Here is a 72089-nt window from a genome sequence, read left to right on the forward strand (position 1 = left end):
ACGAGCCTCGGCCTCGTGGGGCGGAGGCGCTCCCTCCCCAGTCTGTGTCGGGGTCGCCTCGGCAACCCCTTCTTAGGCGACCGGCTCCTTTGAGTCGGCCCTCGCCGATGCCGCACCACGTTGTATGGCGGCTTGTGCCTCCACCACCCAGTGGGTGGTGGAGCTGGGGCTCACCTTGAGCACCTTAAGTGGTGCCAAGGTGGGCACCTCCGTAGGACGCTTTCGGCTAAAGAAGAGATACTTATGGGGTCAGCATGAGACCAAAGAACAAACGGAAAATGCTGCAACTCTGCTGAAAATATGCTTACCTCGAGCGGGGCTACAACCGCTTTGGCACGGCGACCCTCCTCTGCGAAGGCGGTGGCGGCGGCAGAGGCACGGCCTCTGTATCCGCCGACGCCGGTTGATCCTCGACGGACCCTGGCGCCCCCTCGGTCCTCTGTGGGGGCAGTTGTGTCACCCCCGCCGCCACCTGCTCCACCACTGTCGTCGAGCCCATTGGGCTGATGGCACGCTTTCCTAACCCCCACGCCTCGGGCATGTCAGCCTCGGCCCCGGGGCGGGCGATCATCGGCCCCGAGGTATCTTCTCCTCCTCCTCCTAGGAGTGCCGGGCTGCTTGTCGACGCCCCGGGCACCGTCTCCCCGACGTCAGGGAGATGGTCCAGGGGACCCCACCCCACCTTGCCTTCATCATCTCCTTCTAAAGCTTCCATCGACAGTTACGGTGATGGGGACGCCTCCAACGGGAGACCGTCCTACCTTTGCTACCGGCGGTGCTTCTCCAGTCCCTCACGCGTGAGGATTTTCCTTGTACGCTTAGCCTCCTTGGCGTCCTTCCACCTCTTCTAAGCCTCAGTGTGCACCCGGTTCACCGCCCGCCATGCTACGTCCTCATGAACAGGCGGTGGGGAGGCTCGCACGTCCCTCATGCCCTATAGGAACGGCGAACGCAAATAAAGGACCGGAAAACGGTAAGGAACGAGGAGGCCTCGGGGGCCACAGTAGCATGTGACTTACCAAAGAAAAGTACCCCCGCAATAGGCGCATTGCGATAGGGGCTAGACCACCGCCCCTCAGCTTCCCATCCACCGTCTCCCTCACCCGACGAAGGATCTCCTCGTCGGAGAGGGTGAAGGCAGACATCTAGATGCCCTTGATCGGCTCATCCGGCCTCATCTCGAATAGGCACCACCACCGAGCCATTAGTGGAAGCACCCTCCAGCGATGGAAGGCCACCATGACCACAGCCGCTGTGAGGCCACGGCCGCACAGCCTCTCTAGTCCCTCTAGGAGCGGCTGCAGCTTGGGCTAATCCTCCTTCGGGACGCCATACCTCCACTTCTCCGGATAGCTCTCTACGATCCGCCCGGTGTAGGGGGGAAGCCCGTCGTTGTCGTTGCAGAGGTAGAACCAGCTGGTGTACCAGCGGCGATTGGTCGAGGCGAGCAGGGCCGGGATGTAAAGGTGCTACCAATCCTGGCGCAATTGGAGAGTTCAGCTGCTGGCCCTCACCGCCCTCCTCGCGCCCGTCGTGCCTGTCGGCTTGGTGGTGTGCCCTACCCAGAACAGGTGGAGCCACAACTCCCAATGGGGAGCAATCCCCAGGTACCCCTCGCAGACGGCGACGAAGATGGCTGCCTGTGTGATGGAGTTGGGGTTGAAGTTGTGGACCTCCATGCCGTAGTAGTGCGGGAGCGCCCGCATGAATCGATCCACCAGCAAGCTAAGGCCGCACTCGTGAAAGGACATGGAGCTCACGACGTAGCCATCACGTGGCCCCGACTCCAGCTTGCCCGACGGAGCGATCCACTCTGGCCTGTTGGGGTCGGTAACCAGGTGAAGAAGTCCGCCATCGACGAGCGACTAAAGCGTCTCCACGGTGACATCAGACTGATCCCAAGAGTCCGCCTCAATGACAACGGCGTCGGCCATGGGTGCGATAGAGAATACAACTACAACGGTGAACCTCCCTCGCTCTCTCTACCTCGCCTCTCTCTCTCTCCTTCTCCCCAGCGCTCTCTGTTCTAGAAACGGCTCAGGGGCGGCAAGGGCAAATGCAGGCAAGGTAAGGAGGGGAGGGGCGAGGCTCGTTGCGTATTTATGCAGGAAAGGGGTGAAATGAGTGGGCGATGAAATCGGGAAAGTTTCCCTCAGATCCGGCATAGGTAATCTAGATCCGATTTTACCGCCCATGTACCCACCTTTCCCTCATTAATCGCGTGAATAGTTATGTCCCCTTCGCTGACATGACGTCGCGTCCGACCACGGCAGCGGCAGGCGCCGTTCTGCCTCCCTGAGAAAATCACCTCAAAAGGCGTGCCTGCTGTTGTCGAACCGATGGGGGGAGGGAATATCCCCCACTCGATTCCTTTCAGACGAAGGAACTGGGCGCCGAGCCCACTACGGTCCAGGGGTTCGAAGGCTGGGCCCCCGAGGGTTTCGACAGCCGCCCCAGGGCAATAGAGTCAGGGATGACTACGGGCGAGTCCATATGGGGCCGAGACCCAAGCAAGCGAAATGCTTGGGATGCCCTAAGTCGTGTCCGAGACCAGCAGGGAGGTCTCCAAATGGGATCCCACCGTAGGGAGGCACCGAGCCACCGAGGCCCAGCGAACGGCCTCAGCACCCACTAGAGAAACCCTCTAGTACTCTTGGAGTGCGTCTCTAGACTGCTAGCCGACCCCCTAGCGAACGGGGCTCGGGCCTCCACTCGGACTTACCCAATAACAGCTCACCGGAAGTGCCACCGCTCACGCCCATCGAGGGTAGCCTGGCATATTCCACCCCTCCTTCTGAACGAAAAGAAAGTGTGAGGGTCATACGAAAAGTCAGGGGAACCCCTGATGGCCCTCTCGTTTTGTGCAGAGGCTAAGGGGCTCTTCCTGCAACTTTGCCGAGACCCAGCGACCTAGGCTCGCACTCGAGGGGGCTCAGCAAAACAACCCCTCCTTCTAAACGAAAAGGTTGCGCGAGGGTCGTACAAAAAGCCAGGGGAACCCCTGATGGCCCTCTCCCTCCATGCAGAGGCTAAGGGGCTCTTCCTGCAAATATGCCAAGACCCCGCGACCTAGGGTCGCACCCGAGGGGGGCTCGACAAACAAACCCTCATGCGCGAGGGGCGCCCAAAAAGCCAGGGGAACTCCTGATCGCCCTCTCGCTCCGTGCAGAGGCTCGGGGCTCTTCCTGCAACTTTGCCGAGACCCAGTGACCCAGGCTCGCACTCGAGGGGGCTCGGTAAACAACCCCTCTGTCCGAACGAAAAGGATGCACGAGGGTCGCACAAAAAGCCAGGGGAACTCCTGACCGCCCTCTCGCTCTGCGTGGAGGCTCGAGGGCTCCTCCTGCACCTAAGACGAAGACAAGCAACCCAAGCTTGTACTCAAAGACTCGGAAAAACACGATAAAGGGCATTGAGCCCGTTACGGTCAAGGGGTTCGAAGGCTGGGCCCCCGAGGGTTTCGACAGCCGCCCTAGGGCAGCAGAGTCAGGGACAACGTGCACCCACCGAGGCCTCGAGTACGAAACACTGAGGCCCCCGAGGGTTTCAACGTGCACCCACCGAGGCCTCGAGTACGAAACACCATCCCGCCAGGAGCTGCCGCAAGCCGAGCCTCGTCAAAACCTCAAAGAGAGCGCTCACACTCTCCCTGAGACTCGGGGGCTACTGTTGGGTACCATGAAAAGGGGTCCCCTAAGCAACAATTGAAAAGATCGCTTAGAACCCATCAAAATCAAAGCCAAGGGACAACTATTAGCTAAATACCAGACATGTCCGAGGTTTAGCTAATCTCCGCCTCGCTAGAGGCCTCGCGCGGAAGGCCTCGGACGGCCTACCTGTTTTCCGTCTCGCTCGAGGCCTCGCGCGAAAGGGCTCGGCCGAGGAACCAAATCTCCATCTCACCCGAGGCCCCGCACGTACAGCCTCGGACGAGACGCCGATTCTCCGCCTCGCTCAAGGCCGGCTCGGCAAAACAACCCCATCGCCTCCACCTCGACCAACTTCTCAAACAAGACATCATGTTCGACCGGCGTGTTCGATCACTCCCTTGATATCAGCCGAACGATGGCTCGACATAGCGGCGTGGCCGATTGGACGCCAGTCACGTCGAAGCCACGCCGTCTAGGACAGGACAGGGGTTATCGGACACTATGCTTGGTACTGTGCCCACGACCAGCGCCCATACTGCACCGTGCTACCTAATCCCTGCTCCAAAAACAACACAGTGTGCGGAGTCAAGTCCAGGTTACTATAGCCTCAGAATCAGTGTACAGGACCAACTGCTCCCCTCACGCCTCGGCAGTCTACTTCAGGGTCTCGGCAACCTCGAGATTCGCGCCTGCCGAGCCCCCTACGACGGCTCGGCCTCGGCACCAATTGGGCCTCGGCTCTTCACGCAGCCAACGCACAGCAAGTAGCACGTCGCTCGCTAGGCCCTGCGTCCAGCCATCACTGGAGCTCCCACGTCGCACAAGTTCGGATGTGACCGGCACGTTGCTCTAGCGCTTCAAGGGTAGGACCACTCCATCAACCATACCGCCATAATAATAGGCTACAGGGCTCGGACATGTCGCCTCTGTTCACACGGCGCCGCATAGCTAACACATGTATCACCCCTGTCCCCCCCTTTAGCGATAAAAGGGAGGGGTTTAGGCTGTTTCAGGGAGAAAGGCTCATGGGTTCATGAGGTAGACGAACACACACTCGACTTTCTGTAACACGCACGCTTCTCCGCCGCTTGAGATCAACATCTCAAGCAATCCTCGCTGCTCCACGCAGAGACCTAGGACTAGCTCCCTCTCTCGTCCTGCTTGTAACCCCCTACTACGAGCATTTCGGTGCAAGGAATACAAGATCGATCTCCCAGACTGGACGTACGGCACCCATTGCTCGAACCAGTATAAATCTTGTGTCTCTTTGCATCACCATCTGGGATTAGGGGCACGCAGCATGTTTTTACTAGTTGGTTGAGGGCCCGCCGGTCCAAAACACCGACAGTATGCCCCGACCGGAAGAGGTGGAGCCACAACTCCCAATGGGGGGCAATCCCCAGATACCCTCGTAGACGGCAACGAAGATGGCCGCCTGCGTGATGGAGTTGGGATTGAAGTTGTGGAGCTCCACGCCATAGTAGTGCGGGAGCACCCACATTAACCAGTCCACTGGCAGGCCGAGACCACACTCATGGAAGGACACGAAGCTCACAACGCAGCCATCGTGCGGCCTCGGCTCCGGCTTGCCCGATGGAGCAATCCACTCCAGCCTATTGGGGTCGGTAACCAGACGGAGAAGGCCGTCATTGACAAGTGACTGGAGCGTCTCCACGGATACGTCGGACTGACCCCAAGCGTCCACCTCAATAACGACAGTATCGGCCATGAGTGCGGTAGAGAAAGCAACTACGACCGTAAGCCTCTCTCTCTCTGCTTCGCTCTTCTCCCTTCTTCTCCCCGGGGCTCTCTGTTCCTAGCAATGGCTCAAGGGCGGCAAAGGCGAATGCAGGCAAGGTAAGGAGGGGAGGGGCGAAGCTCGTCACGTACTTATGCTAGAAGGAGGTGAGACAGGCAGGCGATGAAATCGGGAGAGTTTCCCTCAGATCCGGCATAGTTAATCCAGATCCGATTTTACCGCCCACGTACCCACCTTCTTCTTATTAATCGCGTAAATAGTTATGTCTCATCCGCTGACACAGCATCGCGTCCGACCGCTGCAGCGGTAGATGCCATTCTATCTCCCCAAGAAAACCACCTCAAAAGGCACGCCTGCTATTGTCAAGCCGATGGGGGGGAATATCCCCCACCCGATTCCTTTCAGACGAAGAAACCGGGCATCGAGCCTGTTACAGTCCAGGGGTTCGAAGGCTGGGCCCCCCGAGGGTTTCGACAGCCGCCCTAGGGCAACAGAGTTAGGGACGACTATGGGCAAGCCCGTACGGGGCCAAGGCCCAAGCAAGCGAAACGCTTGGGACGCCCTAAGTCGTGTCTGAGACCGGTAGGGAGGTCTCCGAATGGGATCCCACCGTAGGGAGGCATCGAGCCACCAGGGCCCATCGAACGGCCCCAGCACCCACTAAAGAAGTCGTTTGGTACTCTTGGAGTGCGTCTTTGGACTGCTAGCTGACCCCAATCGAATGGGGAATGGGCCTCCACTCGGACTTACCCGATAACAGCTCACCGGAAGTGTCACCGCTCGCGCCCACCGAGGGTAGCCTGGCATATTCCACCCCTCCTTCTGAACGAAAAGGATGCGTGAGGGTCGCACAAAAAGCCAGGGGAACTCCTGACAGCCCTCTCGCTCCGTGCAGAGGCTAGGGGGGTCTTCCTGCAACCTTACAGAGACCCAGCGACCTAGGCTCGCACTCGAGGGGGCTCGGCAAACAAACCCCTCCTTCTGAATGAAAAGGATGTGCGAGGGTCGCACAAAAAGCCAGGGGAACTCCTGACGGCCCTCTCACTCCATGTAGAGGCTAGGGGGCTCTTCCTGCGACCTTGCCAAGACCCAGCGACCCAGGCTCGCACTCGAGGGGGCTCGGCAAACAAACCCCTCCTTCCGAACGAAAAGGATCCGCGAGGGTCGCACAAAAAGCTAGGGGAACTCCTGACGGCCCTCTCGCTCCATGTAGAGGCTAGGGGGCTCTTCCTGCAACCTTGCCAAGACCCAGCGACCCAGGCTCGCACTTGAGGGGGCTCGGCAAACAACCCCTCTGTCCAAACAAAAAGGATGCATGAGGGTCGCACAAAAAGCCAGGGGAACCCCTGACCACCCTCTCGCTCTGTGCGGAGGCTCGGGGGCTCTTCCTACACCCAGGATGAAGACAAGCGACCCAAGCTCACACTCGAAGGCTCAAAAAAATGCGATAAAGGGCATCGAGCCTGTTACGGTCCAGGGGTTCGAAGGCTGGGCCCCTGAGGGTTTTGACAGCTGCCCTAGGGTAGCAGAGTCAGGGACAACTATGGGCGAGCCCGCGCATGGCCAAGGCCCGAGCGAACGATCGCTCGGGATGCCCTAAGTCATGTCCGAGACCGGTAGGGAGGTCTCCGAATGGGATCCCACCGTAGGGAGGCATCAAGCCACCAGGGCCCATCGAATGGCCCCGGCACCCACTAGAGAAGCCCTCTGGTACTCTTGGAGTGTGTCTCTAGACTGCTAGCTGACCCCTATCGAATAGGGCACGGGCCTCCACTCGGACTTACCCGATAACAGCTCACTGGAGGTGTCGCTGCTCACGCCCAATGAGGGTAGCATGGCGCCCTCCACCCCTCCTTCCGAACGAAAAGGATGCGTGAGGGCCGCACAAAAAAGACAGGGAAACTCCTGACCGACCTCTTGCTCCGCGCAGAGGCTCGGGGGCTCTTCCTACAACCAAACCAAGGCCCAACGACCCAAACTCGCACTCATGGGCTTGGCAAACGCAATAAACCCCTCGCACGACGTAAGAAAAGCCCCTGGAGGAATAAATCCACTCCTCTAGGGCCTCGGGGGCTACACCCGGCGGGTGCGCTCACGCGCACCCACCGAGGCCTCGAGTACGAAATACCAACCCGCCAGGAGCTACTGCGAGTATAGTCTCATCAAAACCTCAAGGAGAGCACTCACACTCTCCTTGAGGCTCGGGGGCTACTGTCGGGTACAATAAAAAGGGGTCCCCTAAGCAACAATCGAAAAAATCGCTTAGACCCTGCCGAAATCAAAGCCAAGAGACAACTACTGGCTAAACCCTGGCCTCGTCCGAGGCCACCTACTCTCCGCCTTGCTAGAGGCCTCAGGCGGCCTACCGATCCTTCGTCTCGCTCGAGGCCGGCTCGTAAGGCCTCGGATGGGGAACCAATTCTCCGATTCGCCCGAGGCCCCGCCCGGAAGGCCTTAGACGAGTTACCGATTCTCTGCCTCGCTCAAGGCCGGCTTGGCAAACAACCCCGTTGCCTCTGCCTCGACCAACTTCTCGGACAAGATGTCACATCCGACCAGCGCGTTCAACCGCTCCCGCGATATCGGCCGAACGATGGCTTGACATAGTGGAGTGGCCGACGAGACGTAAGTCACATCGGAGCCATGCCTTCCGAGATAGGACAGAGCAGGGGTTACCGGCCGCTGTGCTTAGCACTGTGCCCACGACCGGCGCCCATACTGCACGGTGCCACCTAACCCTTGCTCCAAAAACAACGCGGCGTGCGGAGTCAAGTCCAGGTTACTATAGCCTCGGAATCAGTGTACGGGACCAACTGCTCCCTCTGAGCCTCGGCAATCACTTCAGGGTCTCGGCAGCCTTGGGATTCACTCCCGCCAAGCCCCCCACGATGGTTCGGCCTCAGCACCAGCTGAGCCTCGGCTCTTTACGCTATCGACGAATAGCAACCAGGCACGTCACCCGCCAGGCCCTACGTCAGGCTATCACTAGAGCTCCCACGTCGCACAGGATCGGATGTGACCGGCGTGTTGCTCTAGCACTTCAAGGGCAGGGCCACTCCATCGACCATGCCGCCATAGTAACAGGCTACAGGGCTTGGACATGCCGCCTCTGTTCGCACGATGCCACATAACTAACACATGCATCACCCCTGTCCCCCCTTCAACTATAAAAGGGAGGGATCGGGGCTGTTTCTAGGGGGGAGACCCGAGCGCACGAGATAGACGAACACGTACAGGGGGGATTGACTCGCACACTCGCACACATTCAGGCATAGACGGGCTCACGCTCTCATGAGATAGACGAACACACGCTCGACACACTATAATGTGCACACTTCCCCGCTGCCTGAGACCAACATCTCAAGCAATCCACGCCGCTCCACGCAGATACCTAGGACTAGCTCCCTCTCTCGCCCTGCTTGTAACCCCCTACTACGAGCATTTTGGTGCAAGGAATACAAGATCGACCTCTCAGACTGGACGTAGGGCACCCATTGCCCGAACCAGTATAAACCTTGTCTCTTTGTATCACCATCCGAGATTAGGGGCACGCAGTACATTTTTACTAGTTGGTTGAGGACCCACCGGTCCAAGACACCGACACAACTCTTCTCCCAACCTTCTCATGGCGCTGCAATACGTGAAGCCGCCACCACCGCCAAAGTCAAACGGAGAAGCAGCTTCGGTGACCCGATGATTGTTGAAATTGGTCGATTCAGGCCACCTCCCCCTCAGCTCCCACACCCCTTACATCGTCAATTTTCACCTGAAAATCTATGTTTAGGGTTCGGTCTATGTAACACTCAGCCTAGGACAAAACCCACGAATACTGAGACAATCCATGGCCCAAGAAACAAATTGCATCTACAAAATGAGTGACCAAGAGCTCTAGAAGAGGAGAACAGAAAATATTCAAGAAACATGAAACAAGATCAAGAAGTCAATCTTCCTTCTAGTTACTGAGATCCCTTCTTTGGATTTCTCCTATGATTGCTCATGCCACTGGATTGATCTCACCGGGGACCACGGGTGTGACAGTCTCCCGACTGATGGTCAAAGGCGCCCACTCCTTCAGCACCACTCAGCTAGCTAGGGCCAACCACGGCATTCAGCTATATCCTAATATGTCAACTATCAATTATGCATCCTTCTAGATGCACGAGTGGTCATTGCCATAAAAACCTTCATTTCCGAGTCTAAAGTTGAGCTCAAGCCAAGCATGTGTAACAACTCGATAGTGGCGTTGACGCTTGGTTCTACAAACGGACTCAGTGAGCCGATTTTGGTGGAGAAAACCCAACCAATGTCCCTAGACACCCAGATTCAAAGGCCATGATGGATGATGGTGTCATATGAATGATGACACACAATTGGCCGCACAAGAGTAGTGAGAAGAATTCCACCGATTCCCACCCTCCCAAGAGATGTGGGAAGTTTTACACACCAAAAAGCACTACATGTAAAATGGCATGTTCCCCTCAGCGGGTCCGTGCTCTGCTCGCCCTTCTCCACTTCGCCCTCCCTCTTTTCTCCACACCGAGCACCGCAGTGGGCATTCTAGGTTTCGACGTCGACGCTGACAACAACCCTGTTATTAGCGCTAACGTCATCGTCCCTAGTCCCCTTCCTAGAGGCCTGTCCCCTCACTGCATCTTGCCAATGTGCCCTGGGTGCTAGTCGACGTGCCTTGCAAATCCGACAACAACAACAACTTGAAGATCCGATCCACCGCTCACGGCTTCGACTAGCCTACAAGTAGTGGATATGTGCCAGCCCAACTGGTTATTCGGGCTGCCTCTTGGTACCCAAAGTACAAACCACCCGATTAAGGCGATCCCAATTTCTTGCAGACAATTAAGTTGCGTTTGACAGACAAGCTTGGGGGCTTATGTTGATGCCATACCCCCGGGTATCCCGACTACAAGATTTGCTGAACACCGACTCTGGATCAGAAGAGACCTGACCAGGCGCGACTACCCTATTCGAGGAAGGATATCTCCGGATTACGCCAAGACTCCGACTGGGACACGACTTCTTAGCTTGGGTGGCAAGTTGATCCTGGATATAAATAGCTAGCAATACCTCTGCTGTAATCATCGAATATCTCATCGCCCATAGACATAGCTATGGAACTACTTGCTCCAACCTATGGAAGGTCTGCGTTTTTCGTTAATGGATTTGCAGCTGTTAGTAGAGATTTGCAATAGATAAATATTTGAACTTGTAGTAGATTTGCAATGGAATGTGAATTATTGATTGCAAGATGTACATTCCAATATTGCCCTACATGTAGAGCTAATCGTTTTAGGTTTTATAAAAGGAAAATGATAGGACTATCAAATTAAATGTAGAAAAGTAGTCGAAAATAGTGCAAATGTGTTAAACAATCAAATAAAATGTATCATGAGTTCCAAGGATATTTAGGCCATTCACATTTTGGACGGTTTACACAAAATAGGATTGCTAAATACTTAGATTCTCCTATCAGCGATTTCTCCTGATAGCAAAATGCTGTACCAAAATAATTTGTCCCATCCAAACCAGGCCAAACGACGTGAAGTGGGGGTGATATGGCGATTAGTATCCATGTTCACAGAAGTGAACGAGAATGTAGAACAGAAATAAGAATGTGAAGCGATATGTCATAATAATTTTGTACCATATAAAAATATTAATGTTTCCAAAACAAGAGCGTAAAATGTCCGTGAAACCATCTAGAACAAGAACGTGGCCATGTTTCACTTTTTTCGGCTGCCAAGATCCGGCGTATCACGTGTGCCCCGCAAGATCGGCGTTGGGATGGAGCCGTGCTCACGTATACGGCTTGGATCCGACCGAACGCTGGACCTTCATCTCACCTTCTATGGGCTGGTTTCTTGTCTGCAGGCCAGGTGATGGCAGGCCAAACTGGGCCGATGTCATTTGTGCTTAGGGCCTATAACAAAACCATAGCCTGAATTTCCTTTGCTGAGATTGGGTGGGGGCAGTTTCATTCATCTGGGTAGCATGGTTCCAAATAAACACGCAACCGCTTTTAAAAAAAAAACCGACGCGAACTCATCCGTCCGTAATAAACAAAATCAAACTTTGAAAATACACATATCTAGCTACGTGACCAGCAGAAACAATAAAAAAAGAACGTGAGAGTGCAGAGCCGTGAATGCCGTGAGAGAGATTTCGTGGAGAAACGTGCGAGACTAGCTAGGACTAGCGCGCTGCTGTTCTGCGATTCATCTAGGGCTATTTCAGTCCTGATGGGACGCCCTAAGAATGTCTCCGACCAAAATTTATATGGATATTTAAATCTAAAATAGGTAGGAAGAATTTAAAATTAGTCTCTAACATAGCACTTATATGGAAGACCTATTTTGGATTGTCTGAGAGACACAATCTAAATATGGACATCCTCTCTCCTGAAAAACTCATTTACCGAAAGAATTCTCTTTTGAATTTTGTTGTTGGAGAAGATGCCGAATAGATATTGAATATTTTATCTATAGCGATATCCAAAGAATTATATTTTGGGTGCTGTCGTTGATAGACTACTGCCACGCGGCCGACGCGAGCTATAGGGTAGGACGAGCAGGCTTCGGCATCGCCGCCGCCAGCCGGCCGGAAGAGGACACAGCACAACGCAACGCATCGGTCCGCGCGCGAAGGGGACGTGCGTAGCGGCCCTTGGGCGTCGCGGAGCCCTCCAGTCGCCGCAGCGGCCGCGCCTCCTCCTCCTCCGATCAGGATCAGGTTCTCCTGCCTTTCAAGTTTCAACCTGGCCTTTGTTTGTTCGCACGAACGTCTCGTTACTCACGCTACCGTCTCTGCGTGCCCACACCCCACAGTTCGTTTACTGGCTTTGATGCGCGGAAAGGAGGGCCACCATGGCAATGCGACGAGATGGCGACGGATTGGTCGGGTTCCCATGGGCGCTGTAAACTGGTGGCGGAAGAATGCGTTGGCGTTACCAGGTCGCGACGTCCCTTCTTTCTTTACACGCATCAGTATCTTTCATTTCTTATAGTAGGAGTACACTCTAGTTGATGTCTCTGGAGGGAGATCGGAGATCACGTTGCCTTCATTTGCCGGCCACCATCGAATTCGCGAAAGATGTGCATCGGAATGTGTAAGAGAAGAGATGCTCTGCTATCTTCTCCCTTGTTTCGTTCAAGGAGTAAGACTGAGGCCTCGTTTAAATTCAGGGCCTAAAATTTCATGGTGTCACATGGGGTGTTGCCAGTGGCGGATCCAGGATGAGCACCTCAGGGGGGCTAATCAATAGAGATTTAGAACAAATGTTGAAGATTAACGATGAAATCACATTTTTTCTACAGTAATATCAAGGCAAAATCACTCTCCCGGGGGGGCTGCAGCCCCCCCAGCCCCCCCTGGATCCGCCAATGGGTGTTGCATGAGATGTTCGGATACTAATAAAAAAATAAATTACAGAATCCGTCAGTAATCCGCGAGACAAATTTATTAAACCTAACTAATCCGTCATTAGCACATGTGTGTAGCACTACATTGCCAAATCTTAGACTAATTAGGCTTAAAAGATCCGTCTCACAAATTAGTCGTAAACTGTGTAATTAATTATTTTTAGTCTATATTTAATACTTTATGCATGTGTCAAACGTTCGATGGGATAGAGAGTAAACTTTAAGGACAGTGTGAGCCACTAGACCTAAATTTTTACTATTTGACCCTTTTTCGAATAAAATTTACATTTGGCCCCCTGGGAGACTTAAACTCATCTTTGGACCCTGGGGTCGGCGCCATTAGTACTGGCGCCGAGGTAACACGTCTCAGCGCCACAGATCTTGGCGCCAAGATGCCTGGTCGTCCACAACATGGCATCCAAGGTGGCGTTCACGTGGCGGACAACTCGGCGCCATAACACATGACGCCGAGGTCGGCGCCACAGATCTAGGCGCCGAGCATGGATTTACACCCCGAGGCCAAGCTTCTTGCCGACGCCGCTCTCATTTCTTCCTCCCCCTCTCGGTTTCTTCCTCTCCCTAACCCGCCCAATTTATTGAATCGAAGAATTTGACCTTGGATACTTGAATTTGATCCATACATCTTCGCGAGCAAGATATCCTCTATCCCCTTATCTAATTTTACGCATTGATTTGGTATATATATTACATCTATTTTGCAACCCTAGATACATTACCTAATGTTTGAAGTGATTTTTTATATTTTGTATTATGTAACCGTAGGATACCAAGACATGGTAAAGCTAGTAAGCAAAGGTAATCTATTCTCAACGTTTTATATTATGTTTTCATTTATGTGCAACAAATAGAAAAACCCTAGGTTTAGGGTTTAATGTTCATTGCTTTCGGTTCTTAGAATAAATTTGTTTTAATTGTAGTTATGGCCGGATGACCGGAAATGCCTTCGACCCGTTGCCTATGCCTAGTTGTGTTCCAGTTCCCATGTACTTTTGCGGCGATCCTTGCAAGGTAGCCAAGTTCGATGAAGAGGACACGTATAGGCAGAGGTATTGGATGTGTGCCAATTTTGTGTTTGAGCCTACACTTCGTCAGCGCCGCATTAATAAGATGGTGAGAAATTAATGTTGTTTAATATTTATTTTATGTCAAATGAAGTCTTGCATGATTTATTTGTTTTGTAACATTTGTATTTGTTGCAGACCCCTCCACCGCTATGCGATTTTGAGCAGTGGATCGACACTGAGATCAAGCCGGAAGATAAGGAATGGATGCAGAAACTGTTACGGTGGGAGACAGAGGACAAGGAGATGATGGAGAAGAGACGCAGAGAGGAGGCTCTAGAAAAGGAGCACAAGGAAAAGGAGGAAAGGAGGCGTGTTGCTTCGCACAGGGAGGAGAGGGAGAGGAAGCTTGAGCGTGCGCAGCGAACGAAGGCAGCGGGACAATCCCGATGCCCAGAGGAAGGGAAAGTGGCCTCGTTGTACTCAGTAGTCTTCATAACTTGCTAGATGTATGGTATATTCACGAACAATGTTGTTTAACCTTGTACTTTGCATTGTGTTGTCATGTAATGCACTTTTAGTTTGTCGTCATGTACTTCAAATGTTGTTATGTTAATTAGTGTGCTCTATTACTGGACCTTTCATAGTATTCGTTGGTTTCATTATTTGTTGTCATAATATTGAGTTTAATATTGTATAGGTAGTGAAATGAGCTTAGGTACTGCAAATAAAACGTAACGAAGTAGTGGATTACCTAATTCAACACACACAATACATGAAATGGCATGTGATAACATGTACCAAACTAGGTTACAGAGGTCCCGGACTAAACCTAACATACCTTAGGTAATTGAAGCAAACAATGCACATAAAATGACATGTGAGAACATGTGCCAAACAAGGGTACATATTTTCTTCGACTAACCCTAACATGTCTTAGATGATTAAAGGAAAAAAAACAAACACATGGATGTAGTAGTGTGGCCACATAGCAAATTGTGTTGCACCTTCTCCAAAGTATCCTCCCATTGTTGGTGGTGGTGGCGGCGGGGGTGGCGGCAGAGGACCCTTGTTCTTATGATTAGGGCAGGTGCAATATGGATCATTGCAGAGTGCCTCCTGTGAACTAGCACCATTGTTGTACTCTTCCTGTTCATCGTCCTTGTAGCCACTGCTAATTTCCCTTTCAAGATCAAAGATACGGTCCTGCGGGTAGTAGATGTACTCCGCATGCGGATAAATAGGTCGAGGATCAACCCACCTAGTGAACCCACAGTTTTCTTCGGATAAGGAAGACTGCAGTAAATATGCCATGTAAGTTGTATAGAAGCGGAACATATAGAAGAAACAAATATTAATAGCAATTACCCATGCTCGCGGGCATTTGAAGAAACGTCGGCCTCCATCTATTCCCTCGGTGAACATCTGGACTAGGCAGTCCTCACCATGCATGCATTTTGGCCACGCTTCTTTCCTTTCATCGTATCCTCTCAGTGGTGCCTCTTTGATGAAATCGCTTTTGCTCTCAACTGGGAACCTCTCATAAAGAGCTTCCTCAAAGAAATCTGGACCAAGAGGGCCCTCCCATCCCCAGGTAGTTCCCTTCCCCTTTCCTCTCCCTCTGGATGACCCTCCAGACATTAGTACTACAACGGGAGAAAATGCTGAGGAGTGCTCTTTCTTCTTGTTGTGTGTTTGAATGAGAGGGGGAGAGGGGTTATTTATTGGTTGAGAGGAGGAATGGAGGCCTCTCAATGTGTCATGTCAGCGATCCGTGTGCCTCTTCGTCTCAACCGTTGGATCAAACAGTAATAAGATGGATGGTATAGATGGAGTGGAGTTGTGCTTCCTTGCATGTCGTTGTACCTATAGGTGTACTATTGTCTGAAAAGCTTAGATTCGTTCACTGTTACTGAAAAGCCTGGATTCATCTGCAAAGCGTCTATATGATACGATTGGACTATACACGTTGTTGTGCCTTTATAGCAGTGTAGTATAATTAATGATTCACAAAAAAAAATCGTAAAAGTTTCCCTTGTTTTAGGACCACCCACGGTTACAAGTAGAGAAATCATTATATAATCCAAAAATCTAATCGTCCAAAGACCACAATACAACCACATCGAACATCACAATCAACATAACATGTCCTGCATAGTCCAAATAGTACACAATGTCCATACAATCACAAATAGTTATAGGAAAGTTACTACATACTTTTCAATTCTCCACACATGCAAAATAAGCAAAGTCCATGCAACCCAAATAGTCTGTGACATCGCATAGATAGTTGTTACCATAGTGTTAACCTAAAAGTCGTCGTCACTGTCTCCTAGTCTTACCCTTGCGTCGGTGCCTGAAGTGTACGTGCAAGGCGGACGACGTCTTCTCGTTCCTGCAACTGGCGTAGGCTGAGTCGAAGGAGCGTCCTAGAGCTGGGACTCGCCAAGCTCATCATGACCACGCTCCTTGGCCTCCTCGTCGCCTTCCACGTCGTCCTCGTCTCCGTCTCCTTGGAAAGTCTCCACAGTCGCAGCACTAGTACCTCCATGAGAAGAAGAGCCGAGGCCGACAGGTGTGTCCATCGCAGCGCTAGTACCACAACCACAACGAGCTGCAGCACGACGCAGCCTACGTGCTAGCCTCTGTCATGCAAAGATATTAAGTAGTAAACCACTAGCTTCAACAACTTACTTAAGCATAAAACAACAAGAGGGCTAGTGTCGACTTACTCCAAGAAAGCTGTTTAGTGTGTGTTTGTCCACGTTTGTTCTTGGAAACCGTTCGATCTCAATCACAGATTGCTTCTGCGCGTTGCCCTGGAAAAAAAAACAAATATTAATGCGCTTAAAATCTAAAATTAGAATCTTACTGAAATTTTGATATTGAAATTACTAGTTGAAAATGCAAACTGAGAAGAAACGAAAAAGCGAAATGCTAAGATAAATGATATAGTCATCACCAAACTAATTCAAATAATGTAAATCAGGATCAGGACTGCACGAAGTATAGCTGAAAGAACTATATATAATGTAAATGCTAAGATAAATGATATAGTCATCACCAAACTAATTCAAATAATGCTCACTGCCATCCCAAAACACTACTAAATGTATAGTCGAACTTCTGAACTATATATATGTGGAGAGTTAAGCATCCTACAACCCCACCGTCATTGCCAGATGAACAGCAAGTGTTTCCGCTGAGACATTCTCACATAGCTTGAGTTCACATATAACCTTGAGACGGTCCAGTGCTAATCGGAGTACTCAGATCTTAAAAAACAGAGGTAGTTCAAATAATAACACTCGGCCACTCGGGCACAGGGCACAACAGGAGGGAGAGAGGCTAGCTGCCAGCCACGAGCACCCACAGCAAGGTCCTGCTCGTTCACACTAACAGAGAACAAAAATGTGCATGACAGCAGCTAGCATTGAAATCACAGCAGCAGCTCAGATTGTTTTTTTATATATATTTGGCTTGGCTGTGTCGATTAGGTGGAACATGTTAGAGCTCAAAGAAACTGAAAATATGAGTGGTTTGGCTTGGCATACTACTAAACAGCACTGTATCATTCTGCTAAACTGAAAATTTATGCATAGATCCAATAGCCAATGATAGAAGAGACATGGTTCTTTTGATCTCATAATCAGATCTGATTCATAAAAAGATAAAGAAATATGAGTGGTGTTTTTCTTTTGATCTCATAATCAGATATAATTTTTTAGAAAGATTGCTGCAGGGACGGGGATAGCTCAGGCAACCCTAACAGTGCAGAGCAAGCAGCGGAGGTGTACATAAATTGAACACTTGATCAAAATTAGCTAACTATAAGGTAAATCATGTGTGCATGCTAATCCAGCTTGCATTAAGTGACATTTTATAAATTTGTTTGCAGATAAGTAGCCCGAACATAATATGTAGCAGGTAGAGGACATTACCACTCGGTCCAGGATCGGCGCAGGCTCCACCTGTGTCCCGGCCCTCGTCGCAAGGTCGTAAGACGTTTGTTCGTCGTCGGAGGACTCAATGTCGGCATAGTCTGTTTGGGTCCATTGTACCTTCAGTTTGGTCCTTGTTGCCCGGTTGTACCAAGATAGGTACGCTCTGAAGTTCTCATTCGCGTGGGGCCGGTCATTCTCATACAAGTTCTCATGAAAGTGATCCCAGTGGTCGATGTAGTCATGGTGCAAGGTCTCAAAGTCCGTCTCCTTCTTTTGTTTCCGACGATCGATCCTGTAGGGTGCCATAAATGAAATTCAAGTTAGTGGAGATGTAACTCAAATACCTTTATTTATATTACAAATATACGCTACATCATTCCATATTATATATATATATATATATATATATATATATATATATATATATATATATATATATATATATATATATATATATATATATATTTCATAGGTTATCGATATTAACTACACTGAAGGATCTGGTGATAGAAAGTGGAGTAGTACAAATTTTCCATGGACTAAGGAACTTGAGGTAATTTTCTTCAGTACCATTTTTTAATTATTTACACCATCACTGATTTAACTTGGACTGGTCCGAACAGCAAGAGATAATGAGAGATTGACTACATTTGTGAATACTATTTAACTTTTAGTGCATACTCAGGCCAAGAACAGAAATAAGTTTGGAAGAAAGTTCTGAATCACACAAACTTCAGGATTTCATTGTTAGAGGAGGGAAGAAAGTTCCACTTTACAGGTATGACTGATCAGTTAGTTCAAATTCATGCTCTGGTAAAATTAATCTGTTCATTTAAAAAAATGAGAGTTTGTTATTTATTGTACAGTTTTGTACCTAATATGTAATTTTTACAGTTTGCAGTTAAATAAGATCTAGTCCTATGAAACCATCTGCTTAGATTAGTTGGACAGCTTTATATATACCTTATCTTTAACTGAACTAAAATACTTGTACATACTAACCATCACCACACATCTGAGCAGTTTATAATAATTCTATTCTTCAGCCGTGTCGTACAAGGGACTTCAGCTAAAGCTGTTGTGATTCCTGCAATTGGAGACTCTCTTGGAATTACTCTAAGGAATGGTGATATGTCCTGGAAAGATTTTCTTTCTCGTGCTGCTGGAAGGTAGGTGCTCAAGTTTTGTCTCTTTGTCGCACATGAATAGATGGAAATTTGAGCTTTGGTGATTCTGAAATTCTTCTTTCATAAAATTGAGCACACCTTCATGGCTTCATTGCAAAAGAAAGGCAATTTCTTCATATAAGGTACATATATCTATTGGATTTGCAGGTCGTCTTCTTATTCTCCAGTTTATCAATCTGTGGATGCACTAACTAATATACTGGGCGCATTTGGATGTTCGTCCATGTGACATAGGTTGCTGGCCGACTAATCTGGGCTGGGTTATGGGACCAATAATCATATACTCATGCTTTCTAAATGGGGCAACTTTGGCTTTATATCATGGATCTCCACTTGGACGCGATTTCTGCAAATTTGTACAGGTGTGTTTGGCATAACGTGCACCATCATCTGCTTTTCAGCTGACAAAAGGATCCACCCTTGCCACTTGCATATATTGTAGTTCTGTAAGTTTTGAGCTTCAGTATGTTATGTTCCATTAGTCACCTTGCACGTAGCATGGACACATCTTACTTCACATTTGTTTGTTGATAGCTCTAGCATACCTCTGCTGAATAACCACCCAATCTCAAACCTTGACGCACTATTATAATCTTTAAAGAAAACACTTGACATGCTTGAAAAATCATTTTTCTTCAGTGTTATATGATGAAGTCCTTTTATGCTGAGCAATGCATTCCTCCAAAATATTTTGCAGGATGCTGGTGTGACTGTATTAGGAAGTGTGCCTAGCTTGGTGAAGTCATGGAAAGCTGGGAACTGTGCTGAAGGGCTTGACTGGACCAAAATCAGGTGAGTGGCACCTATCAGAATGTATCCATCTTCATCACAAGCTGGTAGAAGGACAGCTACAGTATTATTCTTGCAGAGTACTGGGCACAACAGGGGAGGCTTCTGATGTTGATGACAATCTGTGGCTAACTTCGCGTGCCTCATACAAGCCCATTGTTGAGTGCTGTGGGGGCACAGAGTTGGCATCCTCATACATTCAAGGGAGTCTTTTGCGACCACAGGTCTTTGGAGCTTTTAGTGGCGCATCAATGTCCACTGGGTTTGTCATACTTGATGAACAGGGAACTCCGTATGTAAGTATTGTCCCTTAAAATTTCCATTTTGTTTAATGCATTCGAGGCATAACCAGCTAAGTTCGCTATGATAGCCTGATGATGTACCTTGCACTGGAGAAGTGGGTCTCTTCCCTTTGTATTTTGGTGCTAGTGATCGGCTTCTCAATGCTGATCATGACAAGGTTTACTTTGATGGAATGCCCATTTATAAAGGAAGGGTATGGACTTGCATATCTTCTCGTTTGTATATTTATTTAGTAAGTGTTTCCTATTTGATTTTATTACATAAACTGTGTGGATATGTCACTGCTTGGCTATCTAGTATATGCTATAGTCTGTCATGAATTTTCTTTCACAGAACATATACAATACTGACATTGTTAAAGTGTCTAATTGTTTGCTGTACAAAATTGGAGTACTGAATGCAGTGACATTCTATTAGAAGGTATAAGTTATAAAACAAACGGGTGAATAATCTTTACTTTCCAATTGTGTTATAGCAACTCAGACGACATGGAGATATAATCCAGAGGACAGTAGGTGGGTACTATATTGTACAGGGAAGGGCGGATGACACCATGAACCTTGGAGGAATTAAGGTTGAATGCCCCTCTTTTCAAAGTGTTTAATCATTTGCTATCATCCTTGTGTTACATGAAGGAAACCATAACTTTTATCAGCTGCATATGCAGACCAGTTCAGTTGAGATAGAACGGGTATGCAACAGAGCGTGTCTGCTAGAATACATGAGTTTCAACTCTCCCGAAACAGACCCTCTCCCTGGAATTTGCAAAAGACAATGCTATTTGTCCCATCACATTTCGTGCAGCCAACTACAGTTGCAGCCAACTACATTTGGTGCAAAAGGCAATGCTATTCGACAAGGAAGTGGCAGAGGGTAAATGAGGGTGCTGCGTACTTGCATCTCTCGCACGATGCTGCAGATGGCAATTTTCCAAGATGCATCTGATCGGCCGAGCTAAATGGAGCAGATAAAAACTGTGCTTGAGCTTATTAGGGTACCTCACATATTCCTTTGTTCTTTTTATTCTGTTTTCAGACAAGGCTTATTCTGTTTTATTTTTCACTTAGCTGGCGTTACATCTTATTCTGTTTGCAGATTAATCCCAATGCTAATCATGGCATGGACGTCATACTTGTCCAAGGAGACTGTATATGTAAATTGATGCTTTTAAGGTACTATTTTAGCATTCTTATATGCTATCATTAGGCTGATTGAATTCTTGATTACTTAATAAAGTTCAAAGACGCTTACTTGTGCAAGTCTATTGACGTCGAGAACGGTTCCACGGGCCACTCCTGCCTCAACCCAAACTGGCGTGCAATCCGGTGTGGCAGGTGGAACTCAACCGCATAGAAACAGATCAACGGATACCTCACCAGGTACAGGTCTTCGTCCATCTTGCACATGATGCTGAACCCGATGTGGTCATACTGTTCATCCCCGTACGGCTCCCAAGTCACCTGCATTGGATTCTTCAGTCAGGTAGTGCTTACATCTGGAAAACAAATTAGTATGTGAAATGCAGCTAACTCACCAGCCCTGGCGTGAGTGCGTCGAGCTCGTTCGCGAACTCGATGTATGCACGTTTACTCCGGGCGAAGGGACCCTTAACCTGGTCCCAAAGGTAGGCGTATGTCGGCCGACGTCGAAGGCCATGCACCTCGAACCAGGGATGAGGTGCACCAACTTGGGGACGACCGACCGGTAAACGAGACCACATCCAAAGCTGAGGTAGGTAAACACATCCTCCTAATGAAGAGTTCGCCGAAATCCGGCGGCAAGCCTCGCAAAGCTGCCGGTACAAGTACCCCAGCACTGCGGAACCCCAACTGTAGCCCCCCGACGTGTCCCAGTCAGTAAGACAAGGCAGGTACATCCATGACGCGGTGTCTCCCGTCGCGTCGGGGAACATGACACAACCAAAAAGTTGCATGATCCATGCCCTGCAGTAGTAGGTAACTGTCTGCTCGTCTGCATGATCAGGACACTGACCAAAGTTCTGCCTCAGCCAACTAATGAGTACTCCAGAGGAGCGGGCATCGGGTGTCTCTGGAGGAAGCTCTCTTCCAAGGAAGGCCTCCACTCTACCTCTCCAACCAGCAGCAGCGCAGGGGCCGATAATTGGGCGACCACTTATACGGACACCCAGGAACTTCTGCGTGTCCTGAAGAGTAACGGTCATCTCTCCGCAAGGTAGGTGGAAGCTGTGCATCTCCGGCCTCCATCTACAAAACAAGAAAGAAGTACTAAGGTTATATGCACGTCGGGAACCAAAAATATAAATGGAAGTGAATCTGTTCATAGTTTTGGTACCTGTCGACTAGAGCTAAGATCGCCGCGGGGTTGAAGGCAGGCAACCCACGGCGAACCTGGAACGATACAACGTCAAGGCCAGCCCTCTCAAGGAGAGGAGTGTACCTGCCGTCGTACCGCATGTCCTCGAACTTATCGTGGGAACGAGGACGAAGAGGGTTCAGTTCCTGCAAAGAATAGAAATTATTATATTAATTCGTGAACTCAAGTACATGTGTAGAGGAAAAATAACATGCAGAAGTAAAGTCGTTACCTCCCCCTCCGCGGTGAGTCGTCCTCGGTGGTTCTCCTCGTAGTACGGCTCCAGCAGGTGGAACGGCTCCATCCTACAAAATATTAAGACAAAGTACAGATAAGTTTTAAATGTACAAATAAATAACTTTTTGGTACTAGTGAACATGCATATGAAACATTAGTTATTTACACCTGACTAAGCTGCCAATGGCATGTACGTGAATTATGCCCAAGTCTACCACATTTGCCACATTGGTTCTGCTCGGGGTCAGTAAGAAAGGGGGTTGCTCTCCCTCGCCTCGTTCTACCGGAAACCTGGTCCATGACCATCTTGTGCCTCGTCCTCTTCCAGGTTCCACGTTTGTCCCAACAGGTACCTGGATCTGCAATGTATTTTGGCCCAGTGTAAGCTGGCCACTGACCCTCGTCCAGGAAAGGCTCGAAACGGGGAGACCAAGTCTGTACAAGGCTGTCAACACTGAACTCCGACGGTATCTGGGTCTCGTAGGCAAAGTTGCGATGCTGAGATGCTGCAACATAATGAGAACAAGGGAAGTGGTACTGCTTGGTCTTCCCACATCGGCATGAGAAATTACTAAGTACCACAATATAACTCCTTGATGGTCGGACCTCACCATCAGACGTTGTACCACCCCTTTTTGTGACCTGGTACTTGCCGGTGTTGTGGTCAAAGCAATCGACGTCATGTGTGAAAGCCCTTTCCTTTGCCTTGTCGAGATGCTTATTAGGTTTAGGTGCCCATTTCTGATTATTACTCTGTAGTGCCATTGCTTGAGTGTGTCTATTGTTAAACCATGCAACAAGCCTATAAAAGGTGAATGATACAATGGCATTGACGGGCATGGCACGTATACCCTTCAGTACACTATTAAATGACTCCGCTATGTTGCTAGTCTGAAACTCGTACCTCCATCCACCATCGTCGTAGGTTCTTGTCCATTTCTTAGGTTCTCTCATCAATCCAGTCAGCCACTGCCTACCTTCTACGTTTGTTGCCGTTTTCAGCTGCTCCAACTTCTGCTCGAAGAACGACACCTCAAGCATGCGAGCAACCTCCTCGAATAGAGGAAAGTTGTCCTTCGTACCATCCTTCCGAAGTAAATTCTCGGCAAGGTGTCGAGTGCACCAACGGTGGTGCAAAGGTGCATACCCCGAAATCTGCTCCTGTACGGCACTGAGTATGCCTTGGTGTCTATCAGATATGACACCTACCTCCCTATGAGGGCCAACCACATGGATCCTAACAAGCCGCAAGAACCATCCCCAGCTATCTTTGTTCTCCCTCTCCACCAAAGCGAAAGCCAAAAGAACCAATGCGTTGTCTGCATCACAGGAAATGGCTACCAAAAGTGTGCCCATGTACTTGCCAAGCAAGAAAGTACCATCAATGGATAACACCGGACGACAATGCCTGAAGGCCTCGACGCACTGGGGAAAGCACCAGAATGCACGAAAGAATATTTGCCTCCCGTTCTTACATTCATTCGGCTTCGGGATATACTCGTAATGCATGCCTGGATTTGCTACTTTCATTGCATTGAACAATGAAGGCAACTGCTCGTACCCCTCCTCCCAGTCCCCATATATCGTCTTCCAGGCCCGTTGCTTTTCCCTCCATGCTTTCCCATACTTTATGTCATACTTAAATATCTCCTTACTCATCTCCATAATTGTCCTGACCTTCAAGTTGGGCTGACCCTTCAAAGTTGTGTATAACTTTCTGGCAATGAGGGTAGAGGTCAACTGTCTATGCTTCTGTTTTAGATCTGTCTGGGCGCAAGTGTGTGGACCTATAATTTTGGTGATCTTGAATTTCCCTGTGGCCTTCTGTTTGCGAGCACAGACCCTCCAATTGCAATCTGCCATCTCGCACACCACCGTGTAACGGCGCTCCACATGAGAGTGCCTCACCTTGAATGGTCTCTTACATCTCACATAATATTCCTGTAGCCACCTTCTTAAGGTGGGCAAGTCCATGAACACCATGCCCAACTGAATTTCCACGCTGCCATCAGCCTCTGGAGCCTCTAGCAGTTCATCATCTCTTCCTTCTCCATAAGCATGTTGAGAATGACTAAGGTCGCTGAATTCATGAACCAGTGGATCACGATTAGGGCACAAACGTCTGATGAGCTCTATTTCTTGTTCACTCAAAGCTACAACTGGGCGGTCATCATCCGAATCTACGGCCCTTGCTGTGCCATAAGGCTCCTCATCATCCGCAATATCAACATCTACACTGTTAGAGGCCATAAACCCTGGGTCCACGTTGGTTGATGGAGGAACAGGAGCACAACCATCATTTTCAGGATTGTCTCCTGCATTTAAAGCATGAGATAAAGGAATGGAACGAACAAAGAATAAGGAGAGCCAAAGTGTTACTAAATCACTTACTAGGATGATTCTAGGTCAAAGGGATCTCCTGAGGGGCACCTACAATATCATCAGTCCCACATTCTGCACGGACACTAGGACATACACCAACCTCATTGGAGGCGGATTGAGCATCGGGCACCACAACCGCATCTTCCACATCCACCTCACGGTTGGGTAACAGAGGCTCATAGGGTGCCAGATTCTCTGGTGGTGGCGACAACCCATGAGGGGGTGAATACCCATGAGGGGTGGGATCATTGGACAACTTCCGCACAACCAAATCCAAACATTGAAACTCATTATTCATGACAGTTTTGACATATTTGTCCCATTGTGCCTCTGATGCAATTGGGACCAACCGCCTCAAAAATGTCCCTGACCTGCCATGGTGAAGTACCCCCCTCAACTAAGATGGCATCTTCATTTGAATTGCATTTAAGCTCATCACGGGCCCTACTAAACAACTCACAAAACAATGGCCGATCATCGAATATCACTGGCATCCTTTGCATTCCAACAAAACTGACATTACCAAACTCATCTTCCTCCACACTTCCTCCATGATATAGGGTGACTACGTTGTCCATCTAGTTGGTATGCACATCAACCAAGCTATTACAGGTATATTATTATAAGATAACTAACCATAATATCTAACTACATTTGCTAACTAAATTACCTAACTATCGACCTAAACAAATAAGTATCTAACTGTCTAACTATCTCTATAACAAGATAAGAGATTTGGTAACTACACTTACTAACTAGCTAACTAAATCAATAGGTAACTAACTCCCTAATTATATTCCTAAGTATATAATATAACTAAAAAAATAAGCATCTAACTTGCTAACTATGTAATTAAATTTGCTAACTTGATTTGCTAAATATTCTAAAACAAGAAATTTAAGTTAATTACTAAATTATCTATATTCCTAACTAGATTTGCTAAATTTGCTAACTTGCAACCTATGTAATTACTAGATTTGCTATATTTAAGTTAAACTTGCTAACTAAATTATCTAAAGTAAATTAACTAATTTAAGTTAACTAAAAAATTACTAACTACTGTCACTTTACCTGGATGGCCGGCTCGCGAACGGCCCAGAGGAGCAGGGGGCCGCAGCTACACGGAGGGGGAGGGGCCGCAGGGGCCGGAGCCCAGTCGGCCGTCGAGAGCACCGACGAGCGGTGGCGGGCCGCCCTCGCCGCCGGACACGGATGAGGAGGACGGAAGGGGCAACGAGGGCGGCCGGGCTTCGCACGGAGACGGGGGCGCGGCGGCGGCCTGCTGCGGCGCTTGCGTGGAAAGGGAGGGGGCGTAGGGAGGAGGCTCGGCCGCCGGTGAGTCGACGGCGGCGCAGGAGGCTCTGCGGGCGACGGCGGTGCAGGAGGCAGAGACAGAGCGCACGAGAGAGAGAGAGCTGCGGCCAGGGTTTTGAATCAATACTCGACGCCAAGATCTGTGGCGCCGCGGTATCCGCCACGTATTCATCTCGGCGCCAAGATATGTGGCGCCAATCTCGGCGCCAAGATCTTTGGCGCCGACATGCCAGCCACGTGAACGCCACCTAGGATGGATTGCTGTGCTCGACCAGGCACCTCGGCGCCAAGATATGTGGCGCCTAGATGTGTTACCTCAGCGCCATGATTCCTGGCGCCGACCCCCAGGATCCAAAGATGAGTTTAAGTCTCCCAAGGGGCCAAACGTAAAATTTCTTAAAAAAGGGTTAAATTGTAAAAAAATTAGGGCCACTAGATAGGCATCAGAATTCAGAACTGGTCTGATAAGCACAGTAGCGCTAGCAGACATGGCAATCAAAGTTGAAGAAGAGCTAGCAGGCTAGCAGCCAGGACCAGCCGGCCAGGAGCCCATGGTGTCCGTTCCGGGACGTGAGAGGGAGACAAAGGATCGTGACCCGCTTGATATGATGGTCCGTTCGGCTGAGTGAATTTTGATAATATTATTATGATTGAATTGTTACGAGAAAAAAATATTATTTTAATTAAAAAAAGAAATTAAATAATAGATATGCGGTAGGTCGAACAGGGCCGATATCCTCCATGCCTTTTCGTTCCTATGCTCCGGCGGCGTGTTGCACATGAAGGATGATTGGTCAACTCGCAGGTACGTGTGCGTGTGGCTGTCGAGGGCATCGATCAGCTGAACTGCAACTTCAGAGGCTAGCAGCGACGTGGCGCTGCTTTGATTTGATGGAGGCTGGTACTAGGGCCTTGTTTAGATTGTAAGTTTTTTCATTTTCTTTTTGTTATATCAAATCTTTGGACATATGTATGGAGTATTAAATGTAGATAAAAAAATAACTAATTATATAGTTTGATTGTAAATTACGAGACGAATCTTTTGAGCCTAGTTAGACCATGATTGGACAATAATTGACAAATACAAACGAAAAATATTACAGTGCCAAATACGGATTCATAACCTCAATCTAAACGAGGCATAGAGCTATGGCGAAGGCAGGTCACATGGTTGGTCTCTTTGGGTGTGGTTGCCACGCTGTGAAGCTTGCTTCATTTTCTCTTTCTCCACGTAACATAACCAGGTGGTTGGAACCTCCCGACACCTTGATAATGGAGTGGGTATATATATCGACGTCTCTGAAATGGACACTGGAATTGAAAGAAGAGAGGCACCAGTCGATTGGACCTCTGCTCCAATGGGGAAGGGAAAACAAGTACTCCGTACTAGTAGTAGGCAGTAGCCCTCGCCTTGGAACTGTCAGCATCCAAAGTCCGTCGCTTGGCCCATCATTTTTATCCGGGCAAAGGTGTGTTCGTTTCTCTTATAATCTATTTTTTTTGGTTTGTTTTTCAGTTAGAATAGTATTTTTCTCTCACAGCAAATTAACCGAAATAATATTTCGATTTTTTTTTCAGCGAAGCGAACAGAGCCAAAGTGTGGTGAACTAGCCAAAGTGTGGTGAACTTTTCTTCCCAACCAAGTCAACTTCTAGACGATTAGCCAAATACTACAAGCTATTCACTGTGCTCGTGCCCTGGTTGCCACACTCATTGGCACCCTTTCTACACAAGAATTCCATGTGTACGCCTGTGGTCTATTTAGTGAAATTAATTAAACATGCACATTTTTTTTGATAAGTCAACGGAGGGGAGAGGATCCCCACCTGATTCATTGAATTAAGTAGCCCTTGGGCTAGATGAGTTCAAAATAAAGTACATGCAGGTGTGCGCCAAGCACAAATTCAAACACAAACACACGCACACGCTCTATTCGGTACATTGCGTTTGTAATCAAATTGCACCAAACTTCAACGACATCTTGATCCTTCCGAGACATTCTTGCTTTTCCGAGACACTCATTGGCACCCGATTTGCATGCTGCGAGCAATTGAAAATCCCGCTTTTCAAATTACACGGCATGCAGTCGGTGGAGGACGAAATCATTAGCATGAGCTATGACAACAAAACCATGCTCGGCTGCTCGCACAGATGGCACCGTCCTCTGTTGGGCACTAGGGGGGAAACTGCCGTGCCAGTCAGCTGCAGGTGGCGTCAGAGCTCAGAGCAGAGAGACAAAAGTCGTTGCATGGAAAACCAGTAACCACCTATCAAGAGAGAGAGAGAGAGCGAGCGCCGCGCGTTGGTGCCTCTGTTTTGGGCACACCGATTCGTGGCGGCAGCCGGCAGCACACGGAGAAACGCTGTCGTCGTCCTGCGTGCCGCGACGGGACAAAATCCAAAACGAAAGGCAAAAGCCGCGCTCTCGCTTCGTCCGCGCCCTACCCGACGACTGACTACCCGCGGGCGAAACGACGCCGCCCGGGAGCAAATTTTTATGCGACGCCACGACGATCCGTCCTGTCTGTCCCGTGTAGTACTCCGTATATGATATGAGGCGAGCCGACGGCGACGGACGAGACGGATAATAAAGCAAAAAAAAAACGCCCTGCGTCGGGGGCGTGGGCGTTGGATGTTATGCATGCTGACTGCATGACCAACCCAGCCTGGAAAACAAAGCACAACTAGGCCCTAGCTAAGCCTAGCCAACACACCGATTTGGATTTTGTACGCCCAGCCCAGCGCCAGCGGCATGTGAGGCTGCACGCATATGCATGATGCATACCACGGGAGTGGGTGGCCGCCGGCGCCCGGCAAACCGGCTGCGAGAGTGGAGACCCATCGGATCGCTGGCGGATTCCGTGCCCTGATTGCCGTTCTGCTTCGAGTTTCCGGTGTCAGCTGAGCTCTTGCGGTTCTAGACGGACGGGGCAAGGCGAAGCCGCGAAGGAATAATATAATATAATCAATCAGTTATCAGTCAAGCAGCGTGAATCAACATGAAGAGCTAGAACATGGACGACTTGCTGTTTTGTCCTCCTACTTTTATTGTAGTACAAATACACGACTGAAAAGATACATATATATTGCATGCCAAGTCTGAGTTGCCATTTGCTATTGCTACTTTAACGGGGACAAAGCAGACATGCATGGAGCATGGCATGATCTCGTCACGGCTACCAGCTGATCGTTTCTTTTCTGCCGCTATATTCTTTTTTTCCCCCTTCAACTTGTACACGAAGTCACGGACCTGTGGTGCAATTAGATATGATCATTGGCAAATGGCAAGTCAAGACGTTGGACCATTGGAAGGAACCTTGCTTTGTTAATTGCAAGCAAGAGATTATTTGCCCTCTGCCTGCGTGCCTGCTTGCTGCTGGTTGGACCTCCAAGGGATGACCTACACTATGGCTGGCTGGTTGGCCGGCTTATTCGCACTGTACCTACAACACTTTTCTCTCTTGCGCTGGCAGCGGCCACAGCCGGAACGGCTGGCTTACCCAGCAGCCGAACACAGCCTATATATCTGCGCCAGAAATAGAAAACGTCGAGAATCTCATCTTTCATACGCTTTATTTAAGTTAGATCATAGATCCTGATTAACAAAAACTGATGGTTGGATCCTTAACTGGAGATTGGCGCAGCAAAAATCTTCTCGGCTACCTCCTCCTGCTGGAGAAAAGTTGAATTAATTTCTAGAAGATCTTTTTCTCTGTTTCGCCTACAACTTCTTCTAACAACAAGAAGAAAAGAAAAAACTCCTGGATTTTTTTATATAAAAAAACCTCTAGCTATCAGCTGGTTGCGGCTACATACATGGCATTGGCATGCCTCACATGTACGACTTTCTGCAGCTACTGCTGCGACTTTGCCGCTCTGCAGCACGTCTTGGCGCTCGAGAGCGACAACATGCCGTTCCTCCATATCGTCGTACATACTCCTATGTGATTGCATCGGATTTGGAGTCTTTCTCTTCATTCAGAGAATAATCAGAATCACCGAGAATTCACGTAGATCAAGGCATGGGAAAATACAAACACGACAGTTGAACACAACCTTGAACGACTTACCGCCGCATCATTTTACAGTTGGAAAGCAAAAAATACGAACGAAAGCAACAGCATGGAGTAGTACAAACGTTACAAGCCAGTGCATCTTCATTACAACCTTATTGTTAATTTCTCCAGGTTGCCAATTGATCTGCTGCAAAGTTAGCTCTTGCCGTTTACTACTTTGTACTACTACTTTAACCGAAAGCTGCTGGTGAACTCACCCAGCTCAAGCTTCTTTCGACGCAAGTCATCTCTCTCTCTCTCTGCTTGCTAGTGGTTGGCACACGAACCATCATCATCAGGCCATGGTACGGTTCCTTTGTTGCATTGAAAGACTCTGATCGGGTTGCTGCAACTGCAATCGCGCCTCGCTTCACCCAGCAGGCAACCATTATACAAGCAACGAGTTATATATAGTACTGGAGTACTACATATCCCAGTCGCGGATCTCGCGATGTTACTGTCGCAAGGTCCACTTATCACTCCGGGGCCGAGCACTGTAGCTTGGCCAAGTTTGTCTAAAACAACCCCACACACACACACACACAGAGTTGCAGTGTTTCTCAGTGACCGATAAACCCATCCTACCCAACCATATTTGACCAATAATCAACATCACAGCAATCACAGGCAACAGTGTCCCTGTGTCCGTTTGGAACCGTGCTACCCCAATGGCAAGCGCAGGATTGAACAAAAATATCTTCTTCAGTGCAAGGAACAAGCCAAAGGGTGCATTTCTTCGTGATTTTTCTGTCCCAGCCACAAATCTGGTAATCTCTTTCAGAGCACAGTCCAGGTTCCTGGAGAGAGCACGGAGAATTTCCGAAACGCCAAGTGGGTCGCTAGGACATCAACGTCAAAGCACATGGGCTCAACAAGCGAAGACCAGATGCGAGAGGATCCATTGGAGCATATTTTGTACACATATATTAAATCTATTTTCCAAGATCAAAAGAAGATCCAGACTTGCAAGCCAAGGCCCTGTTTAGTTCCCTCCCAAAATGCCAAATTTTTCAAGATTTCCCGTCACATCGAATATTTGGACGCATGCATGAAGCATTAAATATAAATAAAAAATAAAACTAATTACACAGTTTAGACGAAATCCACGAGACGAATCTTTTAAGTCTAATTAGACTATAATTGAACACTAATTGTCAAATAACAACAAAAACGCTATAGTAACGTTTTGCCAAATTTTTCGTCAACCAAACTGGCCCCAACGAGATTGGGCTGAATAAGAACAAATTAAAGTACCGGTGCGAAATCTTGCTGCCTCTATCATGCCGATTCTGTGCCCAGTACAATGATGCGACTACTTAATTCCACGCTATTATTAGGTGGCCGGTGGGGAGCGCTTTGGTTGAGCTTTTTCCTCCTGTGATGGTGTCGGGAATCGCTCGGGTTCCCCGGGCCTGAAATACATGAATGGCAATCGAGTCCAAAGAGGCAGCGATTTCATCAAAGTAAGAGGAGGAAAAGGGCATCGATGCAGAGCAGAGCTCCCAATCAGTGGCCAAACTGGGGGCATCTGTGCACCGCTTTTGGCTTTTGTGGGGGCGCCTGGGAGGAGGGAGGTGTTTTCTCGTTGTGTTGCGTTGCTTTCTTTGCGCCTACCGATCCGTTGACCGTAGGGTCGGCGTCCAACACCAACAAGCGCGCGAGGACCACATGCTTGACGAGATGGTCTTGGTCTTATGCTTTCCCTTTCATTTCCTACATACCCCCCGGCCAGCCGTCCAGCCCCCAGGGCTCTCTTTGTTGTGACATTCTACTACTTTTAATTCTAAGTTGCATGAGGATTTTTTTTAGCCCAAAATACTAATTGTTAGGGAGAATAATATCAGCAAACAATGCATTTTCGCATGTGGGCAAACATGATATATGTTGTCCCACTCCCACATGAAGTGCCAAATGTTATCATTCGTGATATCTCAGTCATAGGTTGTAATGTTCTTTTAACTGAAAGTCACAATGTTTACATTCTTTTCCTCCAAGGTACAGATATAGATTTCAGGCAAGCAAACACAACTTAGTTGGATTTAATTGGGTTTCACCTAGCTTTATTTCAATTAAATCAAATAAATTTTAGGACCCATAGTAAATGATAGATGCAATAAATGATTAATCGTGGATGAAAATTTTATCGGAGATTAACTCATTTTAAATGAATGCCTATCATATGCTTTTACTATTTGGTTGAGAAATGGGGAGGGCAAGTTGTGCTGAGCTGTAAACACAGGCTTGGCCAGGCCACGACATAAGTGGTGCGGTATCATCGAAAATTTTTGTGGCTCCAACTATAACAGATGTCGTATTGGAGGAGGATACTGTCTACCTCGCTGGGTTTCAGGTCGCGGACTCATGTTGTGGGTCATGCATGAAAGTAAGAAGAGTGGGAGTGAGTAATGACAAATTAAGGGATGAGAGTTCCAGAAAAAAAGAGGAGTGAGAGTAAGGGTCCACAGATTGAGTGAGGGGGAGAAAAATTACCTTACTTCCATAACAGATACTAGCAAGCTTACACGTGCTTTATAACGACAGATACACACACCTCACAAAATACACGCGCATCACAAAATGCACGGCCTCAGGTGGCCAGGCCATGACATGAGCTGTATGGTGGCAACGAAAGAAGAGTGAATGACATAAAGACGATGCAGAGAGTGAGAGATAAAAGAAATAAATTGATTGCTTTTAATATTAGATTAGATAGAGATAGATATACTCACTCTGTTCCAAATAAGTGCACATCTCACATTTCGAAAAGCTAACAAATCTCAAGTTTGACTATAGACACAAAAACTACTAATAATTATAATATTCAATAAATATCATTAGATTAATCATATTATGTATCTTCATAGTAAACATATTTAGAGATAGAAATGGTAATACTTCCTCTATTTTTTTTACATTTCACATTAGCTTTATTCTAAGTCCAACATTACTATCTTTGACCATCAATTAAAATCCTTATAATTTTACAGTGTATATGAATCATATATTACAAAAGTGTTTCTCATAGTGAATCTAAAAACATATATCTTATATCATGAACCTATATAATTTTCTGAAATGGATGGTCAAAGATATAAATGTTTGACTTAGGCAAAAATTAATGTGACATATAAAAAACTTAAGGAGTATAATCTAATTAAATTTCAGATTGATTGACTCCTTTGAGTGCTGATGTTCACTTAGGCCCCGTTTAGTTCCATCCAAAAACCAAAAATTTTTGTGCAGTACCCGTCACATCGAATCTTGCGGCACATGCATGGAGTACTAAATGTAGACGAAAAAAAAACTAATTACACAGTTAGCCGAGAAATCGTGAGACGAATCTTTTAAGCCTAAATAGTCCATAATTGGACAATTTTTGCCAAATAAAAACGAAAGTGCTACAATAGCCAAAAGCTAAAAATTTTCGGAAAGCCTTATTTAACATGGAGATTCTAGAGTGCTGATGGAAGATGACGACATGGTATCTTGCCTATCTCCAGATTCCCACGCACCATGGCCTGTCCGCGGAACATGGGAGGCCTGTTTAGTTTTATTTGGCATGGTAAAAGATTAGCTCCTAAACTTTTATCGCTAAACTTTAGTCTTCTTTTATGTGTTTAGATCCATGGCAAAAAATTATACTAAACGTACAAAATGAGGTGTCCTTCACACCATCTAATGCTTTTAGCCTAGTTTTGCACCTCTTGAGGTGTAAATAGTAAAACTTTAGCCTTCCCTTTTGCTTCGTCTGTTTAGATCCATTTGCCTAAAACATAAGCTAAAAGTGCTGGATAAAAATTTTACCAAAGGAAATAAACAGGGCCTTACCTAAAACCTCGAATAAAAGCGAGTAAGCGACAAACCAGCAACTATAATAGGAGTACAGCGATTTTGACGTTGGGTTGGTGTGTGTGCACATTAATCAATGGTTTACCAACCGGATTAGGCTTAAAAAACCATTCCCTTTGGGAAAAAAATCCCAGACTGAAATTTTATTTGTTTATGGCTAAATTGAGCTTCTCAGGCAAACTATTGCAGGTTGGATCTTGTATTTGCTTGCGCCATATAGAAAAATCCAAGAAGTTTTATGTATCCAATGGCAATTTTGGAGTTCACAAAGAGAAGAGCCGGAGCTAGCTGTGGTCCGATGGTTTCTTGTGTTCCTCAGTGGTAGGTGTGATTCCTTATAGATCCTCTTCCGTAGCTTGTGAGTTGGAAGTCACCTAACATTTGATTGAGGCAGCTAGGTAAGCTGAGTTGTTGTAAAGCAGAAACAAAAACCTTTCTTTGTCCAGCCTTACGTAGAGTACTTTGGTGGCAAGACATTAGTAGAAGGCTTGATAAGAGATACGTTGAAATTACTCTGTCCGTTTTAATTTATAGATCGTTTTGGCTGCACGTGAACAAAATTCTTCCGTTTGGGTGGAGATGAAAGCGCTTTCAGTGAGAAAGCTTTGAGTGGCTGGACTGATACTCCTCCCAAAAAATTATAATTTTAATTTCCTACATACTTAATATTATATCTCAAATTTAACTACCCCTCCTCTCCTGGAGAAAAATGCACATTTCGCTTTTGGAGAAGTCAAACTTTCCATTTAAATTTAACTAAAAATATAGAAAATAGTATCAATATTTGTGTCGGGTTTATAAACCCGGGTCCCTCATGGACCTGCTTCCCAACAAAAGCTCGGCCCAGCGACGACGTTGCAAACGACGCGCAACTCCCGGGCCGGCCCAAAAACCTAACAACAGGCCAGAAGGGCGATCCAGTCTTCGACCGGAAGGCTTGGCCAAAGAAGAACGACGCTCGCTTTCGACTACAGCCCGCCTCTTCGATCGGAAGGCCTGGCCAAGGAGGAACGGTGCTCGCTTCCGTCGCTTTCCGACTGTGGCCTGCCTCTCCGACCGGAAGACCTGACCAAGGAGGAACGACGCTCGCTTCCGTCGCTTTCCGACTCCGGCCTGCCTCTCCGACCGGAAGGCCTAGCTAGGAAGGACCAACGCTCGCCTCTGACTCCGGCCTGCCTCTCCGACTGGAAGGCCTGGCCAAGGAGGACCGATGCTCGGCTCCGACTCCGGCCCGCCTCTCCGACTGGAAGACCTGGCCAAGGAGGACTGGCACTCGCCTCCGACTCCGACTCGCTTCTCCGACCGGGAGTACATCAAACCTCTGCTTACAGCTCTTCTCCGACCGGGAGGCCGAAGCCGATTGGGGAACGAACGACCGGGGACGACCGCTCTGCGAAGACCTAGGAAACGGACAGAGCAAGTAAGGCAGGACGTTCCAGTTAATAGCAATTTCAAGGACCGTACCCTACACACCTCCAGGACAGTACTGTCAGGTCATGTCAGAAGGGTACTTTATAACCTTCTAGACATGTCAGAACACCAATAGTGTTGTGGGCGTCGACATTTGACCTATAGTATGGTAGGCGCCGACGCCGACATTTGCCATACCAGAGAACACGGTGGAACCAACCACATGCATCCAGCCATCAACAGTATTGCGGATGTCGACAAACCGCTTTGTACCCGACGGCATGGGCAACAAGACTAGGTAGCACGCACACACTCTTTCTCTCACACTCTCTCTTGTAAAGCCGTCCCCTTTATCTATAAAAGGGGATGCGCTCTCTCCAAAAAGAGGGGATCGATTGACATAGATGATTCAAACGAACAACAGACGTTCGAACACTTAGCGCACGTCGAAGCTCCTGTTACTCTCGGCCCTTCGGTCTAGAGTCCGACCGGACCTTTGATACCCCCCATCTTACTTCCTCTCATTTGTAACCCCACATAAACTTCGAGCACCTGGGCTCAGGAATAAAGTCACCGACCGACTCAAACTGGACGTAGGGCACATTGCCTGAACCAGTATAAACCCTGTGTCATTGAGTGTTAGGCCACATCCGATCACAATGTATGACAAAACTACAAATATTTACGTGTTGGTCACTTTTCGCACCGACAATTTGTATATCCAAATAAGTTTATCATGAAAGTATATTTAATGCTTAATGTAATGATACTTATAATTTATTATAAATAATAGTGTACTCCCTCTGTCACGGAGTAGTTGACGTTATATCATTCAAATTTGTCTCAAAATACTTGACTTTCTCGCTTTTCAGTGCATATTTATCTTTTCCCAATACAACTTTCTTGTTTCCCGATACATCTTTGTTTCTATCTCTCTCTCTTCTTTTCATAGGGATACTTTGGCCTTTTAGCTACGACATTAGTATCCGTGCCTCTCATTTGTAACCCCACATCTTACTCCCTCTCATTTGTAACCCCACAACAAACTTTGAGCATCTGGGCTCAGAAATAAAGTCACCGACCGACTCAAACTGGACGTAGGGCACGTTGCCTGAACTAGTATAAACCCTGTGTCATTGAGTGCTAGGCCACATCCGATCACAACGTACGACAAAACTACAAATATTTATGTGTTGGTCACTTTTCGCGCCGACAGTTGGCGCCGTCCGTGGGGAAGACGTCGTACGTTCACGCTTTTGATCATCGGATGGACCACCTTTCTGCCATCTTCAGCATGGCGGGCTCAAGCGATATGACTCGCTTTGGATCACTAGAGTTTCCCACGCTCCCACCTGTTGGGATGTGGGTTCCTCCCATCTTTGAGTCATCCCAGGCCTTCCTCTTTGGAAGCCTAGACTTCATCACTGACTGGCTTGGCGTGCTGCACCTCCACGAGGAGGCACTTGTTCCGGTGCCCGTCGGAGGAGGAGCGTCCTCCGTCGGCTTCGGGACTCCCAACGACCTCAATGATGAGGCGCATGCGCTTCGCTTTGAGCCTACGCTAGGCTCAAATCCCGCTGTGAGTAATGTACATACTGTTATTTACTCGCTTTTCTATATTTTCCGCTGACTTTCCAGAGGGACACCGTTGTCCCTGCCGTGACCGCCGTGCGACTGGTTCCCCTATGGCCTCACGTCCTCCGTGGACGCGTACGCACGGGGGCTCCGAAAGATGCTGGCGCCGTCCCCTCACACATCTGGATTCATGAGGATGGCAGGCTACGCTCCTGCCTCTTTTCACAACCTCATGGATGACGATGTTGAGGGTGACGGCTCCAGCATCGGCGACGTCATGGCACCAAGCCACCCTCTATCCTGGGAGTGCGCTATGGCAGATGCCCTGGGACAGCCGCCAGTGGTAGCGGAGTCTCTACAGACCCACACCCCTCCGGACCCTCGCGCTAAGGCCCTCGCATGTGCGCAGGAGCACGACGAGGAGCTACGACAAAGGCGGCAGAACCAGCCGCCACCTGCGCCGGTGCCCTTGGCGTAGCATTCCGCGCACCGTGCGCGTGCCCCGACGAGCAGTGCTCGGGGTCGCGCCCGCCAGGTCCAGCGCAACATCAAGGACGCGGGGAATGATCCCCCACAATTCGTTTGGGCTGGCCAGAACATCGCCGCTGCGGCGATTCTTCTGCGTGGCCTTCCGAAGCCTATCGACCCCTAGGAGCAGGTGGTCCACCGAAACCTCCGGGCACTGGTGGAAACCACCGCCATTCAATAGGCGGAGAGCTCCGTGTCACGACACCAACTCGTGTCCTCTCTCCCCACTAGGGGAGTGGGAACGCACCAGACGAATCGCTCCATACGCCACGACCTGACCCGGTGCCTGCTCGACACCGGCCGCCTATGCGCGAATGCCTCAGGCCGAACCGAGATGCTCGTAGCGTCATCAACAACCGATGTTAGGCCCGGCATGTCGATGATGTCCATCAGGCGGCGGTGAGAACAGGCAGCACAGGCTCTGGCTGGACCATCGAGGGAACCGATGAGACGCACCCTAGGCATGGTCGCCGACCCAACAACCGGAGTCCTAGTCCGGATGGCCTGGGACCACGGGCCTTTGGCCGACGCATCCAGAGAGCGTCGTTCCCACAGCGCTTCCGATCACCTACCAACATTGATAAGTATACCAGGGAGACGAACCCTGGTATATGGCTCGAAAACTTTCAGCTCGACTACCGAGCCAGAGGAGTGGATGATGACCACTTAATCATTTAGTACCTCCCCATCTGCGTGGGGAACATGTTTGAGCATGGCTCGAATTCCTCCCACATGACAACATCCGTGACTGGGCGGACCTCAAGAGGATCTTTGTCAGGAATTTCCAGGGGACGTATGTGTGCCCTAGAACTCTTGGAACCTCAAGAGCTACCTCCAGGAGCCCAATGAGTCCCTACAGGATTACGTCCATAGGTTCTCGAAATGATGCAACTCCCTTCCTAATGTCATCGATGCGGACGTCATCATCGCATTCCTCTCCAGGACGACCTATGAGTCCCTGATCCACAAGCTTGGCTGCTTGAAGCCCCATACCACCCACGACCTGCTCAATGTCGCCACGAACCATGCCTATGGCGAGGGGGTGGTCGGAGCCATCTTCAACGGAGGCCAGGACAAGAGCAAGGCCAAGCGCGAGGACCAAGACGAGGGCCCCTCCTCGCAGAGGGGCAAAAAGAACAAGAAGGATCGACGCCGACTGACCAACTCCGCATTGGTCACCGCAGCTGATCGCATGGGCAAGCAGCCCTAGTAGGTCCTGCCTAACCACTTTGACAAGCTCATAGAGAGCCTATGCACCAACCACACTTACCCCATCAAGCACCTCTACAAAGACTATGAGCTCCTCAGGCACTTCCTGCGATAGGCCAGCGGGCCAAAAGAAGGAAAGGGCAAGGAGGCAGTAGCCAAGAAAGGAGGCATGATGAGCAAGGATGGGGACAGCTTTCCCGACCCTGAGGAATGCATCATGATCTTTGGGAGATCCGATACCATCTACTCCAAGCGCCAGCACAAAGTGCGCTACAAAGAGGCATGCATCGCTGAGACGGCCGTCCCCACCTTCCTTCACTGGTCAGAATCTTTGATCACTTTTTATCAGAGGGACCATCCTTCCCACATCGCCAGACTAGGTCGCTACCCGCTCGTCGTCGACCCCATCGTCCATAAGAAGCGCCTCACCAAGGTGCTGATGGACGGAGGCAGCGGCCTCAACATCCTCTACGTCGACACCCTCGATGCCATGTGCATCCCCCGGTCAGAGCTCTGCTCAGTGAGCTCTCCCTTTCATGGCGTGATCCCAGGGATGTAAGCATACCTGCTCAGGCAGATCGACCTGCCTGTCACATTTGGCGACCGAGCCAACTTGTGCTCGAAGGTGAAAGGTCCTAATATGGCTAGAGGGGGGTGAATAGCCTATTTAAAAATCTATAAATCAACTAGAGCAATTTGATTAGTATGACAAATAGTGTAATGCAAACTTGCTCTAGCTCTACAAGGGTTGCAAGCCACCTATCCAACAATTCTAGTTGCAATGATTATTTAGGCACACAAACTTGCTATGTAATTACTCACTAAGAGCTCTCAACCTTGCTACTCTAAAGAGCTCAACTAGATGAATGTAAATAATAAAGCAAGCTCTCAATTCTAATTACACTAAAGAGCTTGTATCAACTAGTTTGCAAGAATGTAAATGAGTGAGTAGGGTGATTATACCGACGTGTAGGGGATGAACCAATCATAAGATGAATATATAGCCAATCACCGAGAGAATGCTAAAGACAATAGACAATTGATTTTCTCCCGAGGTTCATGTGCTTGCCAACACGCTACGTCCCTGTTGTGTCGACCTACACTTGATGGTTCAGCGGCTAAGAGGTGTTTCACAAACCTCATCCACACGATAGGACACCGCAAGAACTGACCCACAAGTGAGGTAACTCAATGACACGAGCAATTTACTAGAGTTACCTTTCGGCACTCTGCCGGAGAAGGTACAACTCCCCTTACATTCATCGGAGACAGCCACGAACAATCACCAACTCGTGCCGATCCTCCACCGCTGCACCAAGCTGTCTAGGTGGTGGCAACCACCAAGAGTAACAAGCGAAATCCGCAGCGCACCACGAATACCAAGTGCCTCTAGATGCAATCACTCAAGCAATGCACTTGGATTCTCTCCCAATCTCACAAAGATGAAGGATAAATGATGGAGATGAGTGGGAGGACTTTGGCTAAGCTCACAAGGTTGCTATGTCAATAAAAATATGCAAGAGGGTGAGCTTGAGCCGACCATGGGGCTTAAATAGAAGCCCCCACGAAATAGAGCCGATGTACCCCTTCACTGGGCACTGATCGGGGTGACTGGATGCTTCGATCGTATCGACCGGACGCTGGACCCAGTGTCTGGTCGCCCGATGTCAGCCACGTGTCAATCTTTATTTAACTGTGACCGCCAGATCACAACGGTCGATAGTTGACCGGACACTCCGACACAAGTGACCGGATGCTGAACCCCCAGCGTCCGGTCAGACTACGGGCTCTCTTGATAGATTTCTTGTCATCATCACTAGAGCTATCACTATCCAAAGAGCCATCACTATCCCATGTTACCACATAGCCTCCACCCTTCTTCTTCTTTTGGAAGGTCATTCTCTTCTCCTTCTTCTCCTTCTTTTCTTTCTTATCCTCCTTGTGCTTCTTCTTCTCATCCTCATCATTGTCACTATTGTATGGACAATTTGCTACTACATGATCATGGCTTTTGCAATTGTAGCATCTTCTCACATACTCTTTCTTCTTGGTGTGATCTCTTCTCTTTCTTGCACCATAGCCCTTCTTCTTCATGAACTTGCCCATCTTGCGCACAAAGAGAGCCATAGCTTCATCATCAATATCACTAAGATCATCATCACTTGATTCTTTCTTGGACTTGCCCTTGTTCTTTGATGATGATGAGCTAGCCTTGAATGCTATGCTTTTCTTCTTCTTGTCTTCTTCTTCCTTCTTGTCATCCTTGTCATCCCCCTCCCTTTCCACATGGTATGCCTCTTGTGTCATGACATCACCTAGTACTTGGTTGGGGGTAATATCCTTCAATCCTCCTCTTATGATTAGCAATCTTAACATCTCAAATCTTGGAGGTAGGCACATCAAGAACCGATGAGAGACGTCATCATCCTTGATCTTCTCTCCCAAAGCCTTCAAGTCATTGACAATTACTTGCAATCGATGGAACATCTCTGGAATGCTCTCATCTTCCTTCATCTTGAAGCTTGTCAATTTGTCCTTGAGGATATACAACTTGGCACTCTTCACCGTTGGTGTGCCCTCATATGTTTCTTCCAATCTTTTCCACACCTCATTTGCTCTTTCACAATCCTTGATTTGCTCAAACACCTTGGAATCAATGGCATTGTATATAGTGTTGAGAGCCATTGTATTGCATTGCTTGTTGATCTTATCTTGGTTGGTGGGATCATCGGGATCAATGATAGCATAGTCATTCTCGGTCACTTCCCATACTTGATCATTGATTGAACCAAGATACATCCTCATCTTTCTCTTCCAATAATCATAGCATGTGCCATCAAAGAACGGTGGTGTCGGGTACCATAGAACGGGGTACCCCGAGCATACACAAAAAGAGTCACTCAAATCCCATCAATAACAAAGCCAGAAGGTAAGCCATGGGTTCATCACCGGCCCCATCGGAGCCCACCAGGCTCTCTGCCTCACCTCAGGCCTCACACGAGAGGTCTCGGTGCCCTGACGCAATCTCCGCCTCGCACGAGACCTCTCATGGGAGGCCTCGGCAAGGAGCCCAATCTCCGTCTCGCCCGAGGCCCTGTGCGTACAACCTCGAATGAGATAGCTATTCTCCGTATCGCTCGAGGCTGGCTTGTCAATAACCCGTCGCCCCCGCCTCGACCGGTCTTCCCGACAACATGTCACGTCCCATTAATGCGTCAACCACTCCCGCAATCTCAGCCGGACGACGGCTTGACACCGCGGAGTGGCCGACGGGACAAAGGGTCGCATCAGCGCCATACCGGCTGAAACGCGGCACGACAGGGATTACCGGCCACTGTATTCTGGCGTTGTGCCCACGATCAGTGCCCGCACTACACTATGCCCCGCGATCCCTGCCCCAAAAACAACATGGCATGGGAAGCCTGGCCTGGGTCATCATCGCCTCTGAACTAGTATACCAGATCAACCGCTCCCCCCAGGCCTCGGCCCTCTACACCAGGGTCTCGGCTATCTCAGGATTCACATCTGCCGAGACCCCCCACCGCGGTTCGGGCTCGGCACCAACCGAGCCTTGGCCTCGCGCACAGTCAATCCACAGCGACCCGCACACTGACCGCCGCACCTGCTCCGAGGTAGCCCTGGAGCTCCCATGACGCACAGGATCGGATGTGACCAGCACGTCGCCCCAGCGCTCCAAGGACGGATCACTCCGATGACCACACCGCCACAGGAACAGGCTACAGGGCTCGGACATGCTGCCTCTGTTCACACGACGCCATATAGTTAGCACATGTACTACCCTTGTCCTCCCTTCAAACTATAAAAGGAAAGGACTTGGGCCATTTCCAGGGAAGAGGACAGGCACTCACGAAGAACGACACCCTGTAACACGCACACTTCCCTGTCGCCTGAGAGCAACGTCTCAAGTAGCGCACATCACTCCCCGCCGAGACCTAGGACTAGCTCCCTCTCCCACCTAGCTTGTAACCCCCTACTACAAGCACTTCGGTGCAAGGAATACAAGATCAAATCTCTCAGACTAGACGTAGGGCACGAATTGCCCGAACTAGTATAAACCTTGTGTCTCTTTGCATCACCATCTAGAATCGAGAACACGCAGAATAAATTCACTAGTTGGTCGAGGACCCCTTGGTCCAAAACACCGACAGTTGGCGCGCCAGGTAGGGGCCTCTGCGTGTCAGTTTTGTCATCCCAACAAGTTCTGGATGGCAGACCTCGTACGACCGCTGTGTCTCGGCACGGTGGTCTGGTTTGGGAGCCTAGAGTTCATGTCTCTAGGGCATGAGTACGACATGGTACTTCTCACACCCCGAGCTCCACCTGCCGACGACGACGTCACGCACCGGCAGCCCAGGCGCAGGCGGCGCCCGGGCGACTACTCTCGCCGCGCTCGCCGGGCACGACGCGAGCAGGATCACCCCGATGCTACGCAAACCTAGGGCGACTCGCTGCTCTCCGCCAGTATCCTATGACCAGCTATTGGCGCAGGGTCCCTGGTTGGGGATCTGTCTAGCCTGAGCCTGGACAAGGGAAAAACATCGGTGGCACCCGACGACGCCCCGACATCCAGCTCCGCTCCACCACTCCCTAAGGAGCCAACTCTGGCGGAGTAGAGCCCAGCGACGGCACTATCCCCATACCCCTTTGGGTTGAGAAATGCCGCCACCTCTTATGCTTACGCCTACGCTTCCGCTCACGCGGATCTCGTGGAGCACCGCCAGCGCTTCGCTCTCAACTTCGACACCACCGCGTCGACCCACACCCATGCCGACTCCTCAAAGGAGGACGAGGCATGGGCCGGAGCGGATTTCTCTGACCTCCATGACCGCAAAACCATGCGCCGCTTCTTGGCCACAAGTGACTATTGCTTCGGCTACTCCAATTCCGATGATGAAGGTACTTACGATCCCACTCGTGAGTGCTTCCACGTCGGACTTGGGATGCCAAGCACGGGCGACGAGGACGAGGGGGTAGACAACCGCACTCTGCTTCATCAGGGAATGGGCGATGCTATGCCTTCACGCATTGTCCCACTGGCAGCACGGAACGAGAACCTTGCCCTCGGACAATTTCGACGCCCGGACCTAGAGCAACTCCGTGAGCTTCAAGCTAAGGTCGAGCAAGATCGACTCCTTCTGCAACAGCTCTGAAGCACTCTCGAGCAGGAGCAGCAAGGCCGCAGTGACAGCGGAGGAGCCCGGCGATGGGCTCGCGACATGCACCACCGTGTCAACGACGACGAAGGGGACGATCGTCCCCCAATCTTCAATCGCGCTAGCCAGAATGTCGCGGCTGCGGCGATGCTAGTGCGTGCGATGCCTGAGCCCTCCACCATGGAAGGACGACGGGTTCGCGGCAAGCTCTGGGATCTCCTTGAGACCACCACGGTGCAGCAGGCCGAGAGTTCCGCCTCCCGGCGGCGCGGTGCCATCTCGGACCTCCCCTCAGCACCACATCGGCAGGATAGGGAGGCCTCGGTTCGTCCCGAACCCGCTCGGGTGCCGGCAATCGATAGGGTCCCCCGGTCCATGACCGCCTCGATAACCGACACGAGGCGTAGGGTGACCACGAGGTGGTCGGCCGACGACGACGCCATGACAGTGATGGGCCCGCCCGAGGCTACCATCCGCATCGGGGCGGCCGCTACGACAGCGGAGAGGACCGCAGTCCTTCTCTCGAACCGCCCGGCCCCCGAGTTTTTAGCAAAGCCATCTGCAATGCCCAGTTTCCAGTCCGGTTTCGCCAGCCAGCCAACCTCACAAAGTATAGCGGTGAGACCAACCCCGAGCTCTGGCTCACCGATTACTGCCTGGCTTGTCAGCTAGGCGGCGCGGATGATGACCTGCTCATCATCCGCAACCTCCCCTTGCTCCTGTCAGACTCGGCGCGAGCCTGGCTCGAGCACCTTCCTCCCTCTTAGATCCACGACTGGCGTGACTTGGTTCGGATCTTCATCAGGAATTTCTAGGGCACATACGTGCGCCCTGGAAACTCCTGGGACCTTAAGAGCTGTCGCCAGAAACCAGACGAGTCTCTTCGAGACTTCATCCGGCGCTTCTCTAAACAGTGCACCGAGTTGCCCAGCGTCGGTGACTCAGAGATCATCCAGGCTTTTCTCTCTGGCACCACCTGCCAAGACTTAGTCTGAGAATTAGGCCGGAATGTGCCGCACTCGGCTACCGCGCTCCTCGACATCGCCACCAACTTCGCCTCAGGCGAAGAGGCTGTAGGGGCCATGTTCCCCGAGAACGACGCCAAGGGGAAGCGGAGGGATGAGGCCCCCGAGGCCTCTATTCCCCGCCTCCCCAAAAGAAAGAAGAAGGATCGCCAGGGGAAGCGGGCCGTCCTCGAGGCCAATCTAGTCGCGGTCGTAGAATGCAAGAATCCCCGAGGCCCCAGGGGCCCCAGACCTTTCTACGACATGCTTAAGAAACCCTACCCTTACCACCAAGGCCCGGTAAAGCACGCCCTCGAGGATTGCTCCATGCTGCGGCGTTACTACGCCAGGCTTGGGCTCCCCGACGACGATGCCAAGCAGAAGGGCACCGGTGACCGGGACGATGACAAGGACGATGGGTTCCCTGAGGTACACAACGCCTTCGTGATCTTCGGCGGACCCTCGGCGTGCCTTACAGCGTGGCAGTGAAAGAGGGAACGCCGAGAGGTCTTCTCGGTCAAGGTGGCCACTCCCCGTTATCTCGACTGGTCTCGGGAGGCGATCACCTTTGATCGAGGTGACCACCCTAACCATGTTCCGAATCCTGGGTAGTACCCACTTGTTGTCGACCCGATCATCGGCAACACCCGACTCACCAAGGTGTTGATGGACGGAGGTAGCGGCCTCAATATCCTCTACGCCAACACCCTAGAGCTCTTGGAGATCGACCGGTCGAGGCTTTGAGGCGACGCCGCACCTTTCCTCGGCATCGTGCCAGGGAAACGCACGCAACCCCTCGGGCGCATCGACCTTCCCGTCTACTTCGGCACCCCCTCCAACTACCGCAAGGAGGTCCTTACCTTCGAGGTGGTCGGGTTCAGGGGAACCTACCACGCCATCCTGGGGCGGCCATGCTATGCCAAGTTCATGGTGGTCCCCAACTATACCTACCTCAAGCTCAAGATGCCAGGCCCCCGCGGTATCATCATGATTGAGTCCACGTACGAACATGCATACGACTGCGACGTCGAGTGCATCGAGTACACCGAGGCTCTCGCGGAGGCCAAGACCCTCATCACCAACCTTGACCAACTCAGTGACGAGGCGCCTGACTCCAAGCGTCGTGCAGGGGCGTTCGAGCCCGTGGAGGCCATCAAGCTCGTCCCGGTCGACCCTGCTTGCCCCGACGATCGGGCGCTGAGGATCAGCGCCACCCTCGACATCAAATAGGAGGCCGTGCTTGTCAACTTCCTCCATGCGAATGCCGACATGTTCACATGGAGTCCCTCGGACATGCCAGGCATACCGAGGGAGGTCGTCGAGCACGCCTTGGACATCCAGACCGGCTCTAGACCGGTGAAGCAATGCCTGTGCTGATTCGACGAAGAAAAGTGTAGGGCCATCGGCGAGGAGGTGCAGAAACTCTTGGCGACCAGGTTCATCAAGGAAGTGTCCCACCCAGAGTGGTTGGCTAACCCCGTGTTAGTTAGGAAGAAAAGTGGGAAATGGAGGATGTGTGTAGACTACACCAGTTTAAATAAAGCATGTCCGAAAGTCCCCTTCCCATTACCCCGAATCGATCAGATAGTTGACTCCACTGCGGGGTGCGAGACCCTGTCTTTCCTTGATGCATATTCTGGTTACCATCAAATCAAGATGAAAGAGACCAACTAGCTTGCGACTTCTTTCATCACCCCATTCAGCATGTACTACTACGTGACTATGCCTTTTGGCCTCAGAAATGCAGGGGCCACATACCAGCGGTGCATGACCCAGGTCTTTGGCAACCACATTGGGCGAACCATCGAGGCCTATGTGGACGACATTGTGGTCAAGTCCAGAAAGGCCAAAGATCTCGTCAACGACTTGAAGATAGCCTTCAAATGCCTTAGAGAGAAGGGCATCAAGCTCAATCCCAAGAAGTGTGTGTTCGGGGTCCCCCAAGGCATGCTCTTGGGATTCATAGTCTCGGAGCGCGGCATCGAAGCCAACCCAGAGAAGGTCTTGGCCGTAACCAGCATGGGACCAATCAGAGACCTCAAGGGAGTGTAGAGGGTCATGGGATGCCTTGCGGCCCTGAGCCACTTCATCTCGTGCCTTGGCGAAAAGGGCTTGCCCCTGTATCGCCTTTTGAGAAAATCCAAACACTTTTTCTGGACCCCCGAGGCCGAAGAAGCCCTCACCAAGCTTAAAGTACTGCTCAGTGCTCACTAATCCTCCTGTCCTGGTACCCCCGACTAGGGATGAGGCCCTCTTACTCTATGTCGCCGCAACGACCCAAGTGGTCAGCGCTACCGTAGTAGTAGAAAGGCAGGAAGAGGGGCATGCTCTACCCACCCAACGACCTATCTACTTCATCAGCGAAGTACTCTCCGAGACCAAAACGTGCTACCCCCACATCCAGAAGCTAGTCTACGCCGTAGTCCTAGCCCGGCGCAAGCTGCGTCACTACTTTGAGTCCCACCCAGTGACTGTGGTATCGTCTTTCCCCTTGGGAGAGATAGTCCATAACCGGGAAGCCTCAGGTAGGATAGCCAAGTGGGCCATCGAGCTAATGGGGGAAGCCTTGACTTTTGCGCCTCGGAAAGCAATTAAGTCTCAGGTCTTGGCTGATTTTGTGGCTGAGTGGACCGACACCCAATTACCACTTGCTCAAGTCCAGACAGAATGCTGGACCATGTACTTCGACGGGTCTTTGATGAAGACCGGGGCGATAGGTCTCTTCTTCGTCTCGCCCCTCGGAGTACACATGTGCTACATGGTGCGGCTCCACTTCGCCGCCTCCAACAACATGGCCGAGTACGAGGCCCTAGTCAACGGCTTGCAAGTCGCCATCGAACTTGGGGTACGGCGTCTCGATGTCCAGGGCGACTCGTAGCTCGTTGTCGATCAAGTCATGAAGGAGTCAAACTGCCTTGACCCCAAAATGGAGGCTTACTGCAAGTTGGTACGTCGCCTAGAAGACAAGTTTGACGGTCTCGAACTAAACCACATCGTGCGGAAGTACAACGAGGCCACCGACGAACTGGCAAAGATGGCCTCGGCACGGGCTCTGGTCCCCCCGAACGTCTTTGCTAGGGACCTCCACAAACCTTCCATTGACTACACCTTGGTAACAGAGGAGGGCCCACCTGTCGAACCCACGATGGGGCTCGACGCCCCCTCTACTGCCGAGACTCTCTCGACCAAGCCCGAGGTCATGGAAGTCAACACCAAGCCTCCCTAGACTGACCAAGACGCGGATTGGCGAATCCCATTCCTTGATTAGCTTGATCGGGGGGAGCTTCCTAGTGATAGGACCAAAGCCCGACGGCTTGCGCGCCGAGCCAAGACTTACGTCCTCTGCAATGACGAATTGTACAGGCGAAGTCCCTCCGGTGTCCTTCAACGATGCATCACCGCCGAGGCAGGTCGAGCCCTGCTTTGGGACTTGCACGCAGGGGCTTGCGGGCGCCATGCGGCGCCTCAGACGCTCGTGGGAAACGCTTTTCGCCAAGGGTTCTACTGGCCAACGACGGTCACCGACGCCACCAAGCTAGTACGCTCCTACGAAGGATGCCAGTACTATGCTCGACAGACACATCTCCCAGCCCTGGCCCTCCAAACCATCCCCATCACGTGGCCGTTCGCCGTGTGGGGGCTCGACATGGTCGGGCCTCTGCAAAAGGCCCCCGAGGGCTACACCCATCTACTGGTATCAATCAACAAGTTCTCCAAATAGATCGAGGCTCGTCCGATCAATTGAATCAAATCCGAGCAAGCAATGCTGTTCTTCACTGATATTATCCACAGGTTCAGGGTCCCTAACACCATCATCACTGACAACGGGACACAGTTCACCGGCAAAAAATTCTTGACATTTTGCGATGACCACCACATCTGTGTGGCCTAGTCGGCCGTAGGACACCCAAGGACCAATGGCCAAGTAGAACGTGCCAATAGCATGATCCTACAAGGCCTCAAGCCAAGAATTTACAACCGGTTGAAGAAGTTTGGCAAGAAATGGCTCGCCGAACTCCCATCGGTCATCTGGAGCCTGAGGAACACCCCAAGCCGAGCCACGGGGTTCACGCCTTTCTTCCTGGTCTATGGGGCCGAGGCCATCCTCCCCATTGACTTGGAATATGGTTCCCCAAGGCTACAGGCCTATAACGAACAAAGCAACCGCACCACCCGAGAGGATGCCCTCGACCAACTGGAGTTAGCCCGAGACGTCGTGCTGCTGCACTCAGCCAAATACCAGCAGACCCTACGGCGCTATCAGGCCCGACGCGTCTGAAGCCAAGACTTGAAGGTAGGCGACCTGGTGTTGAGGCTAGCACAGAGCAACAAGGGCCGCTACAAGCTGACCCCACCATGGGAAGGACCGTACATCATCGCCCAAGTGCTGAAGCCCGAGACCTACAAGCTAGCCAACGAAAAGGGCGAAATCTTCACCAACGCTTGGAACATAGAACAGCTACGTCGCTTTTATCCTTAAAATTCCAAGCATTGTATATATTGTTTCTCGGAATACAATTGAAACCTGTTTTTTAGTTGTTCTAATTTTTCGAGAAATTCCCCGAGCCTATCGTTGGTCTCGGCAATACGATGACACTATAAGGGAGACTCGGCTCTACCTCCACAGAACTGAATCTCCCTCAGGGGCTAGATGGGGGATTCCCCCTAAAGTCCCACGTGCCATTTTTTAGTCGTTTTTCAAAAAAATTCCTACGCCAAACCCTCTAGCACGCTCTGACGAATCGGTTGCAGAAAACCCAAGGACCAAAAGCCCGTCTCAGGGCTAGAAGGCCGGTTGAGTCGCGAGACGGCCTAAGCCTCCGGGCTACGGTGCTCCCTCACCACCTTTCGCCTAGGGGATGGCTTAGGCTCCAAAGAGGTTTTTTGCAAAGAAATCAGATCAGAGACAATAGGAGGGCAGAGGCTCGGAAATACAAGACAAGCGATTAAAGAAACACGAGTACTTTAAAAAGAGAGGCCTCGACGTCCACAAGCATCACGATGCAAATTTAATTCCTACTCTATTTACATGGCCGCTTGGGCCTAGGTCAAGGCTTAGGACCTCTGGCATCGACAGACGGCGGGGGAGGGACCACCTCCTCTTCAAACAACATTGCTAGCATGGTGCCAGGGCCTTCCGCTGCCTCCAATAGCTTCGTCACCACCTCGCTGATGGCTTGAAGGTCAACACCAACGTAGTGCGAGGTGATGATGGCCAGCGCATGCTTGAGGCCCGTATGCAGCGCTCCTCGGAGCCGCTCACACACTTGATCGCTCAGCGCAATTAGACGGCTCCTAAGGGAGCTGCCTGACTGAACCCCCTCGACCACCAGGGCCTCGTAGGTGGCACAGGCGGCACTCTTTAGCGTCTCATGCTCCTCGATCTCGGTCTCGAGCACCGTCTGCACCGCGCTGGAAGCCTCGGCTGCTCGGGTAACCTCTGCCTCTGACTCTGCACCACGGAAAACGGAATGGGGTTGAGCGAGAGAAAGAACAAGCTAAATAGGGACGGAAGCCTATGGAACTCACCTTTGGCCTTAAGCTCCCAGTGTCGGGCCTCGACCCGAAAGGCCTTGGCTTTCTCCTTCAGGCGCTGAGCCTTAACCCGAGAAGCCTCGACCACCCTGGAAGCTTCACTCCCCAGCTCTGCGTCACACCAGGAAGTTAGGGAACGAACGTAAGAAAAAGCGAATAAAACGAAGGGATTAGGACTCACCCTCGGCCTTTCCCCTCCAAACCACAACCTTGGTTTGCGAGGCCTCAGCCGCTGCAAGGGCCTCATCCAAAGCACCTTTCGTCAGCTTGCGCACATTCTGTTATGCCCCTAGCTGCCTAGCAAGAGCCGTGGCCGAGGCCGTCGCTTCTACAGCTCGAGACCTGAAGGCATCCCGATCACTGGCCACGCGGGTGAGCTCCTCCTCCAACTCCTTGACCCGCGCCGCCAGAGGGGCGAGCTACTCCTGGGCCATGGCCACCTCGACTTTCGCGTCGACACAACAAAGGCAGAGTTCCTCCACCTCTGCACTCCGTGCCGATAGGAGCTCGTTGGCGCCTGCAAGAAGGCCCTTCTGCCACTGAAGCTGGTCCTAGACATCCCTCTCGTGGCGGAGGAAGACCGACTTCCCAAGAGATCAGGTCTCGAGCTCTTAGGGGAAACAGAACAGGGATCAATCCCTACAAAGAAAGCTTGGGAAAAGACCACCGCATGGGAAAAGAAAGCACGAACCTAGGCGACTCCGGGCAAATCGTTGGCCACCACGGACAGCACCGTCCGTAGAGACCGCTCCGCCAGCTGGTGGTACTGCTCGAATGTGTCCCAGCGACCGCCCTCGGCCGCGTCCTCGAGGGCAAACAGAGGCTCTGCCTCAGGATCATCCCGGCTTTGCCACAGGACATGCGGGTGGTTCCACCCGCGGGGCTCGGGTTGCACCCACACGAGGGCCGAGCTTCCCTCGCTCGGGGTTGGAACCAGCTGATCCACGACACCGGCCACCTTGGCGCCGGCCATCTCCTGCACCGGGGAAGTATCGTCGGAGGAGATCGGAAGAATCTCCACCTCCTAGGTGCTCTCCCGCAATGGTAGCGGGCCTTGAACCAAGGGTGCCGCCAAGGCCTCTGCCGCCTTCATCTCCACTTCCTGGGCTGGCAGCCCCGCCATGATCACGTCAGCGTCGATGGTCCCGGGGGCTCCAGCCTCGGCCATCGTGGCCTCAGTGGTCTCGGGGGCTCCGGCCTCTGCCATCATGGCCTCGGTGGTCTCAGGGGGTGCCGGCCTCCGCCATCGTGGCCTCAGCGGCCGTGAGCGCTCCAGTGCCTGCCGCAGCGGCCTCGATGGTCCTAGGCGCCGCGGCCTCCGTCGCCCCAGCCTGTGAAACCCCAGGGACCTCGGTCCTAGTGGTCTCGGCGGCCAAGGGAACCTCTGCCGCATCCGACCCACGGGCCTCGGCATCGTGGGGCAGAGGCGCCGCCTCCCCCTCCTGTGTTAGGGCCGCCTCGGCAGCCCCTCCTTGAGTGGCCGGCTCCTTCAGGTTGGCCCTCACCGACACCGCGCCATGATGCAGGGCGGCTTGCGCCTCCGCCACCCAGTGGGTGGTGGAGCCAGGGTTAACCTTGAGCGCTTTAAGGGGCGCCAACGTAGGCACCTCCGCAGGTCGCTTTCGGCTAAGGACAAAACGTTCGCAGGGTCAGCACAAGACAAAAGAACGAACAGAAAGCACTGCGACCCCACCAAAAATACACCTACCTCGAGCGGGGCGGCAACCGCTTCGCCATGGCGACCCTTGTCCGCAAAGGCGGTGGCTGCGGCAGAGGCATGGCCTCCGTGTCCATCGGCGCCGGTTGGTCCTCAACGGACCCCGGCGCCCCCTCGGTCCTCTACGGGGGCAGTTGCGTCGCCTCCGCCGCCACTTGCTCCACCGCCACCGCTGAGCCCACCGGGCTAACGGCATGTTTTCCTAACGCCCGCGCCTCGGGCGTGTTGGCCTCAGCCCCAGAGCGGGCAATTGCCGACCCTGGGTCTGCTTCTCCTCCTCCTCCTAGGAGCACCGGGCTGCTGGCCGATGCCTCGGGCGCCATCTCCCCTATGTCGGGGAGATGGTCCAGGGGACCCTGCCCCATCTCGCCCTTGTCATCCCCGTCCGATGCCTCCATCGACAGCGACGGCGACGGGGATTCATCCAATGGGAGGCCATCCTTCCTTTACTACCGGCGGCGCTTATCTAGTTCCTCGCGCGCGAGGATCTTCTTCGTGCGCTTTGCCGCCTTGGCATCTTTCCATTTTTTCTGTGCCTCAGCGTGCGCCCAGTTGATCGCCCGCCGCCTCGCGTCCTCGGGAACGGGCGGCGGAGAGGCGCGCACGTCCCTCATCCCCTGCAGGAACGGCGAACGCGCATAAGGAAATGAGAAGTAAGGAGAAATGGAGGAGGCTCGAGGGCTACAACGGCGCATGACTTACCAGCGAGAGGAACCCCCGCGATGGGTGTATCATGATGGGGGTCAGGTTGCCGCCCCTCAGCTTTGCCTCCACCGTCTCCCCCACCCGACGAAGAATTTCCTCATCGCAAAGGGCGGAGGAGGACATCTGGATGCCCTCATTGGGCTCACCCGGCCTCATCTCGAACAGGCGCCGCCACCGAGCCATCAGCGGCAGCACCCTCTGGCGGTGGAAAGCAGCCACAACCACAGCCGCGGTAAGGCCACGGCCCCGTAGCCTCTCCAGCCCCTCTAGAAGCGGCTGTAGCTTGGGCTGATCCTCCCTTGGGACACCATACTTCCACCTCTCCGGGCAGCTCCCCACGATCCGCCCAGTGTAGGGGGGAAGTCCTCCATCGTCGTTGCGAAGGTAGAACCAGCTCGTGTACCATCGGCGATTGGATGACGCGAGCTGGGCCAGGATGTAGAGGTGCTGGCGGTCCTAGCGCACTTGGAGAGTGCAGCCGCCAGCCCTCATCGCTTTCCTCATGCCCGACGTGCCCGTTGGCTTGGTGGTATGCCCCGCTCGGAAGAGATGGAGCCACAACTCCCAATGGGGAGCAATCCCCAAGTACCCCTCACAGACGGCAACGAAGATGGCCGCCTGTACGATGGAGTTGGGGTTGAAGTTGTGGAGCTCCACGCCATAGTAGTGCGGGAGCGCCCGCATGAACCGATCCACTAGGACGTCGAGGCCGCGCTCGTGAAAGGAGACGAAGCTCACGACATAACCGTCGCGAGGCCTCGGCTCCGGCTCGCCCGACGGAGCAATCCACTCCAGCCTGTTGGGGTCCGTCACCGGACGAAGAAGTCCGCCATCGACGAGCGACTGAAGCACCTCCGCGGTGACGTCAGATGGATCCCAAGGGTCCACCTCGATGACAATGATGTCGTCGGCCATGGATGCGGTGGAGGGATCGAAGGCGGCGGTGAGTTTTTCTCTCTCTTTCTCGCACTCTCCCTGGCTCGCTCTTCTCCCTTCTTCTTCCCGGCACCCGCTGCTCTGGCGATGGCTCGATAGGGGCAGAGCTAACATAGGTAAGGTAAGGTAGGGAGGGGCGAGGCTCTTTGCGTATTTATGCGGGAGAAGGTGAAATGGATGGGCGATGAAATCGGGGAAGTTTCCCCTGGATCCGGCGTGGTTAACCCCGATCTGATTTTACTGCCCACGCGCCCACCTTTTTCTCATTAAATGCAAGAACAGTTACGTCCCATCCACCACGTCGTGTCTGACTGCTACGGCAGCAGGCATCATTCTGTCTCCCTAGAAAACCACCTCAAAAGGAGTGCCAGCTGTTGCCGAGCCAATGGGGAAGATATTTGCCCCGCCCTATTCCTTTCATATGAAGGAACCGGGCTCTGAGCCTATTACGGTCCAGGGGTTCAAAGGCTGGGCCCCTAGGGGTTTCGACAGTCGCCCAGGACAACAGAGTTAGGGATGACCACGGGCAAGCCCATATGGGGATGAGGCCCAAGCAAGCGAAACACTGGGGACGCCCTAAGTCGTGTCCGAGACCAGCAGGGAGGTCTCCGAATGGGATCCCACTGTAGGGAGGCGCCGAGCCACCGAGGCCTAGTGAACGGCCTCGGCACCCACTAGAGAAACCCTCCGGTACTTTTGAAGTGCGTCTCTGGACCGCTAGCCGTCCCCTAGCGAACGGGGCACAAGCCTCCACTCGGACTTACCCGATAATAGCTCACCGGAAGTGCCAACGCTCGTGCCCATCGAGGGTAGCCTGGCACATTCCACCCCTTCTTCCGAGCGAAAAGGAAGTGTGAGGGTCGCACAAAAAGCTAGGGGAACCCCTGACAGACCTCTTGCTCCGTGCAGAGGCTAGGGGGCTCTTCCTACAACCTTGCCAAGACCTCGTGGCCCTGGCTCGCACTCGAGGGGGCTCGGCAAAACAACCCCTCCTTCCGAGCAAAAAGGAAGAACGAGGGTCATACAAAAAGCCAGGGGAGCTCTCGACGGCCCTCTCGCTCCGTGCAGAGGCTAGGGAGCCCTTCCTGCAACCTTGCCAAGACCCCGCAACCCAGGCTCGCGCCCAAAGGGGCCTCGACAAACAAACCCTCACGCGCGAGGGGCGTACAAAAAGCCAGGGGAACTCCCGACGACCCTCTCGCTCTATGCAGAGGCTAGGGGGCTCTTCCTGCAACCTTGCCGAGACCCAGCGGCTCCGGATCGCACCTGAATGGGCTCGGCAAACAACCCCTCCGTCCGAACGAAAAGGATATGTGAGGGTCAAACAAAAAAGCCAGGGGACCCTTGACCGCCCTCTCGCTCCGGGCGGAGGCTCGGGGGCTCCTCCTGCACCCAAGACAAAGACAAATGACCTAAGCCCACGCTAGAAGTTTTGTCACAAATATGATAAAGGGCACCGAGCCCGTTACGGTCTAGGGGTTCGAAGGTGGGCCCCCTGAGGTTTCTACAGCTGCCCTAGGGCAATAGAGTCAGGGACGACTATGGGCGAGCCCATGAATGGCTGAGGCCCGAGCAAACAATCGCTCGGGGCGTCCTAAGTCATGTCCGAGACCGACAGGGAGGTCTCCAAATGGGATCCCACCGTAGGGAGGCACCGAGCCACCAAGGCCTAGCGAATGGCCTCAACACCCACTAGAGAAACCCTCTGGTACTCTTGGAGTGTGTCTCTGGACCGCTAGCCGTCCCCTAGTGAACGGGGCACGGGCCTCCACTCGGACTTACCCGATAACAGCTCACCGGAAGTGCCAACGCTCGTGCCCATCGAGGGTAGCCTGACACATTCCGCCCATCCTTCCGAGCGAAAAGGAAGCGTGAGGGTCGTACAAAAAGCCAGGGGAACCCCTGACGGACCTCTTACTCCGTGCAGAGGCTAGGGGGCTGTGACACCCAAAATTCTACTACAAATTAGCAATTAAATTCTTGCCCTTTTTATACATTTTCTAGGTATTTCTAACTTAGGCTAAATAATAAATATTGTATAAATAAAATAAACTATAAGTTTAGAAACTTGTTTGTTGCATTCATGCTAAATCATATGGTTTTTGATTGAGTGTAGGGCTGGATGATTTGAAATTGAATTCAGCACTTATTTGAATTGAGCTTAAAAATGGAAATGGAGAAAATAGAATTGGAAAAAAATTTTGATTTGAAAAGAATTCATCTTCTTTTTTTTTCAGCCCAACCGAACCAGCCCGGCCTCCTTCCCGGCGTCAGCACGCTGCTGGCAGCCTAGTCCGGTGCTTCTCCCCGTCGGCCCGCTCTTTCCTCCCCCCGTGGCCTAGCTGGCTCCCCATCCGCTTGGCCTGCTCCGCACAACTTGCTCGGCGGCCCAGCTGCTGCGCTACACCGGCCTGCTCGGCCTTCAGACGCCCGCACGCGCCATTCTCCTGCTGCGACCTGGCCCCGCTCGTCAGCGCACGCCCGCACGCGCTTTGCCCTTTTCTCTCGCTGCGCATTTGGACCCGCCCGTCAGCCGCGTCCTCTTCCTTTCCTTTCATCCCCGACGCCCCTCTTTCCTTTTCTCGCCGCCGTTGATGGCGTAGCCCGTATGGAAGGCCACCGACGCCCATGTATGGAAGGCGCCGAATCTGCCTCGCTCCCCTTCCTTGTACACCGTAGCTGCCCACTGTCGTGAGCCACCGCCGCCACAATATCCCTTGTTCGGTGCCCAAAACCCGACGCCGACGCCGCTTGGAGCTTCGCCGTGACCACCCACGTCCAAAGGTACCAGTGCTGCGTCCTTTTGGTCACAAAAACCCCAGATTCGAACTCACCCGCGTGCTTTTCTCTCTCTAGAGCCCCGCCGCCATCAACCATACCTCTGGACCCACCCCGAGCGCCGAGATCTTCCCCAACGGATTCCCGGTGAGCTCCTGACTGTCCCCGTGCCCTCAGTTCTTGTTTTGGCGCCCTAGAAAGCCGTAGCACAAGCTCCAGTTCACACCGGCCATGGCGCCGCCGGCATCTTCTTCTTCCCCGGCGAGCCATCGCCCAGCCCTCACCCCAGCGCCGTCAGATTTTGAACGAACAATCGGGATTTTGTACCCCTTCGGGGTTAAGTGGCCGGTCCACCATAGACTCGTGGACCCGGCGCACCATGCCGCGTCAGCGCGCCCATGCCCGTGTGGTGCACCATGCCCAGTGAGCAGCCGCCACATGTCACCCTAGTCAACCGTCAGGTCAAACCCCCAGTCAGCAGCGCCTGTTTTGCAGATTAGCCCCTCGGTTTTTAGTAAATCAACCCACAGTCCAGTTCAGTTCAAATTAATTTTTATTCAGTCCTGATTTTATTCGTTTAGGACCCTGTAGTTTCCAGAAATAGTATGCCTAGTCCAAATTTCATTTAAATTCAGATTTTAATTGTTTTTAATTCAAAAATAGGTTAGTTTATTTATAGAATTGCCATTACATCTTATTTCATGCATAACTTTCACGTTTTAAGTCCGATTTGAGTGATTCTTTCGCTCATGTGTTCGTAGCAATGCGTAGAATAGATCTGTAAGCTTTTCAACATATGTTTTCACTATTTGGTGTACTGTTCTAATGGAGGTCTATCTTGTATGCATGTAATGATTGGAATGATGCTTGATTGATGATTGGATCACGATTAGAGGGTGAGCCATTTGAGGTGACTGAGGACCCCCAGCAGGATCAGTAGTACTCCCAGGATGACTTTGAGGAAGGCAAGTGTACCAAAGGCCCCTTGTTACCTATGAACTACTACCACTTACATTCATGCATGTGTTTAATTTAAATTGCCTTTAAGGACTTTACCTAGATGATTCCTTGTACCACATATCCTTGATACCTGGGTTTATTGGGTAGGCATTTTGGATAGATGCTGCAGTGCTTAACATGAAGTAATTGTTAAACATGATTAAAGGCTATATGCAATGTGATAAAATGGAACTTTTTAGCAACAGATAGGGGGCTGGAGTACGGGGTTGAGTACTCTAGTGCCTTTCCATAAGGACTTAATCCTAAAGCGGGCAACCTAGGAGGGACCGTACAACCCCGAGTGTCACATGGCTCTGAGTTTAACCTATTATCTAGATTGTACTAGCTCATCTGTAGCTCCAGTAAGGGGTAAGAGGGTATCTTTCCTTTTTCTGTTAGGATGTGCACCATGCTGCGATGCCCACATGTGCCATTCCTTTGTAGCTACGACCTGTTAGTGCAACTAGCTAAGGGTTTCATAGTGAAACTCTGCCACACTTCCTAGGAAGAGGTGTAGTGGGTCTCGCGAACCTCGGCATTGGGAATCATGGCTCGGTGGGTAAAGATGTACAATTTCTGCAGAAATAATTAACTTGTTATAACAGCTGTGCTCATGGATACGAGCGGTCTGGATCCTTCGAGATTAGTGGTTACTGTGGATGATGGATGGATGGGGTATGAGATAAAGCTTGATGATACTTTAATACCACTTGGGTATTGGGACTGTTCATTAAAGTAGTAATTCAGGTTGCTAAAATTTGACCAACTAAAATTGCGAACCGCAGTCAAACAGTGTCAAGCCTATTTGAGCCTCATAGATCCCTCTGTTATACTTGCTAAGCATGGTGAGCTTACACTTGCTTTACATCCAATGAAAATCCTGGATGGGTAACAGATAATGGATATGAAGAGTTTTCGGAGGATGTCCAGGACTACTAGGGAGACGTTCACCAGTTGGAGTCCCTATGGCAGTTGGGCTAGTTATTCCGCTGTGTTTGTAATAATATTGCCTTCGAGCAAACTTTGTATTTAACTTTATGATGAGATATGCGATGTAATAAGTACTTTACTTTGATACTATTGCAATTTGTGATATATGTGTGTGTTTGGACATCCTGGGCGCACATATATGAGTACTTGGTTTTGCTTTGCAAAATTGGGTGCGACAAATTGGTATCAGAGCTATAACTGACTGTAGGACGAACAACCTAGATAGAAATGGACGTTTTTAGGATTTCATTATCTTTATTTTACTACTTTTACTTTGCTATAAAATTTTTGCTTATATTCTGTTCTTTATCTGTTGCCAAAAATTATTTTGTTCTAATACTCAACCTTTTCATTCTTGTAGATGGCCCGTACCAAGCAGACCCCGCGCAAGAGGACCATCCTGATGCCCACTAGGAGGACTAGGTTCACTTTGGGCAAGCGCGTCCCGGCACATCTTGTGGAGGCTCTAAGGAACCAAGAGGAGGAACCACCTGTGGAGGTGCCCATGGGGGAACCTCTGGAGGACTCGTTGGAGGATCCAATGGATGAAGAAACAGAAGAGGGACCCATGTTTGAGGGACCCATTGAGATAGAGGAGTCTGAGGAAGATCCCGAGGAAGTGCAGGAACAAGGTGGCCAGGAGGGAGCTGGTGACCCCGATGATGGAGATGGTTATGATGATTCTGATGCTGATGGAGGTGATGATGGTGGAGATGGTGGAGACGGTGGAGACGATGGGGATGATGACAATGATGATGATCACAATGCACCGTTGGCTTAGGGATGGACTGCGGAGATCCACTACGACTTGGAGGGTGATGGCTACTACGACCCTAGGCTTCTCGCACTTGTACATCGCTACCACCCTGGAGGCACTGTTCAGTATAGGACGGAGCATTGGACCCACCCCGACTACACCGGCTTCTGGGAGACAGAAGTGTACATCTGAGAGGGGACTCGGGTGCGCTACATCCACTGTGCCACCACTGCACGGCTCACACGTGCGGCCATCATCAGGGATGCAGCTCGATAGGCGTTGATGGTTAACCACGACCGTCACTTCGATGACATCGCCTGGGAGGATGACCGCTATCTTCCCCGCCGTCGGAGCGGACAGTCTACGTGCAACATCACTGCACCGCTTGGAGAGGCGAACCTGAGGCTGAGACCTACCCTGTTGTGCTTGGCTGAGACCCACACTGACTTGGATCAGGCCCTGGATGAGCTTGATGTCATGGGGAGGGCCTACATGCAGCTGGCTCGTGAGAACGCTACACTGAAGCAGCAGCTAGGAGGTCTAGATGTGGAAGATTCAGGAGTACCCACTCAGTCGCCCCCGAGGACCAGAGGAGAGTCTGGAGACCCCAACACCAGCACCAACATCGACCCGTACCCATAGGAGAGTCTTAAAAATATGTAATAAGCACGCGTAGCTACGCGAGAGAGTATTTAGTTTCTTTCTTTTAATGGTTGGACAAGTGTTAGTTGCATGGTTGGATGTTTATCATTATGAATAATGTTTGATTTGGATCTTTGGTATGATTGTGATGACTTGTGGGCATGTCCACGGTCATTTAGTTAAGGTTAAGGTTTAAGGATATTATGAATAAATAGTTGGGTTTTGTTTTATCATGCTGTCCATTCTGTATCATTCGGAGCAATCTGTCTTTATCAGTTCATATCTCGTAATCTAGAGACTCAAAGGTCATGAAAATTTTATGGAGATAAGTAGACTTCAACATCTTTCTTTTGGCTCTGGAATCACCTCAATAGCTATTATAAACTGTGAGATACAGCTGTTGTACGTTGAGGTTTCTGTGCTGTCAGAATTCCGGAATAGTACTGCTTATCGTCTGTATTTGACTAAGTAAACGTCAGAATCTAAAAAAGTGTTCTAAACAAAAGTTGTAGAGAATTTCATAAGCTTTCCACAAAGGTATGCTACGAAATTATATGATAAATAGAGAGTGAAATATGCTCGTTTTACATCACAACTGTTATCCAACTCGCTGGAAAAGTTCAGAACAAATATCTTCTTGCATACCCTACATATATCTCTTGTCTACACCTACTCTTGTTGCACCAGTATCTTGTAAGAGTTATATGCTTGGACATGTGAGACTTATATGATGCATCTACAGATGGTGAACACCAGGAGGAACAACCAGGGAGGCGAGGAACCGCCGCCACCACCCCCAGTCACCATGGAGCAGCTGATGATGATACAGACCCAGTTGCTTCAACAGATGGCCCAGAACATGCAGAACATGGGGCAAGGGAATGGGAATGCACCCCCTCATGTCAGAGATAAGAGGGGAGAGTTCCTGAAAGGACACCCACCTATATTCAAGCACTCTGCCGATCCACTCCAAGCTGATGATTGGCTATGTGCCATTGAGAGGCAACTGGAGATTGCCCAATGTGATGATAGGGAGAAGGTTTTGTATGCTTCTAGATAGTTGCAGGGAGCTGCACAGGATTGGTGGGACTTATTCCGCTTTGGCCGTACCGAAGCTAATCCCATTACTTGGGCTGAGTTCCGCAGTGCCTTTCGCACTCACCATGTACCTGCAGGATTGATGAAGCTAAAGAAGAAGTTCTTGGCTCTCAAGCAGGGGAGCATGACTGTTGCTGAATATCGTGACAAGTTTATACAATTGTCACGGTATGCACCTACTGAGGTAGACGAGGATGGAAAGAGGCAGGAGCTGTTTATGGAGGGCTTGAATGATGGTCTCCAGTACCAGCTGTTGTCTCATACCTTTGCTAACTTCCAGCAGCTGGTGGACAAAGCTTTAGTGATTGAGAACAATGTAACACCCCAGGTGTTTGTCACCAGTTAAGCAATGGGGTTGAGCTCAAACATGACATGTCGAGTGGTAATGACGGTGTCAAGATCAAATCTACATGATGGAGCTTCAACTTAAACTTGGGCCACGCACAATTGCTTACATATGGACCCTTGTTAAGATTATGCAAGAGTAATTCTAAGCATTCTTCTTCCATGTACATTACATCCACATGCATCCATCTAGACCCGTGGAAAAGTTTCATAAAGTTTGGAATCAAAAAGTCACATGAAATGATAAGTCATATCTTTGCATGAATTGCTTTATCAAGTGACTGGAAACATATGAAGTCAACCAAACCTTGTAACCTTGCTCAAACAACTCTAATTGAACTCTACAACAAAAGTTATGAAGGGTTCGTGTTGAGCGAAGGTGGAGAAAATGTCCGAAAATAATGGAAACCCTATATTTTGTAGCAGAAAGGACTTTGCGTTGACCGAGAAATAAAGTTGACTTCTGGACCAGATATGATGTTTGACCAAAAATGAAAGTTGAAGAAAAGTTTGAGTATAACAAACTTTGTTAAAGGACCAAGTCATGATTTAGCTTCGAAATAGATCAAAACAATGCTCAAAGTATAAGAGAAAAAGCTGAAATCAACCCGACCGTGTTTGCAGTCCGGATTTCACCGACATCGACGTTGACATCCCGCGTTCTCCAAATTTTGCTAAGCAACTTGAGTTAGTCCAAAAATAAAAGTTCAAGGTTATGTTATGGAGAAGAGAATGCAAAAAGTTGCACTAAGTTTGATCGAGTTTCGACCTCCGAAAGCGAGTTTCCGTGATCGCTGTTAACATATTGACACTATCATCTTGGAGCTTAATTATCCGCTGTTACAGAGCTCAAATGGCCGGGCACCTTAAATAAGAAACGTAGAGCAGGCCGAGGTGAACAAACTTCGTTTATGGCCCAATGTCTAATTCAGCCTGGAAGTGGCCCAAAACGGCGTTCCACCTTGCCCACGTCGCTGCCCGCCACGTGCTCGGTGAAATGCCTCAACGGGCGGCACCTGTCCGTGGACGTGGCCACCATTGCTGAGCTTCGCTGCCGCGTGCATCCACGCCCCTGCCTCCCTGTCGCGTCCCTGCGCCCTCCAGTATTGAAAGCCGAGCGCCCGAGCTCTCTCTGGCGCTCCCTCGCGCACGCCTTCGCCCTCCTCTGCTCTGCTGCCGTGGGCGCCATGGCCATGGCCGCCATTGCCGCCGAGCGAGGTTCGAGCTCCCGTTGCTGCTCGCGCAGGCTGCTGGCCAAGCCAGGGCCCCGGCGCGGCCACGGCTCTCCGTCGCAACCAGCCGGCCAAGTCCCCGCACTCTCGCCCTCGTCTTCGGTCGCCGGTGTGCCGCTCTTCCGGCGCCGCTGCCCGCTGCCACCGCAGCCACGCCGCTGCTGGCTCCAGCCGGCCAGGCTAAGGCCACAGCCAGCCACGGCAGAGCCAGCCGACCCCTTTTTTTTCTGTCTTATCTGGCCACCGCCGCCGGCCGATGCAGCCGCGGGCCAGTCCGACGCCGCAGCGCCCCCTGTCTCTCGCGTGTGCGGTCTGATGAAGAAGATGGGGTGAGGTGTAAATAGAAACTTTTTAATGTGTTCACTTTGTAAAATAGCCAGACACAAGGAGTTACATTTACGGGCTTGGTTGGTTTGAGTAAAGTCTAGGGTTCCCAATGCAAAAAGCGTTTTTTTCGGTTTAATCTATTAATTGCAGATTTCTATGCTCAACTTTGAAAATTCGTAGCAATTTGTAGAAAAATCGTAAAATAGTAAATGAGGACTTTTTGGAATCCTTGTGAAATTCTCTATGCACTAGATCTATAATATTACATGTTTTACTTTAAAGTTTTAGCTGTAAAAATATATTTATGCAGCTAGGTTTGTAATGCTAGTGGTATTTGTCTTTTTTATAACTGTAGATCTAGGGCTCCAAATGAAGTGAAATTTTTGTGGCATGCTACTCATGTGATAGTTGATGTGTGGTAAAAATTTCATGAGTATTGGATGAAGTATGAGTGAGTTATTGGTTTATCTTGCTCTCACATGATTTCTTGCGTTAGTAACTTGTCTTTTTCATAGAGGTTGCTATACATATTCAAATAGAGTGAAATTTGTACAGTAGACTATTGAGATGATATGTGAGCCACTGTAATTTTTGTAGAATTTATTGTATACTTTTGGTATATGTTCATTAAGTCACCTTGTTATCTAAAATAAATTAAGAAATGCATTAAAATAATTTATTTGGTCATGGACACTAGGTTTTATGGTGTTCTTTAGTCATGTGTGACATGTTGGTAAAGTTGGTTTTGCCCAATTATGAATTTGCAACATAAGTTAATAATTATTTTCTTGTCGATATGGTTTATGGACAGATCTGGGAACTTAGCAAAGTTCTTCATGATAATGTGCTTTTTTGTGAAACTTGTTTATACAAAAGTTGTAGATAATTCATGTATCTAGCTGCTGTTAAAATTTGGTGTCATTTGGCCTTGTAGTTTGTGAGTTATGACTGTTTAAAGTTGGGCTTCAGAAATAGCTGCTCTCTGTCAATTGTGGACTAGTTTCTGTAAATGGGTATATTTGACTTAGTTAACTTGAGAATCATGCTGAGATGATTAAAGATGAAATGTAGATAATTTCATAATCTTTCCAAAATGTCTTCTTACAAGTCATTTGGATTTGTGTAACTACAGTTATGCTTCTCTGAAGTTGCAATCAGTTTTATGTCCATGTCTGGACAGGTCTGAAACATCTACATGTTTGACCTGTTTAACTTTGTAATTAGCTTTTTATGTAAACATCAATCTTGTATACAATTTCTATGGATTTTCATAAAGTCTTAGATCATCCTTGTGGGATGTTTGTAGCTTAAGTTATGTTTGAAACAAGTGACTGTTTGCTGCTGTCCAAATCTGCTTGTGTCTAGAATTGTTTGCTTCTACTTGCTCTTGTTTGTATGATTGCAAATGGTTATCTTGGACACCTAGAGTTAAGGTAGCATGCCTAAAATGTTTTGCTAAATTGTGAAGTACTTGATCATGTATAGCTAGCTGGTTGTATGACATGCTTATGTGTGTATAGTGTAACATATGCTTGTTTAGTATGCTTGTTGCATTCCTTCATGTGTATTCTTTATGTTCATGCATCTGCATCTATGCATCTCATCCTAGGTACGCTAGGTACAGCACGTGGACGTGGAGCGCATGATGTGGAGACAAACGATGGTGTATGGTGGACCTATCCCGAAGGTGGAAGGACTGGACAAGTGCTAGAACGGGAGATGCTCATTTAACGAGTGTCGTCTAACTAACACTGACTCAGTGTGGGATCCCAGGCAAGCCCCGGAGCATATTAAGCCTCCTAATTTCCGAAATGCAGTTACAATATTATTGTTCATATATATATTGTTGCATTAAGTTTAGGGGTTGGATGCAAACAATTGCTGCATTGGTTACCCAATTCCTTGTCCAGATATTGTTACCCTGAATCCTATGTAGCTCAGGCTCGTGTAGTGCTTAGCCCTGCTTTAACACGGTAGAAGTCAGGTGATTTCCTGTCACCTGCGAGATATAGGAAGATACATGTGGCACGGTTGGCTATATTTGCTATCGTGGAAAAGAACCAGTCTTAATTTGAAATGAAGACCGGACGGAGGCTTGCCGGTTTGCAGTAACTCCGTCTGTGTCGATTAAGGACTGGATCTTGGAGCCTTTCCTGTTCATGTTGAACGCATGCCTCTCTCTTAGTTGGCCGGCCCGATGACCGACCGCGAAGCCGAGTAGCTCACCTCAGGCCGGGAGTCGATAAGTATAAAGTGCGCCTCGGAAGGGAGCCGTAGGCGTGAGTCCAAGGGCAGGTGATTTAAAAGTCCTGATCGTCCTGGCAGAAGGGTAATTCCTGAGAGTGCTGGCGCTGATCGAACCCGCGAATTTGGTTCCTGAGATGTTCCAAAGGTGACCCACGGCTACCCTTGCAAAGTATGCCAGGGTGAGAGTTAGGAATACCCCCTCAGCTGAGTTGTAATTCGATTCGAATCGCCGTCTCTCCCGGTTAGTGAGAACTTGACGGGCTTATCTCCAATGTAGATACACTTAATAACATAATGGTTCAGAAATAATGATATGATGATGACAGCCTTATTATACCTGCTATGGTTAATATTGTTTGCTCCTAATAAGTGAGTGCTCTAGTACAGGTGCTAATCTAGTGGACAGGTAAATGATGGTAAGCTTGATGCTAAGTTTAAATTGGTTACTATCATAAGCTCTTTTATGCAACTGTGTCAAGCTAGCCCACCTGAAAAGCCTTGCATGATCCTTGGTGTCTTTTATTTCTGGTTTTGACGGGTAAGTCTAGCTGAGTACCTTCTCGTACTCAGGGTTTATCCCACCATGTTGCAGGTGAAGTTCTTGGCCTGTGAAGATGGTGGCTAACCACCGGTGGCTCGGTGATTCTATAGTTACTTCTTATCTATATGCTTTTGTCGGATGATGTCACTTATGCTAGCAATGTATTTGGAACATATATTAATGTAATCTTTTGAAAGCTATGTTGTTTTCACTAATCGGTTTTGAAACCCAAACTTGTACTATTATTTGCGAATCCATTTGTAATATTATTTTCTGCTGCAACCCTGCGTATGTGATGTGTATTTGCTTAATCACGCGATCTTGGTTGTGATGTTGATTTACCGAGGTCTTTCGGGACACTCGGCGGACTACCGGGTTTATATGAGTGAAAGTATGGGTGTGTCAACGTGTTAGCGGGGACAGCCGTACTTGATCTTGTATAAATTGGGCGGTTCCGTTACAGCTGGCATCAGAGCAAGATTAAGCATAATACTGTCATGTACATTGTTTTAAAAACAAAGTTTTGGTTTTAAAAAAAAAGCCTATTTTAACTAAAACTTTAGCTACAGGCAGATTGTCAAAACTAATTTGCAAAACTATGCTAGCGACATCCTCCTTTATGCCCAGTTAAGGACTATTAGGTGGCTATCTAAGTACTGACATGGGGGTTTTTACTTTCGTCGTCCATACGGCGTGCTATTGTATGGATGCCATTCGTTTGAATGGTAATGTATGGATCAATTGCCTCTACGCCCAGGTAAGTGTGAGTTGTGAGAGCATGACCGTCCAACTGTCGGTCTAGGGGAGAGTTAGCTGTGGTTACTGGAATATTTACATGTCACACACATGTATATATGAAGGTACTTAATTGCGGGTATATTTATCGGGTAGCTATGGATATCGAAGTATATACATTTGGGAATGTATATATGGAGAGTATCTTAGTTTACTGCTTTCATTGTGTGCTTATTTATCTCTTGTGGGGATGGGCTGCAATGGATTTGCCTGCAGGTACGCTAACCACGAATGCGTAGATTGAATGTAGCTGACGACTAGCTATATATCGAGAGAGTACGTGTTATGCCACCGACATATAACGTGATTGCCACCTTTGGTTGGCAATTTTGTGAGGACGAATAGGACGAGCATGCATCATGATTGTGCTTGTGCATAAATATGCTTCCCTCACCTTGTTCTAATGCTAAGTAACTTGTGATCAATGTGATGTCACTATTTTCCCTATGTGAAGCTAGCCAAAATGCCTTGTCCCATGCTGCTTGAATAGCTATGCTTGAAGTTAGTGTGTGATTAGCTTTGCCTCGTATGTTGGCTTCCAAAGGAAATAGATGACGAGTTAATAGTTAACAAAAAGTTCACCCCTTTGAAAACTAAATTGCTAAATCTAAGTAAAACTTGTTTTGTAGAGATATTCACTTACTCGGAAAAAAGGGAAATAAAAGATAACAGTACCTTACCACCATGTTCGCATGTTTGTGTGTAGTGGTGTTGTTGTAGGTGACTACTTGTTAGGTGTGAGCTTTGTGCTTAGTAATAGTCGCTTAAGCTAATCGAATTGAGTGTTTCGAAATGCTCGCTTAAGAACATGATATATGTGTGGATGCTAGTTATCTAGGTAGTGTCGTAGTTGTCACCCTTTTGTCCTCGGTAAGCATATGAGTGTCAAATAGCTTTATCCTAAAACAACGCTCAAGTTACGTAATCGCACAGTTGTTGTCTCCAATTAGGTTCTCTCTTGGGAGCCTGAGCTTGTACACGTGGTTGCTAGCCCTTGAATGTTGCGCTACGAAGACCTTTATCCATGCCTTTGCTTGACCTTAGGCCCAAGCTTAATTCCCTTGAATGCTTGCATGTGTCGTGGTTGTCCCGCTCGTATGGGGGAGGACCTTGCTCAAAAATCTTTGTCGGACTTCATTGCTCTTTCTCTTATTGATGAGCTAGTGCAACGCTAATCGCTATCTGCCCTGGCTTTGGAACCTCTTCCTCGTAGATCATGTTGTTGCTTTATCAACTGAATCTCTAGTCAGTGCAATGGCTCTGTCCCTTGAATCTCGCTTGTTTTGTCTCTAACCCGTTGAAGTCTCTGGATGTTTATCAGTCTTGATCTCTTGTTGCTGCTCGACAAGACCAAATCTCATGTTAACCTTTATCTGGTAATCACTTGGGTGGACACAAGACGTATATGGAAATTAGCAAGAGTCTCTTGCTTAGCTGTCTTCGGCAATTAGGCTATGCTCTCTTGCACGGTGTTTTAATCTTCGGATCCCCTACTTGTTGACTCCTAACCTTGTGACTACCTTTGTTTGCTATCCCTCCTTCTCATTGTGCTTGCTCCTACGCAACCAAATTTGTGCCACGTGAGAATTCTGGTGGGTTGTATGTTCAGTAATGGTGCCACGATTAGCGATCTACGGTGCCGCGACGGAACCTAGGGCCTCCTTGTGGGCGGCCGACGCATGGTTGTGCTGCTGGGTGCGCGCTGGTATCGAGGTTTCTAGTCATGATCCATTGCAGAATTGCATCGATGTGTTATTTTCACGTGAGCTCTTCCTTGGTTATCTCTCTATATCTTATCGAAGATCCATATATCAGACCAAAAGTAGTAGAGCTTCCTTTTGAAGTCACAAAAAGGATACCCTTTGAAGAACTGGTCACTGACATAAACATTAACAGACTACAAGAGGTGGTAGACAAGTGACTCTACTTGATGGTCCCTGTAATGACGTCCGTCACCTAGTGAACAACTTATGTCATCCATGTTGGATCAGAAAGGTATCCAACACTTAATGTTGGACAAGTTATCAATCTAATGATAATGGATGGTGATATCATGTGGTGTAATAGGTCACCTGGTGCTCATGAACCTCCTGTTCAAGTTCTTGATCTATAGGTGCATGATGGTCATACAGTCGAAATCAACCATTTCTAGTGTGACTCCTTATCTGCAGACTTCGATGGCGACCGTCTGTTTGTGCCTCGATTACAATTATTGTCGTGATCAAGAGTAAGAATTTGGAACTTGGAGTGTTGAGAGACAACTGATTAGTTATTAGTCGGAAGCTTAACCTCCAGCTAGGTGACAACTTTTTGCTAATTATGAAGGCTATGTCTCGCAGAGCAATGTTAAGCAATGAAACAGCAAGCCGTTAGCAATGCAACTACTGCCTTGTTTTCCAAAACCTGTGCTATCAAGTCAATTCCATCTTGGACAATTGCACAGATAGTACAAGACATTGTATCGGCTATGTAGGAGCTAGCGAAAGCACGTTCCTAGTTTCAGTCAGCATCTTTGTGCCCCAAGGTGCCACTAACACAAGTGTTCGGACTCTATTGGATGAAGTGCCGAAGGATATATAGGAATGGTTCCTTATCTCTATAGGACAGTCCCTTCATGAAGAGGATGCTTTGTGTCCTAAAAACATAGTCACGAGTCCAATGCTTGTGCATCATCAAGTTAGTGTCTAACTCAAACGAATTAAGTTGTTTCCTGAGGACCACATATGGAAAACCTTAGTCTATATCCTCAGAGAAAAGAGCTGTTGCTGCTACACAAAGAGATCAAGAGTATCGAACACACACCACAACGTGTGAAGCAAAGAAAGAGAAGCACGAGAAATCTGTCCAGATTTTAGAGTACCAAAACCGAACATCTTCAAGCCAACGATTAGTGACCCGAACATTATTGGAATGACCTCAAACTTTGGTGACCTCATTCCTCACTTAGGATAAGTCAATGCCTTAAGTTGTTTGAGTATTGGTTGAGTAAAACATCGGATTTAAGAGATATCTTGTCGGCTCGCTTTGCTGCCAATTCAGAACAGAGCAGTTTTGGTAGATGAATTGTTTGGATGGTCAAACGGTGTCCGGTTGAGTTGAATTTTGATGAGTAGTTAGAAGACCCATGGATCTACATGCCCACCAAAATTTGTGCATATTGGAGCAGTAGTTTGTGAGATAGGAATAGAAAACAAAAGGGTACAGAATCTATAATTTCGCTGTGACTGCGATCATCCTTTGCATTAGACGGTTGTGTTTGTAATTCATACCAAGAAATTACAACTTGTAGGTGTATTGCTGTTAGACAACCCCCCATACCCTTGAGGAGACTAATTGCACCCCTATGTGCCTTGCTTTTGCCCGCTTAGATCAGTGATGTGTGAGCAATTGAGGTGTTCTACGAGTCAATTTGTACCCTTGCAAATCAGAAGCATTTTGAAAGGCGTCAAACAACAGATTTCAAATTGTGCCCTTGCAATTCGAAAGTAATTGGAAAGGTGTCAAACCATAGATTTTTGGATTATGGTTTTTGAGATATTGATTGGCCTAAGAATGGAAGCCACGACGTCAAATATAGTTTAAGAAAGCTGGTTTTGCTACGATGCAAGTCAACCCAACTTGCTGTGCAACTGCACCACGAAGGCAAATTGTACTTAACCTACTTGGTAGTGAACTAGTCCCTAGTTAGTGATTACTTGCAACTTGTGTTGCCCTCCAAGCCTCGCTAACATCCTTCTGCATCAACGGTTCTCCAATGCTGACATGCCTTTGGTACTTTATATGTGTTTTACCCAATAGGTTGCATCAGATTCAACCCAGATCACTGTTGCAACTTAGATCCAAAGGTTCCCTAAGGAATGATCATCGGGAATGTTGAGCCGACTGAGTCAGCTATTACATTTACCACTCACTCAACAGACTCAGATAACATAGTGTTGTTACCAGAAAGAGCACTACACACATGGAACATTATGTAGCTTTCCATCAGTTGACATATGAGTGATTGCACCGCTTCAACCAACTTGGATATTGGTTGACTAGCTTCTCATACCCTCAAAGGATGTTTACCCAGTCTATGATCACATCCTTTATGAGAAGTTGTGCTCAAGCCACTTGAGTAGGGAACTGCTTTTCAGACCTTAGGAGCCAATATAACCCCGTTGTAAGGAATATACGTCAACCGACTGCGATCTAGTGCAAAGTCCATCTGTCTATGTTATATCCACTAGGGAAGTAGATGTTATAAGTATTTAGTCAACGCTTGTATCACTCTTCGTATATCGTGGATGAAGTACGTAGGACAGTGCTATCTTGGATTCCTTCCAATGTAACAATGCTTTATGGACGCCAACGAAAGAAATTCTTCAGACAACAACTTATGACAAAGAGCAAGTATCAGAAATTGTCGTGACCAAATTAGTCTCTCTGATACTCCAAAGTTAAGTAGCCTAATGCTATCACTGATGTTGGAAACTGGATGACAAGTTCTCTTCTCTTAAAAGTCTTTCGCATCGAATCTCGGGACGCGATTCCTTTAAGGGGGGAGGGCTGTAACACCCCAGGTGTTTGTCACCAGTTAAGCAATGGGGTTGAGCTCAAACATGACATGTCGAGTGGTAATGACGGTGTCAAGATCAAATCTACATGATGGAGCTTCAACTTAAACTTGGGCCACGCACAATTGCTTACATATGGACCCTTGTTAAGATTATGCAAGAGTAATTCTAAGCATTCTTCTTCCATGTACATTACATCCACATGCATCCATCTAGACCCGTGGAAAAGTTTCATAAAGTTTGGAATCAAAAAGTCACATGAAATGATAAGTCATATCTTTGCATGAATTGCTTTATCAAGTGACTGGAAACATATGAAGTCAACCAAACCTTGTAACCTTGCTCAAACAACTCTAATTGAACTCTACAACAAAAGTTATGAAGGGTTCGTGTTGAGCGAAGGTGGAGAAAATGTCCGAAAATAATGGAAACCCTATATTTTGTAGCAGAAAGGACTTTGCGTTGACCGAGAAATAAAGTTGACTTCTGGACCAGATATGATGTTTGACCAAAAATGAAAGTTGAAGAAAAGTTTGAGTATAACAAACTTTGTTAAAGGACCAAGTCATGATTTAGCTTCGAAATAGATCAAAACAATGCTCAAAGTATAAGAGAAAAAGCTGAAATCAACCCGACCGTGTTTGCAGTCCGGATTTCACCGACATCGACGTTGACATCCCGCGTTCTCCAAATTTTGCTAAGCAACTTGAGTTAGTCCAAAAATAAAAGTT

General features: G+C 49.6%; 1 protein-coding gene and 2 pseudogenes across 1 annotated transcript; 2 read left to right on the forward strand and 1 right to left on the reverse strand.

The window, feature by feature from the left end:
* The first annotated feature begins 12080 nt into the window (after positions 1-12080).
* On the forward strand, positions 12081-14371 carry LOC136454981 (uncharacterized). The gene is made up of 5 exons (XM_066455201.1): positions 12081-12153; positions 12249-12374; positions 13626-13658; positions 13781-13973; positions 14063-14371. Exons 2-5 carry the CDS (start codon positions 12304-12306, stop codon positions 14369-14371), a joined length of 606 nt encoding a protein of 201 aa, XP_066311298.1. The 5' UTR covers positions 12081-12153; positions 12249-12303.
* A 429-nt stretch (positions 14372-14800) lies between these two features.
* LOC136454982 (uncharacterized) lies at positions 14801-23423 on the reverse strand (annotated as a pseudogene).
* LOC136451193 (probable CoA ligase CCL12) lies at positions 18117-21249 on the forward strand (annotated as a pseudogene).
* Positions 23424-72089: the final 48666 nt, after the last annotated feature.

This window comes from Miscanthus floridulus, chromosome 5 (assembly GCF_019320115.1).
Source record: "Miscanthus floridulus cultivar M001 chromosome 5, ASM1932011v1, whole genome shotgun sequence".
NCBI classification, from domain to species: Eukaryota; Viridiplantae; Streptophyta; class Magnoliopsida; order Poales; family Poaceae; genus Miscanthus; species Miscanthus floridulus.

What these genes read in the sequence shown, in the direction of transcription:
- LOC136454981 (XM_066455201.1), top strand. Translation starts at nt 12,304, where the DNA reads ATGGCGACGGATTGGTCGGGTTCCCATGGGCGCTGTAAACTGGTGGCG. An exon ending in GAATGCGTTGGCGTTACCAG is followed by an intron (nt 12,375 to 13,625) that starts GTCGCGACGTCC and finishes ATGTAACCGTAG; the next exon opens with GATACCAAGACATGGTAAAG. An exon ending in AGCGCCGCATTAATAAGATG is followed by an intron (nt 13,974 to 14,062) that starts GTGAGAAATTAA and finishes TATTTGTTGCAG; the next exon opens with ACCCCTCCACCGCTATGCGA.